The 72,089-nt window shown below is 42.0% G+C and overlaps 2 protein-coding genes and 2 non-coding genes across 4 annotated transcripts; 3 read left to right on the top strand and 1 right to left on the bottom strand.

The window, feature by feature from the left end:
* Positions 1 to 833: 833 nt before the first annotated feature.
* TRNAR-CCU lies at positions 834 to 906 on the bottom strand. The gene has a single exon. It is a non-coding gene; the product is annotated as a tRNA-Arg (tRNA).
* A 191-nt stretch (positions 907 to 1,097) lies between these two features.
* On the top strand, positions 1,098 to 1,180 carry TRNAL-CAG. Its single transcript has one exon. It is a non-coding gene; the product is annotated as a tRNA-Leu (tRNA).
* Positions 1,181 to 23,647: 22,467 nt separating this feature from the next.
* LOC120916082 (olfactory receptor 1509-like) lies at positions 23,648 to 27,421 on the top strand. Its single transcript, XM_040326914.1, has 2 exons — positions 23,648 to 24,620; positions 26,797 to 27,421. The coding sequence occupies exons 1-2, from the start codon at positions 23,722 to 23,724 to the stop codon at positions 27,017 to 27,019; spliced, it is 1,122 nt and encodes a 373-aa protein (XP_040182848.1). The 5' UTR covers positions 23,648 to 23,721; the 3' UTR covers positions 27,020 to 27,421.
* A 22,452-nt stretch (positions 27,422 to 49,873) lies between these two features.
* On the top strand, positions 49,874 to 50,889 carry LOC120915844 (olfactory receptor 4Q3-like). The gene has a single exon (XM_040326651.1). The coding sequence runs from the start codon at positions 49,945 to 49,947 to the stop codon at positions 50,887 to 50,889; it is 945 nt and encodes a 314-aa protein (XP_040182585.1). The 5' UTR covers positions 49,874 to 49,944.
* The last annotated feature ends 21,200 nt before the right edge of the window (positions 50,890 to 72,089 follow it).

Genomic DNA, 72,089 nt, shown 5'->3' with positions numbered 1-72,089 from the left:
ATCTGGTATCATATTTCTGTGCTTGTCCAATCAGATAATATCAGATGAACTGTCGTGATCGGCTATCAAAAGCTGTGTACTAACAATTAACAATAAACAATTATTGTACGATTGCTTTGAAAGCAGTGTTTGTTTTCGGATTTTTGAATTGTGTGTATGGGCCATAAGACAATATAGACCAGAACAGTCATTATTGTGGAATGTCAGCAAATTTGATCTTTTGCAATGTTCACCTCTAAAGCAGAACATTTCCAGGCACACAAATGCATCATTATTGTGGCCGGAAAGAGTCCCTGTGGGTTTTAAAATTCGCCTGCCCATTGAAGTCTATGGCGGTTCGCCCGGTTCGCGCATTTGCGAACATATGCGCAAGTTTGCAATCGCCGTTCGCGAATGTGAAATTTTAGGTTCGCGACATCACTATGTGTAAGGCGGCGACCTGGTTGTCCGTTCACACTTTCACTAAGTTTTACAAGGTTGATGTGCATGCATCTGTGGATGCTTGCTTCGGCCGCAAAGTTTTGCAGGTGACAATTTAAGGTTGCAACACCTCCGTTGAGGAGCTCTGTTTGTTTTGGAGGGAAGTTGGTTTGCTTGCTGTGCCCACCCCTCATTTTTCGACACTGCTTGGGGACTACTATCAAGAATAAAAGGAGCTGTGTCCATCCATGAACGAAAGAGAAAATAGGATTTTTGTACTCACCATAAAAAATTGCAACGATTACTATTGTTTTTCCCTAGGGTCGCATTGACAGTGTTTCCAGTTTTATAGTTTACAGAAAATGTGTGCAATACATAAAAATCAATGAACAAAATAAAAAAAAAACTTCATACACCCCAGATGGGACTCGAACCCACAATCCCTGGCTTAGGAGGCCAGTGCCTTATCCATTAGGCCACTGGGGCTACCAAGGTATTGTTACAGAACATTGGGTATATGTAAACTATATGTAAATGTTATGCATTTATAGACTGTGTATGCATTTCACTATAGATAAAAGCAAAGATATAACAATTGGCAATCTTTAAAATTCTTACTATATACACACATGATTAGGCAGTGAAAATGAGCTCAGTTGATCTGTACACAATTAGCAGTCAGGATGGCCGAGCGGTCTAAGGCGCTGCGTTCAGGTCGCAGTCTCCTCTGGAGGCGTGGGTTCGAATCCCACTTCTGACAGCATCCTTTTCTGCTCCACGCAGTGGAATAGTCCTTATAAACTATGAGTAAATGAATAATATTCATTGATTTTTATGTATTGCACACAATTTCTGTAAACTATAAAACGGGAAACACTGTCAATCCTGAATATTCAGAAGATGTGACAATGAATTCCTAATGGAACGTCTTTGTTCATACTAGGCTTTAAATATGTCCCAAAAATGCAGATTGTAACAATTCATGGCCATCAAGGAGAAGGGAAAAGATGATTGTTCATGTAGGATAAATGTACAGAACAAACTAATTTGATCATAAGATTAGTTCATCAATGCCTCGTCTATTGCTATTAAGCGTGTTGTTCTACCACCCTCTACTGGTAGAATGGTAAACTGCACACACCATGAACAGCTGCTGAAACGTTGCCTCTCCAGGACAGTGGGGGGTTAATGAGTATAACATACACTTCTTATAAAATCCCTACTCCCAGCAACACATCTCCTTTATTGCTTGTTGCAGTTTTGATGGTACATATACAACTCATGTATATGCAAACTGTCATAAGGAGTGTACTTTTGGATAAATGGAAAAGCTGTTTCAAGGGGACTAACACCTGGACTGTGGCATGCCAGAGGGGGATCCATGGCAAAACTCCCATGGAAAATTACTTAGTTGTCGTAGAGTCAGTTTTTAATCCATAAAGGGCATAAATCACCTAACATTCATAAATTGTTTGGAATAACGTGCTTTAAAACATCAAGTATGATGTTATATCGATCAGGTAGTGTAAGGCTTAGGGTTAGGGTTAGGGTTAGGGTAACAGATAGGGTTAGGGTTAGGGTAGGGTTAGGGTTACAGACAGGGTTAGGGTTACAGATAGGGTTAGGGTTACTGTCTGTAACCCTAACCCTATCTGTAACCCTAACCCTAACCCTATCTGTAACCCTAACCCTATCTGTAACCCTAACCCTAACCTAACCCTAACCCTATCTGTAACCCTAACCCTATCTGTAACCCTAACCCTAACCCTATCTGTAACCCTAACCCTATCTGTAACCCTAACCCTATCTGTAATAGGGTTAGGGTTCACAGTGACAGACCAAACTCCCCGTTTAACGCACTGCAAACACCTGCAAACAGTCCATTTGCACAACTGCAAACTCCCCATTTACACAAGGTTGGATACCAAGCTAGCCATGTCCCGTTCCTTGTCCTCACTGACGTCAATGAACGTTTTGGAGATTGCAGGCAATGGGGTTTTTTCAAAGCCTATGGTCGTGCTGAGGTAGTTCAGTGACAGTTAAGTGACCCAGAAAACAATGATTCTGCAGTGTGGGCTCATTGTTGGCCTAGTAGGCTTTAATGATCACCTTAGATGATCACAAAGAAAATTAATGTTTTTTCTATGCAAAATTATCCAGCCGATCGCTTTTGGTCTGTTCACAATGAAGCAATGACCTTATCATCTGGGGTGTGCCAACATTGCCATTGCCATTGCCAACACACTCATAGAGGTGGTCGCTTCATTGTGATACGCAAGCCCCTTCACCACAACAAGGTAACGATCACGAAGGGGAATTGACACATGTATGTGCCTTTTTTTTTTGGTTTTGTTTTTGCAGCCACAGTGCAGCACCAGAGGCCAGAAAAATTAGGCATGTACACATGCCTGAAAAAGTAGGTATTTTTGCAGCTGCAGCTGTAGCAGCGGCCAGAAAAATTTATGTTTTCCAGGCAGAAAGTGCACTAAAACATTGTGGCTTGAACCCTATTTGGTGGCGGATAAGTCACGCAAGTCATCCGGCATGCAGAGATAAAATACAGCAGCGTGTAGACCATTTGTAGCCCAAGGAAGCTCATCTCATCAGGCCTTTAGTCAAATGTATCGCCCACTGTCAGTCCCTTTTTTATTTGTTTAGTTGTACTATGCGTGCACGCTACTGTGACACCAGATATGAGTGGCACTGTGCACTGGCAGAAGTTGGCAGAGTAGATGCTGTAGGCCTGACACACGCCTGCAGACAACTAGCTGCTATTCTATTGCAGTCACAATTGTGTTTTTTCTTTTTAAATTTAATATACTATGCCACCAGATATATGAGTGGTGGCACTGGGCACAGTTTACACTATGAGCCTGACACACGCTTGCAACTGACTACTATTCTATTGCAGTACATTTTTGGGGGTTTTTAAATGTTATGTACTGTGCCACGAAGATAGATGAGTGGTGGGTGGCACTGGGCACAGTGTACGCTGTACCCCTGACACACGCTGGCAGCCAGGAAGCTGACTACAATTATATTGCAGTAATATTTTTATTTTATTTTTTCTAAATGTTATCTACTGTGCCACCAAGATAGATGAGTGGTGGGTGGCACTGGGCACAGTGTACGCTGTACCCTGACACACGCTGCCAGCCAGGCAACTGACTACTATTATATTGCAGTAATATTTTTTTTTTTAAATGTTATCTACTGTGCCACCAAGATAGATGAGTGGTGGGTGGCACTGGGCACAGTGTACGCTGTGATCCTGACACACGCTGCCAGCCAGGCAACTGCAATTAGATTACAGGAAAAAAAAAAAGCTGTTTCAAGGGGACTAACACCTGGACTGTGGCATGCCAGAGGGGGATCCATGGCAAAACTCCCATGGAAAATTACTTAGTTGTCGTAGAGTCAGTTTTTAATCCATAAAGGGCATAAATCACCTAACATTCATAAATTGTTTGGAATAACGTGCTTTAAAACATCAAGTATGATGTTATATCGATCAGGTAGTGTAAGGCTTAGGGTTAGGGTTAGGGTTAGGGTAACAGATAGGGTTAGGGTTAGGGTAGGGTTAGGGTTACAGACAGGGTTAGGGTTACAGATAGGGTTAGGGTTACTGTCTGTAACCCTAACCCTATCTGTAACCCTAACCCTAACCCTATCTGTAACCCTAACCCTATCTGTAACCCTAACCCTAACCTAACCCTAACCCTATCTGTAACCCTAACCCTATCTGTAACCCTAACCCTAACCCTATCTGTAACCCTAACCCTATCTGTAACCCTAACCCTATCTGTAATAGGGTTAGGGTTCACAGTGACAGACCAAACTCCCCGTTTAACGCACTGCAAACACCTGCAAACAGTCCATTTGCACAACTGCAAACTCCCCATTTACACAAGGTTGGATACCAAGCTAGCCATGTCCCGTTCCTTGTCCTCACTGACGTCAATGAACGTTTTGGAGATTGCAGGCAATGGGGTTTTTTCAAAGCCTATGGTCGTGCTGAGGTAGTTCAGTGACAGTTAAGTGACCCAGAAAACAATGATTCTGCAGTGTGGGCTCATTGTTGGCCTAGTAGGCTTTAATGATCACCTTAGATGATCACAAAGAAAATTAATGTTTTTTCTATGCAAAATTATCCAGCCGATCGCTTTTGGTCTGTTCACAATGAAGCAATGACCTTATCATCTGGGGTGTGCCAACATTGCCATTGCCATTGCCAACACACTCATAGAGGTGGTCGCTTCATTGTGATACGCAAGCCCCTTCACCACAACAAGGTAACGATCACGAAGGGGAATTGACACATGTATGTGCCTTTTTTTTTTGGTTTTGTTTTTGCAGCCACAGTGCAGCACCAGAGGCCAGAAAAATTAGGCATGTACACATGCCTGAAAAAGTAGGTATTTTTGCAGCTGCAGCTGTAGCAGCGGCCAGAAAAATTTATGTTTTCCAGGCAGAAAGTGCACTAAAACATTGTGGCTTGAACCCTATTTGGTGGCGGATAAGTCACGCAAGTCATCCGGCATGCAGAGATAAAATACAGCAGCGTGTAGACCATTTGTAGCCCAAGGAAGCTCATCTCATCAGGCCTTTAGTCAAATGTATCGCCCACTGTCAGTCCCTTTTTTATTTGTTTAGTTGTACTATGCGTGCACGCTACTGTGACACCAGATATGAGTGGCACTGTGCACTGGCAGAAGTTGGCAGAGTAGATGCTGTAGGCCTGACACACGCCTGCAGACAACTAGCTGCTATTCTATTGCAGTCACAATTGTGTTTTTTCTTTTTAAATTTAATATACTATGCCACCAGATATATGAGTGGTGGCACTGGGCACAGTTTACACTATGAGCCTGACACACGCTTGCAACTGACTACTATTCTATTGCAGTACATTTTTGGGGGTTTTTAAATGTTATGTACTGTGCCACGAAGATAGATGAGTGGTGGGTGGCACTGGGCACAGTGTACGCTGTACCCCTGACACACGCTGGCAGCCAGGAAGCTGACTACAATTATATTGCAGTAATATTTTTATTTTATTTTTTCTAAATGTTATCTACTGTGCCACCAAGATAGATGAGTGGTGGGTGGCACTGGGCACAGTGTACGCTGTACCCTGACACACGCTGCCAGCCAGGCAACTGACTACTATTATATTGCAGTAATATTTTTTTTTTTAAATGTTATCTACTGTGCCACCAAGATAGATGAGTGGTGGGTGGCACTGGGCACAGTGTACGCTGTGATCCTGACACACGCTGCCAGCCAGGCAACTGCAATTAGATTACAGGAAAAAAAAAAAGCTGACTGATATACTAGCCCTAAAAAGGGCTTTTTGGGGTGCTGTCCTTACAGCAGAGATCAGATGAGTCTTTCAGGACTGGAGTGGACACTGAAAACACTAGCCTAGCTATAGATTTCCCTATAAATTCAGCAGCAGCAACACTCCCCCTCCTCTCACTAAGAATGCAGGTTCAGAATGAATCTAAAATGGATGCTGCCCGAGAGGTGGGAGGGTCAGGGAGGGAGGGTATGCTGCTGATTGACTGGAATGTGTCTGCTGACTGAGGTAGAGGGTCAAAGTTTGCTCAATGTTAATTAATAGGAGGCGGATCGAACAGCGCATATGTTCGCGCGCATCGGCGAACGCGAATGCGCAAAAATCGCCACAAATTATTCGCCAGTGAACAGTTCTGTACATCTCTATGTACACACTTGTGAGACAGAAGCTTGATGTCGGAAGGCCCAGGAGGCACCTATTGCCCTGGTCAAATGTGCCTTGACAGGAAAGGGAGGCGCCCGCCCTTTTAGGGCATAAGCCTGAATCACGATCTGTCTGATCCACCGAGAAATGGTGGCCGACGAGACCGCCAGACCATTCTTTGGACCAGCCACCGACACAAACAGTGAGTTTGACCTCCGAAACAGAGCCAAAGCAGACAAATACACCCACAGAGCTCGGACCACATCCACGGAATGCAAAGCAACCTCTTTAGGGAGCGACGGCCGAGGACATAAGGACGGAAGCACAATGTCCTCATTTAAGTGAAAAGCCGAAACTTTCGGAAGAAACAAAGGCTGCGGGCGTATCGCCGCCTTATCCTTGTGGATGATCAAGTATGGGGACTTACAAGACAAGGCCGCCAACTCAGAAACCCTCCTGACGGATGTAATAGCCACTAGAAAGGCAAATTTCTGAGAGAGTGTCAAAAGGGGAATCTCTCTGATTCGAGGCATTTTTTTACTGCATGTTTGTAAGTGCAATACAACTTTTAATAAATCTTTTTTACTCATTTAATGCGCTATGTGGAGCTGTTATTGTTTTTTACATGGTGGGCATTGATGTTGGTGAAGTTTAATCACTTGTGATGAGACCTAATGTTAAGGATCGTATCTGTCTGAACTGCAAGACTGGGAGTGACTACCTATTATATGCTGTTCATGATCCCCTGTCATAAGGGATTATGGCAATTTGGTAAGGAGCCAATCTATAGTTTGGTGGAGGATACATCACTTTTCTTTGGACACGTTTTCAACTGACTTGGTTATTGGTTATTATTTGGTTATAATTTATTGATCTAATGATATGATCTAAAAAAAATGTTTTGATGTTCATTTATCACTGTTTCACTGTTATTGAGGGACCTAAGAGTGCTATACAGTGCCCTCTAGTGGCCATCAACCTCTCTTGTTTTTTGGTATATTAGTGATTTATATATACCATCATATATCACATAGTTTATGATTTATATCAACATATGTCACATAGTTTTGTGTGTTTTGTGATTCAAACATTTGTTTCACTTGGTTTAGAGGTAGCACGATTTATATTTTTCTCACTGGGAACTGAATATGTGTACATTGAGGTTTATATGAATCATGCACAGTTAAAAATTGACAACCTCAATATATAACTGTAGCTATCAGAATAAACAGTCACACTCCAGGAGGACCCAGAGGTCCGTAATGCAGAGCATTCAAACATGAAGAGCGATCTTCTCAGATGTTGTCAATAAAGGGGGGGGTGATAGGGCAGGGGAGGATGAGAGGATAGAAAAGAGAGATTGTGTGTTTAACAAAAGACGGCCAATTGTCATGGCGCCCTATCAGAGTTCCCAACTATTTTGGTAGATGTTGACTGGTCATGTCATGCTTGTCCCAGTATGTGAATGAATGAATGAATGAAAAACTTATATAGCGCGGCACATGCGAACTGAATCGCCTCTGGGCGCTTGATGTTTCGTGTCTCATGACATCAAAAGAGCAGAGTTTTAATCTGTCTTCTGAAAGTCAGGTGGTTTTCCTCCAACCGAACGCTGGTTGGTAAAGCGTTCCATAGTCTCGGACCTTGAAAAGCAAACCTTCTTTCTCCTTTGGACTTGTATTTGGTTTTTGGCACCTTGACCAGATTTTGGTCAGTGGATCGCAGAACGCGATTAGAATTGTAAGGTTCTATCTTGTCGCAAAGATATTGCGGCGCCTTCCCATGGATGCACTTATGTGTCAGGCAGAGTGCTTTAAATACAATTCTGTCTTTTACTGGCAACCAGTGAAGGGTTCTCAGCAAAGGTGAGATTGATTCCCATGTCCTTTTCCCAGTCACCAGTCTGGCGGCCGTATTCTTTACGACTTGCAGACGAGCGATTTGGTACTTTGGGAGCCCGAGGTAAAGGGCATTTGCATAGTCCAGTCTGGAATTCACGATTGTTCCCACCACGACTGCTACGTCTTCTTTGGGGATAAATGGAATAAGTCTGCGTAGTAAGCGCAACAAATGGTGCGATCCGCTGACTACTGACCCTATTTGTGCGTCCATTGTCATGAAGGTGTCAAAAATGACTCCTAGACTTTTGACTTTGGAGCTAGGGGTGATGCTTTGGCCCAGAATGGGCGGCGGTGTCCAGGTTGTTGCCAGTTGACTCTTTCGGCTGGCGTGAAACATAAGAAGTTCTGTTTTGGAACTGTTGAGTTTAAGATAACTCTTAGTCATCCAGTTTTCTATCGAAGAGAGACATTTCTCTAAACTGAGATGATGATCCTTTTTGTTGCAGATGCGAAAATACAATTGCGTATCGTCTGCATAAGAGTGATAAAGTAGTTCTTGGCTACTGATAATATCAAAGAGAGGGCGAAGATAGATGTTGAACAGTACCAGACAGGGGGGATCCTTGGGGGACTCCACATGGCACCGTGCATTTTTCCGACGTGAAAGATCCCAGGTTCACTGTTTGTGATTGGTTTTCAAGAAAGGAGGAAAACCATGGTAAATCACCTTCTGCGATTCTGGCTACCTCGGCCAGTCGCATCAGTAACATTTTGTGGTCTACTGTGTCAAAGGCTGCGCTTAGGTCCAGCAGAACCAGGAGACAGGATTCTCCCTCGTCTGCGGCCTCGAGGGCATCGTCCCATATTTTGAGTAAGGCCGTTTCTGTCCCGTGTCCGGGACGGAAACCTGATTGAAATGGATCGAGTAGATTGTGGGTATCCAGATGCTGTTGCAGCTGTTGTACCACTATTTTCTCCATTATCTTGGAGAGAATATTTAGGCCTGTTATGGGGCGGCGGTGAGTTGGGTCCTTGGGATCCAAGTTAGGTTTTTTCAAGATGGGCTGGATTGTGCCCTCTTTCAGCAGGGATGGCACTATGCCTTCCTTAAATGACTGATTTATAAGCTGTGTGATGGGAGGCGCCAGAATGTCGGCGCATTCCTTCAGCAGCTTGGTGGGAATGATGTCATTGGGTGCTGTGCTGTTCCGCAACGCACCAATGATATTTTTGGTGGTATCGATGGAGATGGGTTCCAGAGTGAACTTAGTTGATTGTAGAAGGTTTCTGTTGGTGTTTTGTGGTTGATTGAAGAGGGGGCTGAGAGGGGTTTTATTTTGCAGAATACTTACCCAGATTCTTTCGATTTTGTCGATGAAGAAATCCGATAGTTCATTACAGAACTCTTGGGTGTCTGAATTGGGGACTTCAAGACATCCCGGATTCATGGTCTGGGTGACCATCTTGAAGAGTTCTCGGGGGCGGTTCATGGCGCTGTTAATCGTCATAGAAAAATGATGTTTCTTGGCTTTGAAGATTTCTTTATGATATTGTGTTGTTATTGCCTTGTAGATGATGAGGTGATCTTCTGAAGGGCTTCTTTTCCAGGCGGCTTCCGCCCTTCTGCGCTCTTGCTTCAGTAGGGACAGCTGGTTGTTGAACCAGCCGGACTTTTTTTTCCGGATGCGGACTTTGCGTTTCGGTGCTACTAAGTCGGCTGATTGTAGCAGAGCTGCATTTATGGCATCCAGTGTATCTGAGGCTGTTAACTGAGGATGAATAGTTTCGATTCGGTTTCCCAAGGTAGATTTGAAGAGTTCCGAATGGAGCTTCTTCTGAGATCTAGCCCAGTGTATTGTCACCAGCTTGGGTGCTTTTATAACTGGTGGAATTTTGGAAATTATGAAACTAATTGCATGGTGGTCTGTCCATGACAAAGGTTCATTTCCCAAAATGTTTATTTTCAGATTTTGTCTGAAAATTAGGTCGAGTGTGTGACCTGAAGCATGCGTGGGTCCGCATATAAGTTGCTGTAGTCCTAATCCTTCCAGGTGATCGATGCAGGCATCCGCAATGGGATCCTGTGAGGAGTTGGACCAACAGATTGAAGTCCCCGAGCAGCAAAAGATGTTTGCTGTTAAGGGTATAAGTGGATATGAACTCCGTTAATGATGGTAGAAGCTGCGATTTTGGCCCAGGTGGCCTATAGCAGAGGAGAATGTGAACAGTCTCCTGGGGGTTAGTTTGAAGTTGAAGAGTAAGGGTTTCCATAAATGGAAGAGGATTTTGAAGGACCGGCTTAGTGATTGCAATATGAAACTTATGGATCACCGCCAGGCCTCCTCCTCTTTGCCCTATTTTCCGTTATAATTCGATAATTTTCTGGCACCAATTCTCCAAGAATGGTGTTGCAGTCGTCTGAAAGCCAGCTTTCTGTGATAAAGAGGCAGTCTAGATCGTTTTGTAGTAAGAAATCGTGGATTTCTGATCGGTGTTTTACTGCCGATCTTGTGTTGATCAAAGCACATGATATGTGCTTGAGCTGGGTTAAATGGTTGAAATTTTTGATAGTCGATCGTTGATCGAATCTCAAAAGTTGGTCTATTTTTAAGGCCTTTTTGGTGACGGCTGGTAATACTGTTGCGAATTGTCTCAGACCCCAAATCGTTTCTGCAGAGTATCGCAGTTTAACCATTGTTGCCATTCACCGGGGGGGGGGGGGGGGATTAATTGCAATAGAGGGAAGATTCGCTGAATCCTCTCGCTTGGCCTTGGTCCAGAGGAAGGCAAAAAAACCCTGGCAGTGCTAAGCCAATTTGCTGCCGCAGGGAAAAAAATTCCTTCCTGATCCCTGAAAGGCGATCGGACGAAACCCTGGATCAGGTACTGTTTGGAATGGGGGGGGAAGGGGGGGAAGAAGGGTGTCACTGTAGCTGAGGAGTACCAAGATGGCCGCCGACCGGGCCACAGGCCTCAGGTTTGGGGGCTGTTTGGCTTGGTGGGTATGAGCTGGTTGTTAATACAGGGGAGGATGGGATCCTCCAGGGATAGGGGGATGATCCCTGACAATTCCAGGAAAATTTCCAGGCTGTCAGTGCTCCTTTTTGCGGCGCGCCGCTAGGCCGCGGCTGAAGCCGCAGTCTGTCCTAATTGCGGCGGCCGCGAATAAGGCCTGGTCTGGCGCAGATGTGGGAAAGAGCCGCAGATCGCCAGAAAAAAGCGCTGCTATGCGCGGCGGGTGGCCGGGGTGATTATGGGTGACTGATTGGGGTGCATGCGGCTCTAAGAGAAGGTAAACAGCCGCAATTTGGATCGCTGGAGTGGCTGTCCTAGCTACTAGCGATTCCTGGGGGTGGAAAGATGGCCCTGAAAGACAGGGTCTTACCTGAAGAGAGGGGCCCACGAAGGGAAGGAAGGAGCCGGTCCTATGGGCTGCAAGTTGATTCATGCAGCAAAGATTGTAGGAGCCTGCCTGTCTGCGGTGTCTAGCTGGCTATCTGTCTGGTCCCTGGAGAGAGCAGACTCGTCGGGAAGCGTCCTACTCCCTCACTGAACTGACACTGACTGATTATCCAGCTAAGCCTTGTCAGCTGTTGTGAAGCATTTAAAATCAGTGCCGTAAAACCATATTTTCTGGAAGCAGTCTTCCCTCTGAGTCGGGCATTAACCACTTACCCCCCGGACCATATTGCTGCCCAAAGACCAGAGTACTTTTTGCGATTCGGGACTGCGTCGCTTTAACAGACAATTGCGCGGTCGTGCGACGTGGCTCCCAAACAAAATTGGCGTCCTTTTTTTCCCACAAATAGAGCTTTCTTTTGGTGGTATTTGATCACCTCTGCGTTTTTTATTTTTTGCGCTATAAACAAAAATAGAACGACAATTTTGAAAAAAATGAATATTTTTTACTTTTTGCTGTAATAAATATCCCCCAAAAATATATAAAAAAACATTTTTTTTCCTCAGTTTAGGCCGATACGTATTCTTCTACATATTTTTCGTAAAAAAAAATCGCAATAAGCGTTTATTGATTGGTTTGCGCAAAAGTTATAGCGTTTACAAAATAGGGGGTATTTTTATGGCATTTTTATTAATATTTTTTTTTACTAGTAATGGCGGCGATCAGCGATTTTTCTTCGGTATTGTGACATTATGGCGGACACTTCGGACATTTTTGACACATTTTTGGGACCATTGGCATTTTTATAGCGATCAGTGCTATAAAAATGCATTAGATTACTATAAAAATGCCACTGGCAGTGAAGGGGTTAACACTAGGGGGCGGGGAAGGGGTTAAGTATGCCTGGGTGTGTTCTTACTGTGGGGGGGGGGGGTGGCCTCACTAGGGGAAACACTGATCTTCTGTTCATACATTGTATGAACAGAAAATCAGCATTTCCCCTGCTGACAGGAACGAGAGCTGTGTGTTTACACACACAGCTCCCGGTCCCCGCTCTGTAACGAGCGATCGCGTGTGCCCGGCGGCGATCGCGCCCGCCGGGCACACGCACGGGAGTCGGGGGCGAGCGGGGGGCGCGCGTGCGCCCCTAGTGGCGGCTAAAAGGCAGGACGTCATATTACGTGCTCTCGCCTAGGAGAGCCACCTTGTGGACGTATTATGACGGTGCGGCGACGGCAAGTGGTTAACCACTTTCCACCCATAGGACGTTATATGACGTCCTTGGGTTTCAGTGGTAATCAAAATTTTTAGTGGTGTCAAAATTTCCAGCTGACGATTCCCTTTACAATAGAAGTGATTCTATTGGCTATATCAGGTGCCGAAAGAAGCCCCCCTCTGCTGCCTCCTTTCCTGGGCTCGCCCGTCCCATCTGAGAGCTGGGGACCTTTCTGCCCAGCGGCATCTAGTGCAGAGAACAGAGAGAGAGAGGAACTGATCTTGTTCCTCCCTCTCTGTGAAATCAGAAACTTGAAGTGATGAGGATTTAGCCACTTCTGGTTTGCTGCTTACAAGCCGGTACAAGCATTGGTCAAACTGATCTTGGTTTGATCAGATGCTTTGGAAGCCAGAGAAGACATCTGGAGTCTAATAGACCCCTGTCACAGCCCATGCTATCACTAGGGGTATTGTTCATCTCTTGTGATATCAATTAAGTTAATAAAAAAAATAGTCTCTGTTAAAAAGTACATTTAAATAAAATAAATATTAAAATTAAACCAAGAAAATTAAAGCTCCCCATCCCCTTGTGCTCATGCGCAAAATTGAACATGCACATAGGTCCTACCCCACACATGTGAGGTATCACCACAAACGTTTTAATAAATATTAAAATGAGGTATGTGATGTGATGTAATGTAATGTGAGGTATGACCGCAAACATTAGAGTGAGAGCAATAACTATAGCACCAGACCTTCTGTGTAACAATAAATTGGTAACCTGTAAAGGCTTTTAAAACATTTCCTATGCATAATTAAATGTTTCCTGCTTTGTCACTATTCCACAGGCATCCACAATTTTAAAGCATGACATGTTTGGCATCTATTTACTTGGCGTGACATTATCTTCTATAGTTTACCAAAAAATAGGGTATCATGTTTGTGTGCACTAAAATTCATTAAAGTATATTTTTCCCCAACAATTTGAAATAAAAAAAAAACACCCATAATTTTATTCTTTAGTGCCCCTGCTTAAAAATCCATAATGTTTGTGGGTTCTAATTAATTTAGCAAAAATTGTAACAAAACAAAATCATGATTTTTACACCGGCCTGGATGGCAAGTCTTTAATATTCAATGACAGTTTTTATTTTTTTTGCTGCAATCAACCTCTATCAACATACTGCATCTGAATATTACATTTAATTGTTTTAAAAAAACACACGGGATCTGTCTATATGGTGTAATATTAATTGTATTACTTTTGGGAGGTGGTGCAAATTACTATGTATCTACAAGATGGGAAGTGTCTGTGAAATAACACTGTAGGGAATGTCTCCCAGGCTGAAAGTCTTGCTTTGGAAAGACTATAAATTATCAACAAATCAAGACAATTGGCCTCTTCAGAGACTGACTGCTGACACAGAAATTTCAATTCACTTTTTTCCAGGACCATACAGAACTCATCGTGTAATAGACCATCATTTTTACAAAATAAATTGTCTCATTCTAATACACGGGTAATGGAGAATTATTTTACAATTATTTTAAAAATACATTTACTGTTCCACTTCTACTTTCGGTGAAATGTATTTTTATACATAGACATTAAATCTGCAGTATGTGTCAATATGCAGTATATATACATAGCAAGTTTATATTATTACATTTTTTTTTTAATTTGTTGAAACTTAAATCAAATCATTAAGAGCTCATGAAAAACGTAACAATAATAATGTAACTTCAAAAGTGGTTTTCATTATTTGAATCTGCAAATTTAAAAAAATATACAAGGTGATACTTCCATGAAGGTTCTTACTTAGGTACCTCCTTCTGTAATGGGGGGTATTTACTAAAACTGGTGCGCACAGAATCTGGTGCAGATGTGCATAGTAATCAATCAATTTCTTACTTCATCTTGTTCAGGTAAGCTTTGAAAATAAAACCTAGAAGCTGATTGGTTACTGTGCACAGCTGCACCGGATTCTGTGTGCACCAGTTTTAATAAATCTCCACAAATGTGACAACTGTCTCCTATTTGTGCCCCTAGATTGTCACTGTGTTACATGTGCCCCTGCAGGAGACCACAAGTAAGCGTGCCTAACTGATGTCACAGTCAGGAAAACCTTTCTGAGAAATGGAGACAACAAGTAGATGCAAAGTGGCTTTATATACAGTTTTAAAAATATGTAGATTTTTTTTAGCAAAATAAATAAAAATATTAAATAAAAATAAAAATGCCCCCACCCCCCTGCACCACAATAATTGTAGGTCATCATTCATGTTTAACTCTGCAGTATTAACCTGTAAAGTCTTTTAACCCCTTGCTGCCCAGCATATTGTAGAATGATGCTGGGGCCGGCCTCTTGATCTGAATATATATAATATTACATCCTCCCGGATCTCGTCTGGGTGATGACTGATCACTATACGGCCCGCTGCCCCATAGCATGTAACCGCTGCAATTAATCACAGCAGGTCCCATGACAGTTGTAAACAATGGATGGCTTCCTTTCAAGCCATTTATTGTGTACAATTGTGTTGCAAGTTGTGATTTGTCACAGTGATCACATGGTACATACTGGGCCAATCGCAGCCCATGTGTGGCCAATCATATGTGGCCAATCATAGCTAATCAAACTGAATAAATCGATTTCAATCAGTAAATTGCTTGCATATAGCAATGAAATGCATTGCTATAAGCAAACATAATGTGTAAAAATGTGTAAAAACAAAAAACTAAATACTGATCACTTCTCCAGAGTAGTACAATATTACTATGGTAACATTATATTACTCTGGTCAAAGTAGGTTAAAAAGACAAAAATTGTAAAAAAAAGAAAAAAAAATCACTGCCAAACTAGTTATATGATGACGCTGTACTGCACTGTTGACAGTATGTAAAGAAAAAAAAAATCCCCAATTTTCCAAAACATTGTGACAAAAAACTGACAACTTCAAAATACTCACCATGCCTCTTACTAAATACCTTGGACTGTCTATATTCCAAAAAGGAGTAATTTGGGGGGTATTTGTACTGTTCTGACTTTTTTGGGCCACAAGAGATGAGAAAGCCTGTCAGTACATCAGGATTGCATGACTGAGCAATTGTCATTCAAATTGTGACGGTGCTGTAAGATGAAAATTGGCCTGTGCAAGAAGGGGGTAAAAGTGGTATTGAAGTGGTTAAATAGTCACCTATGACAAAATGTAGATACCATAGTTTGTCCCCATTTCTCGGTGCATGCAATTTTAAGTCTTGACATATTTTATGTTTGTTTACATAATGCAAAATTATATTTTATATTTTCCAAAAAATGTGGGTATTATATTATGTTTGTTTGCCCGAAAAAATTTTTTAGTGTATTTGTCATGTAACATAAAAAATCTCAACTGCCACACTTTTATTTCACAGGACCTTTGATTTCATAAAATATACTGTATAATGTTTGGGGGCAGTAAGTAGTTAAGGAAACTCTGTGTTGCAACCAGCTTTTTAAAAATTCAAGTTTTGTCTTTAATACTTTTGGAGTGACTAACCTGTAACAGGTCTGAGGCAAATTAAATCGGAGTGAAAGATTAAAAATGCTGGATCAACATCACAGCCAGGCAACTAGCATATTCAAAAAGAGGTCAGCAATGGCAGTCTTTGTATTTCTGTTATGATACAGTAGGTTTACTTTAGTCTGCTGTGAGCCTGAATGTGCATTTGATGCCTATCCCAAAAGAGTTGCCAACTCTGTTTGTCTTATTATGTTATAACATTATGAGTGCTAGTTTCATTGAGAAGATGGTTTACACCTATGCATCTTTGTAGGCCACATTTGCATGGGCACTGCAGCCCATTCAAATAAATGGGCTGCTGTGCCTGCATTTCCGCAAAAAAAAGGTTCATGCACCTTTTCAAAACCGCAGACACAAGGAAAACGTATGGTCTTTTTGACCATTCAATTTTCCTGTGGTTCCCGCACTGCGATTTTACATGCATGGGGGTGGCATTTTGGCATTCTGCATTTTCACAGAGCAGCACATTTTTACTTTGGGTGCTTGTGGGATTTCCACACCTGCAGTCACTTGCAGAAGTGTTAACCAAGCATTAATATTGAAGAGTATCTAAACCTAAAAACAAAAGTATAATATATTTGCAGTCTACCAGTCCTTTTTTGAAGTTTAGGTATGGCAATTTGGACCAATATAAGTATGTACAGTATGTGCCAACCCTGTGGGATCCCTGTGGAAGATTGAAATCACTGTAGTAGACACCACTACTACAGTGATTATCACTAGCTTCTGAGTCCTGTGCCAAAAAACTGCTCTACTGCATTGTGAACACAGGAGATCGCTGGCTCATCATGAGCACCAGTCAAAGAATACTTTGCATTTTCTCAATGAATGCAAAACCTTCTCTGATTGGACAACATGGAGAGTTGGGGTAGTGATGTCATGATCTTCATGTCATCCAATCAGAGAAATCTTTGCATTAATTGAGAATTTGCAAAGTTTTCTCTGAATTGTGCCTATGTTAAGTGAGCAAACCCCTGTGTTCACTAAGCAGCAGAGCAGTCCCTCGGCAAGGGACCCAGAAACTAGCAGTAGTACCTTCTACAGTGATTTCCATAGGTTCCATGCTTCCACAGGGATCCAAGAAGCATAACCAGAAGTGGCTAGTTCATGAGACGCAGGGACACCGCCCCCCTAGTTTGCATGCAGAGATGCATGCAGGGCGCGGGACTCATCGTTTTTTTTTCAAGCCACATGATTAAAGCCTGAGGCTCTAATTGGCTTGAAAATGGTTGGGCTTGGGGCGCAGAGTACTGCGGCTTAAACCCACCCACTTGTGACACTAGCGAATCAATATTCACTATTGTCTTCCGGCTTTTCCTTCTGGCCAATCAGGACAGGAGGTGGATCGGGTTGGCCAGAAAGATAAGCCGAGGAGGAAAACACAGAGCGGCTGAGTGCAGGGGAAGCGTGGGGGGGAGGGGCTAAGTGCGGACCTGGAGAGGGGTTTGTTTGCAGCAGCCCCCCAAAAAGTTTAGCACCAGCCGTCACTGAGTATAACATGTACATACTTACATTGATCTATGCTGGACCAATGTGACTCTGCAAAAACATGCATACCTAAACCTCAGCTTTAACAGAGAAGTACAGTAGGGCCAAAGCAAAACAATATTTTTCACTTTCTGCTATAAAACACATCCAATAAAAAAATGCAAAAAATCTAATTTCTTCATCAATTTAGGCCAAAATTTATTCTGCTACATATTTTTGGTAGAAAAAAATCCCAATAAGCCTATATTGATTGGTTTGCGCAAAAGTTAGGGGCCCAGATTCACGTAGAATCGGGCAAATCTGCGGCGGCGTAACGTATGACATTTACGTTACGCCACCGCAAGTTTTACGGGCAAGTGCTTGATTCACAAAGCACTTGCCTGTAAAGTTGCGGCGGCGTAGCGTAAATCCCCCGTCGCAAGCCCGCCTAATTCAAATGATCCGGGTAGGGGGCGTGGATCATTTAAATTAGGCGCGTTCCCGCGCCTAACGCACTGCGCATGCGCCGTCCCTAAAATTTCCCGACGTGCATTGCGCTAAATGACGTCGTAAGGACGTCATTGGTTTCGACGTGAACGTAAATGGCGTCCAGCCCCATTCACGGACGAGTTACGCAAACGACGTAAAATTTTCAAATTTCAACGCGGGAACGACGTCCATACTTAACATTGGCTGCGCCTCCTAATAGCAGGAGCAACGTTACGACGAAAACGACTTACGCAAACGACGTAAAAAACTACCGCCGGGCGCACGTACATTTGTGAATCGGCGTAAGTAGGTAATTTTGTATACTCTACGCTGAAAACTACGGGAGCGCCACCTAGCGGCCAGCGTGAGAATGCACCCTAAGATACGACGGCGTAAGAGACTTATGCCAGTCGTATCTTAGGCTAATGTCGGCGTATCTAGCTTTCTGAATACAGTAAGTAGATACGCCGGCGCAGATTTGAATTTACGCGGCGTATCTATGGATACGCCGGCGTAAATTCTATCTGAATCTACCCCATAGTGTCTACAAGCTATTGGATAGATTTATGGAATTTTTTTTTTCTTATTTTTTACTAGTAATGGCAATGATCAGCGGCTTATAGCGGGACTGCGATAACTGACACTTTTGACACTTTTTTGGGAACCAGTGACACTAATGGAGTGATCAGTGCAAAAAAAAAATATGCACTATCACTGCACTAATGACACTGGCAGGGAAGGGGTTTAACATCTAGGGCGCTCAAGGGGTTAAATGTATGCTTAACATGTTTTATTGTGTGCGCTGTGTTGATTTTACTAAGCAAAGTTCTATTTTTTACTTCCTTCTTTGCAGGAAGAAAGCTCTGTGTTTGTTTACCTACACAGTGCTCTCTTCGGTAATCTCCAGGGCGATCGTCGGCTGATGGCGACCAATCAGCGGCCGTCAGCTGCTGATTGCTTGATGCTGCAGCCAATCACAGCACAGACGGGGAGGCAGTATGTGATCTGGTGCAGAGTGGCCACCCTTTATTTTTTTATATATTTAAACCGAAGCACTAAAATCTTAAAAGCTTATGGAATTTAAACTTTAAATCTTGTTAAAGTGGAACTAAATGCACCAATTTTACAGTTTCCCCCAAAAAAGCTCAAGTTAGAAAAGTTCAATAAATGTTAATAATTTCTTAATTAGACATACTGACTTGTTTCATGTGTTTTCATTTACATTCTTCCAACTATTACCTGCTCAATGTATGCTACATTCAAGGCATGCACCCAGTGGTCACATATGCTATTATCAGATCTCAACCGATCTTTCAAGCGCTCAAATAGCTGGTGTCATAGCTGGTCACGGGGGCAGCACCAGGTCATCTGGAGATCTAACTAGAGGCTAAGACAATGCCATCTTCCGCTGCAAAAGAAGGTATAGTTCTGCTAACCAGGTATGTGATAACTCCTACTGTTGACTCTCAGCCTGCCTATCAGGACTGAAGGAGTCATAGGCAGTTAAATGGCCAACTGAAGGCGTACACATGGCAGGCTGCTAATTGCATGGCAGAGAAGTAGTGTTATCAGCCTGCAACAGGAAGTGCTGTTACTGGCAGAATCTCCAGGTAAGAAACTTTAGTAAAGGTCCACAAAAATTATTGAAAAAATGAAAAACTGCGCATAGAGACTGATAAGCTGCCAACATTCCACTAGACAAAAAACAAGTAACCAAATAGTGTGGCGCTCAATAGTGAAAAAACACATGAATATAATGAATTCAAAAATGCGAATATAGGTAAATAAATGACCAATAAATTAAAATGGTGAAAGATATATGAATTGATGTCCCACTCCACATTCATACCATGTGGAAAATATGATTTGAGCTCATATATCCAGTAGGTCTCCAATTGTGACACACCCTGCGTGGCTGAACGTGAGCGCCACGGTGGAACTTAACGATCAATTGCCAAAAACTGGGTATCAATTGGATCTCTATGATGGAACCTAGGTTCCATTGGACCTAGTAGATATTTGAGCTCAAATCATATTTTTCACATGGTATGAATGTGGAGTGGGACATCAATTCATTTATCAACAAGGGTTGATGTGCCCACTCCACATTGACCCTGTTATGCCATATGCAGTGAATTTATGTTGCCATTCCTCAATTCTATATTTGGTGTAAGTTTATTTTATCTTATAATTTGGGCTAGTACTGTATGTTTATCCTTTATTCACCCCGTTTTGGAATTTTTACTATGTATTTTGTTGGTGTACCTAAATTTGTATCATCCATTATGTGGATCATTTGGTCAGACTTGGTTATATCCTCATTTGGAAGTTATATTCCAACTTTGATATGACCACTAGATAGCGCAACTAGTCCTTTATCTCCTAATAAAGTGAGTTCCTGTTCATTTTGAGTTTATACATTATTTATCAGTGTTTTTGTTTTGTTATTTAATCCTCACTCCCAGCTTTGTCTGGTTATATATTTATTTATATGCTTTATTTTTTAGCTTGTCATGAGGCTTGGACTAATTGCAATTTTATATACAGTATATATGTTTTTTAACCTATTTCCTGCTTCCAAAGGGGGCGTGTGACTATTTTGTGATCACATGCTTCCTCTGGCTTTGATTCAGAATGAGGCTTGAAGTGCATGCTGCCTCAATGGTTTCCTTTTATACTGATGATTTTAGGACATGACAGTGAGGCGTGGAGGGCATGTTGACGTCGTATTGACACATCCCGGCTCAGAACGAGGCTTTATCCTACGTTCAGCTACGCCCCCTTTTATCATTCCACTCATAGTGAGGTATGACAGTGAGGCGTGGGACGCATGCCGGCAACATATTGGAACACCGCGGATTTGAAAATCCATGTGTCCCCTGTTGTAATTTATGATGTAAATCCTTGTTGGCAGACTACTTTATATATTGCAATGACTACACACGACCCCAGATGATGTCCAATAAGACGAAACGCGTCAGTGACACTCGTGAGACCATTGCAAATTGCCTATACAACTCTAATGCCGCGTACAGATGGTCGTTTTGTCTTCTGAAAAACGACAAAAAAAAATTCGAACATGCTCAAATTTTTTGTGTCGTTTTTCAAAACGTCGTTTTTTGTGTCAATGAAAATGATAGTGTGTGGGCAAAACGACGTTTCAAAACGACGTTTTTAAACCCGCGCATGCTCAGAAGCAAGTTATGAAGCTAGCTTCAATGGAAAAGAGTGCTGTTGTACGTGCTGAACGTAACCGCGCTTTGCTAGAGCATTTTAAAAAACGATGGTGTGTAGGCAATGTCGTTTTTGAAAATGAAGTTTCAAAAACGTCGTTTTATTTCATGATTCAAAACGTTTTTTTTTTTTTAATCACAAAAAACGACCGTCTGTACGCGGCATAAGATACAAGCCTGTTCACTGTAAGTTTTTGTAAGTGTAAACCCCCCTTTTTATTCATTAAACATACCAAACAGTAACACAATATGTGCGGTTATCTGTTTTTATATGCACACCATCACAGATTGCTGCAATATCTGATGCGGTTCACTACACACTTTAGCGTCTGTGCCTGGATACTGCAACCTCCTGTTTATCATGAGATGGGGCCCCATTCTATAAACACCAATTTCCTCACAGCGGATCCTGCTGAGGTGTATCCTCACATATGCCTGTTTGACTCGCGTGCTGTACAGTACATGTGCCCATGTACTGTACTGTACAGCATGCTAACCTTATCACTTTGATCATACTTCTAGGATCACAGTTTAAGAGAGACTTTTATGTACACGTTTTATTAATTTTCACATATGGACTGCCTCATGGTGCTTATATATGAACTTGAATAATTTTTGAATGATATATATATATATATATATATATATATATATGCTTCACCATTTGAATTTATTGCTAATTTATTCACCTATATTCACATTTTTGAATTCATTATATTCATGTATGTTTTTTCACTATTGAGCGCCACCAGGGCCGCCATAAGGAATTATGGGGCCCCTTACACAGCTTCAGGCATGGGCCCCCTGGAGCAGAGAACCGGGGGGGGGGGGGGGGAGTGCTGCTGGGGGGTTGTCATCCGGGCCATGGGGATCTCCGGGCCCTTTAATAAAAAATAAAATAAAAATATATTAGAAAAAATATATATTTTTTTATAAAAAATAAATAAAAAAAAGGGGGGTTGCCATCCGGGGCCCTGGGGGCCTACGGGCCCCTGGGGACCTCCGGACCTCTAAAAAAAAAATTGGCCCTTGAATAAAAAATAAAATAAAAATATATTAAAAAAATATATATTATTTTTTTTATATAAAAAAAGGGGGGGTTGCCATCCGGGCCCCTGGGGACCTCCGGGCCCCTTACAGGTGTACTGCCTGTACCCCCCTAATGGCGGCCCTGAGCGCCACACTATTTGGTTACTTGTTTTTTACACAAAAATATTTTTTTAAGAAAACTGTATAAAGTAAGGTGTGATGTCAGATGTTGGTAATATGTTTACTCATACTTTAGGGCACTATTATCGATTTCTGTGAGTGATCATAAAAATCTTTAGTTGTTAGACTTTATAATTTAGCATGAGAGCATCTAAATTGATACTGATACTGACACACACTTTTTATTTTACAGTATCCCTTCTCGTTCTGTATATGAATGATGGTACTGTAATTATTTTAATAAAAACAATCCTAAGTACCCTTTTTCCTAATTGACATAGAGCTGTCATGTGACCCAGCTCTTAACCAGCCTGTCTGCAGGGAAACAGTGGCAGGAGGAGCTTCTTGTCCTCTGTTGCTGGTCACATATAAAAATTGTCATACATATATCTATTTGAAATCAATGTTTTATTATTGTTGGCAATAACATTGTGTGGGTGGATTTCTGCCAATTACAGACTATGTAACTCCCCTCCAGCCTGTGTCTATTGTGTGTATGTGCCTAGATTTAGAGAAAGGTGAAGCCTCCATCATTCAATATGTGATTTTCCACCCTCATTGTATTTAAATGTTTAGTGGGTATGAAGGAGGAGGGAGAGAGTGTCATTTACCACTGTGTATGCGCCCACATGTGGGACTCTATAGTCACATGGGCGGCTCAGATGTTATCAAGGAGGAAACGCACTGAAATATGATCATGTGCAGTAGCTGTCAACAGCTGCTCTGCATAATCCCCAGCTGCATTGGGGACATGGATAGAAGGGAGGGATAGAAAACAGCAGGATCAGACAGTTTTTTGCAGAGTACAGAAAACAAATCCCAATGTGACTGAGTGAGTATGAACAGCTTGCAATATTGCTAGTTTTTAATGATGTGGGTTTAATTACACTTTTAACATGACATTTTTGGATTTTAGGTCCAGTTTTAGTTTGAATCCCTTCTGCAACCAATACTTGTCACTTGACAGTAAATAAGATGTTATCTCTTCAACAGAGACACAAGCAACTAAAGAAATTACATTTTATCACTCTCAAGGTTATTTTTTTTAAATAAATAAATCAAGGGCATAAAATATCTTGCACGAACTTGACTATATTTTAGTATTTTCATCTATTTCCCTGAATTAATTTAGTCTAATTTATTATTTTATTCCTAGAAATAATGAATTCCACTAACCAGCACAAAGTCGTAGAGTTCACTCTCTTGGGATTGACCAGTTTCCCTAGGCTCAGCATAGCCCTATTTCTTCTGCTTCTCATTACCTACATTCTTATATTACTGGCAAACCTGTTGATCATAGTGGCAGTCCATTTTGAAGTACGTCTTCTTTCAGCCATGTACTATTTTCTTAGTAGGTTATCCCTTGTAGACTTGTGCTATGCTACAGTGACCATCCCCAAAATTCTAGCAGACTTTATTTCCAAAACCAACACGATCTCCATCAATTCCTGCATCACCCAGCTGTTCTTCCTGCATTTCTTTGCAGGAACTGAGTGCATTCTCTTAACGGTCATGTCCTATGACCGCTACATTGCTATCTGCCACCCCTTACGCTATTCCGGTATTATGAACAAGACAGTCTGTCATTGGCTCGAGTTTGTTTGTTGGGCCACCAGTTGTTTACATTCCATAATTCAGATCATCATGACATGTCAACTGAAGTTTTGTGGACCAAACCAAATAGACCATTTCTTCTGTGACATCCACCCTTTGTCCGTTCTGGCCTGTTCAGATATTTTTATTATAGAAATAGTATACGTGGCCAACAGTGGCCTGATCTCTGTGCTATGTTTCCTTGTGCTACTTCTGTCTTATGTGGGTATCATTAACACCATACGTAAAGCCCGATCTGAAGAGGGCCTAGGAAAAGCTTTTTCAACTTGTGCCGCACACCTCACTGTTGTTATTCTTTTTTTTGGGTCTAGTGTCTTCATATATTTAAGACCCTCTGTATCATATGCAGTAGATAAAGTGGTGTCTGTGTTCTATACAATGGTAACACCCCTACTGAACCCAATTATTTACACGTTAAGAAATAAGGAGGTAAAGACCGCCATTAAATCTATTTTTAGCAAGAAATTATGAAAAGATCAATAAATAGATGAAACATTGAATTTATATTGTATGCTGTCTATCAGAGATAAATATGAATATATATTCAGAGATATACTGCATAATAGCACGGTCTTAGCAAATACAGTAGTGTACAAATGTTTTAGGTACTTTTAAATCTCAAGTAAAATTCAGCTTGACCATTCTTAGGCCGCGTACACACGGTCGAACATGTCCGCTGAAACTGGTCCGCGGACCAGTTTCCGCGGACATGTCCGACCGTGTGTACGGCCTAGCAGACAGGTTTTCAGCGGACAAAAGTTTCTTAGCAAGCTAAGAAACTTGTCCGCTGGAAACATGTCCGTCGAACATGTCCGATGGTTAGTACACCTAATCGGACATGTCCGCTGGTTATGACGTGTAACCAGCGTCCCGAAATCCAGCGTCCCGACATGTCTCCTCGTGTGTACAGGGCCTTAAATGTGGTGGCTGTTTTAGTTTTATCTTTTAGCCATTTATTATTTATTTTCACAAGCTGATCCAGTCAGTAACAAACATCTGCTATTAGGGATCGTTCACACATGTAGTGATTATGACGAATGAAGCAATGCTCATTTACCACTTGTGCACACTAACAGTACATTTACTGCAAAGTACTGGTACATCGCAGTGTACTTCCTGGTTTTCGGGCACGCATGCATGTCCCCCTACTAGCCTGTTCTGTGATTGGACACAGCACAAGTTTGTCAGAAGGTTACAGTCAGTCATTTTGACTGTATACCAGCTGCTTGGCAGTGACCAATCATAGCACAGATCAGTGTGTTTTTGTAAACAGAACAAACAGGACAGGCCAGGTTTCTTCCTTCCTGAGACCTTTTTTTGTTCAGGGAGAGAAAAAAGCCAGATCAGTGTGAATACAAACAGCACATATACACTTGCATAAACTTATTGGGCACATTTAACCCCTTTATTGCCCTACACCGTTTACTCTTTGATTGCCCTGTTACAGTGCCATCGGTGTCAGTGTACAGTATTATCTATGGTTACTGCATTAGTGTCACTATTGACCTCAGTATCAGTCTCTGATCACCACCATTAGTAGTATAGTGTATGCATGGAACAGTATCTTGATCACAATCAGAACTACACTACTGTGCCCAATAGTAAATAGTCCCCAAAAATGCAGTGTTAGCAGGATCTGCCCTGATCAATGCCAGCACATGCGTTTAGCCACTCTCCCCCCAACAAGTACAGTGTCAATACAATTTTTCTGATTACTGCCAACTCTGATACACTGTCCACAAAACCGCAGTGTTTGCAAGATCAGTCCTGATCTCTGCTAGTACTAGCAGTTAATTTATATTTTATTTCTAGCATGTGTAGCCAGGAGCTGGGTATTATGCCTGCCATTCAGGGATAGTGTACAGCGTTATTTATGTGGGATTGTCTTCCTCTACTGTTTGCTTGGTCTCCCTGTGTCATTTCCTTTTAGACAAAACTTAGAGCAGAGAAAAGCACCGAGGGGTGTGTAGTTCCAAACAGAGCTGCATGATTCTGGCCAAAATGAGAATCACAATTTTTTTGCTTAGAATGAAGATCACGATTCTCTCACAATTCTCACGGCGTAAAATCTTTTACATTTATACAAAAAAAAAATGGGCTAACTTTACTGGCTATTTTTTTTTTTAATTCATAAAAGTAATTTTTCCCCAAAGAAATGTGTTTAAAAAGACTGCTGTGCAAATACAGTGCAACATAAAATATTGCAACAACCGCCATTTTATTCTCTAGGGTCTCTACTAAAAAATGATATAATGTTTGGGGGTTCTAAGTAATTTTCTAGTGTTTAAGTGGTTAAACGTTCCTAATTTACATACAGAAGTCAATGTGATACAATGTTTAGACTTAACTTTCCACTGATATAGAATGTTTTCAAAACTTGGCAGGCTGCCCAGATTTGGCAGATTGCCCAGACTTTGACTTTTGGCTGAGAGCAGAGAGGAAATTCTTTGCATACCAAAGTGCAGAGAGAAAATTCTTTTAATGTCAAAGATCGTGAAACCCTGTGTCAAGAATCGCAACGGGAAAAAGATTGCGATAACGATTCTTGACGATTATTCGTGCAGCTCTAGTTCCAAATTCTGACATTTTAATTCCAGCAGGACTGGCCTGAACTACCACTACTAGATTGCTGAGAAGGAGATCGCTAGATCGCTTTCTTGAGACGCTGGCTTGGATCTGCCAGCAGGAGCTCTGTGTCAGTGTGAGCCGCTGTCGAATTGTGGCCTGCACAGCGGGGAGTCGTACAGCTGCATCCAGAGGGACCTTGTTTCTCACCTACAGCGGACCGGAGACTACAGCCGACCAGATCCTCCAGCAACGCCTGCACTTTTTTATATCCGGGTAGGCCGTGGCGTGGTGTAAGGGGGTCAGAGACCATTCCCAGAACCAGGATTCAGAAGAAGTTCCTGAAAGAGTCTTCATCATCACCTGCATCACTGCCAGCAGCTTCTGTAACCAGTGCGGTGAGCAGGCATTTGCCCATTTAGATTCTGTTAGGACACTGCATATAAACATCGCTTATCCAACCCAGCTTTCTGGTACTTGTGGTACCACTGGAAGTTTGTTCACATACTCTAACTAACACTGTATGCATGCATCTATATCCTGTTCACATCTTTACCACCAGCAATCTTATTGGATACAATAATATTCCAGCCATATAGGAAGAGTGTGAAGTAATATAAAAATATACCACAGATCAGCCAAATTTGCTATGCTATCATCAAGGATCACCGTTTTCTTAACCTTTCGAGGCTAACTGAAGATTCTCTGGATTCCAAAGAGTAACACCTTAACTAGTCATTTTGTATACTTTGCCTTTCTCTTTACTACCAAAAGGTTACCAATTGCAAATAGTGTTTATAAACAGTGTTATATTATTCAGATAAAAATACTGTTGCGATTTACAGTGCTATGTTTTACACTTTTATGTGTCCCTTTTTCCACAGTAAACAAACTTGAACTGTTTCATTGGTATTGTGTAAGTTTTGTTATTATAGATGACAGTTGGTAAAAATTACTGAACCCAGGGTGTCAGAGGTGACAGAGGATTTGTAGATTCAACCAGTGGGGTAAAGATTCTATCAGTGGCCCTCAAGCTATGACCCTGTAGAAAGCAGTGGCACCCTGAGAGCTAGCTCAGACAATGGTGAAGAGGTCCTTGCTAAAACCAGTACCCGACCCCATGTAGCTGAGGTGCTAAAAACACATCATTATGCTCAAATGTAGCAGGCGCTAGCACTGCACTACTTTTTGGTGATCTGGCAAACACCAACAACATAGCACATCCTGCTCTTTTAAACACAACAATGCAGAATTTTGGTGGTGAAGTGACATGCACCAGCAGTGCAGTACAAGCTGGTGAGGTGGCTAGCTACTGCAACCACAGCAACCAGGAATTTGAGCACAGGCCCGTAGAGGCCAGAGGTGCATGAAAACTGTAATTGGCTGCCCCCAGATTCAGCAGCACCTGTTATCTCCCCATTAACATCCCAGCCCAGGGTTCAGGTGGAAACATCCAACTAAACAACGCCCCTTAATTTTTTGTAGCTGTTTTTCGCTGAAGACCTCTATATGTGGACCAATGTAATATTTATGCCCAACAGCACATCGCCACCAACCCAAATTCACATCTTGCCAGGCCATTCCAGAGGAAACCTATCATGGTTTTGGAATTTAAAACTTTTTGAGCCTAACACTTAACATGGACATTACAGAAAAGAATGAACTGTGATCATATTGGTCCACAGAACCGATTCATCACAGACCATATTCTCTGCTGCAATGGCCAGGAGAAGATATGAGACAGTAATGCATTTTATGCATTTCTGTGACAATACCCTCTGTTGTTCCTGGGTGACCCTGACTATGATTGGCTCCATAAACTTTCGGCCCCTCATAAATTACCTGCCCCAGGAATTTGCAGATGTGTATATGTCCCAACAAAACATCTGCATAGATAAGTTCTTTGTACATTTTAGGCTCCATGTACACGGGACGTTTTTACAACTGCTCCTAAATTATAAAACTTGATAGATAGTAACCCACGTTTAAAGCGTCAGTTTTGCCATGTTTACATGCCGCGTTTAGCCGCATTTGCATTTATAAAACTTATTTTTTTAAATGGCGAAAAAACGAAAAATTACTATAAACGACACAATGCTAAACGCGGGACAGGTTACCGCCTTCAGCTACGTTTAGTTGCTCAGCTCACCACAGTCTACTGCAGGCCGCTGAACTCTGCCAAGCTGTTCTCCCGGGACCTCCTGCTCCAGGCACTCGTGTCCCTCTTGTCCTTCGGCTTCCTCTGTCTCACCTTCAGCAGAGCCAGGACAGGAGATATAAGAGAGGCCGACCTCATCAAATCAGTCTCCCATTCGATCCCTGACAGCAGGTGTTTGAGGTGCTTGTCATAAAAGTCTCTATAGAGGAGGGTCACTTGAGTTCCAGTATCCAGGAGAGCCTTGGTGTATACTCCTTCCACTTGGATGGGGACAACTGGAGAAGGCCCCAGTGACTTGGGTGGGAATTCGTAAAGTGGCAGGCTGGGCCTGTTTGGTGGCTTGTATCTGAACTCCTTTCCTGTGAAAATTCTGATCCGCTTGAGTCTCTGTTGAACTCTGGGAGTCTGGTGTGCACTGACTCTCTGTCGCCAGGTAGCCTGGGTCAATGGGAGTGGGGCAGTAGGTCGCTCAGAGGCAACAACAGGAGCCCTCTGTGATGGTTTGGACTTCCGCTGCGGTCTCTTTGCGTTGTTGTTTTTGGGGTGAGCCACTGTGCCACTGTGCCACTTCTTGGCAAATATTTTCTTCAATGCTTTGGCAACTTCTACTGCTATATCTGCCAAGCTTTCTCCATTTGGGCACTGCGCAATAAAATGCCCTACCTCCCCACATTGATAACATTTCAGAACTGGGGAGGGGGGTCACATTTCTTCTTTCAACCACAGAGGCTGGCACAGCATATTTCATTTCCGAGAGTGACTTTTGCATATCAGCTTGAGCCTTCATCACTTGTCCAACTGTCTGCTGGATCCCACAGAAGTTTTTTTGTTAAACGGTCTGCACTTGTGCCAGTTGGGCCACGGCTTGTGTCAAAGTGTCAATAGAGTCGCAGACCCCTCCCTCTTGACTGATTTCTATTTCAGATCCTGACTGTATGCCGCAAGCTGAGGCACCATGTTTATGTCCCTTGGAAGCCTTAGGCCTTGGTACCTTGACTGTAATGAGTGCCTCCTCTTCCATGATAGCCTTAATTAATTTAGTGTAAGTGCAGAGGTTACTCAAGCCCTGGGCCCGAAACTGTAGCACAACAAGATCCAGTGGCTGCGCACCTCTGATCATTTGAGATACTAAGTTCTTGGTTGCGGCTTTGCCTTCCATTCCACCCTTCATTACGATCTGGTATAGAATCTGATCTAGTCGCTTGACATAGTCTGATAGCTTCTCATCCTCCTTTTGATAGGTATGGGAGAAAAGATAGAGTATTGTTTGTGGCGGCAGGTCCGGGTCAAGACAAACAAAGAGCCAGGCAGAGCGGGCGGAAGGTCACAGTGGTAGCATTCAATAGGGCACATCGGCAGCATTTAATGGGCACAGTGGCAGCATTTAATGGACACAGTGGCAGCGAATAAATGGGCACAGTGACTGCGTTTGATGGCACAGTAGCTGTGTTTGATGAGCACAGTGGTAGAAATTGATGCGCACAGTGGCGGCATTAGATAGGCACAGTGGCTGCAATTGATGGACACAGTGGCTGCGTTTGATGGGCACAGTGATGTTTTTTTTTTTAATATTTCAGTTTGTTTGCACCTCCCAACATTTTTGAGCACCAGCCGCCACTGGTATACCCCATGCTGAGACAAGTGTCTGTCCAAGAAAAGAACACCACAGCTGAAGAAGGGGGGAAAATATGATGCTTAGACTGACGTGAGAAGGTACTACAACCTGAAGAGATGGCGTGTCTACAAGCTCAAGTGGGAGCAACCAGGCTCCTTTGTTGTCCTTGAAGCTGACTGTTGAGGAAAGTACACAGGAGTGGAGGTAATCCCAGAAGTGATATTGACTAGGGCTTTGCGGCAAACCACAGGAAGTTTTCAGTCAGTGCCCGCAATATTACTGCCTCACCAGTGAAATTGCGTGCTCGAATGTGGCTAGGACACGTAAGTCCAGCCACCCCGTCTCACCATCTGATATTAACTTCCCATTTACCCTGAAGATAGGGAGAATACAGTTTTTATCACCCTAGTAGGGTTCTTTGAGTTTGACAGGATGCCTCAAGTTCTGTCTGGCGCTCCAGCAATGTTCCAGCGACAGAGGGAGAAGTAGGGGACATGAACCTGATCAAGTGTTGGTGTACCCAAACGATATCAATGTCTTTGAGCTCTCGAAGAGCATAAAGAGTGTCAGGAGTAGGACCTGAAGAGGCTTCATGATAAGGGATTGAAGCTGTCCCTGGTAAAATGTCAGTTTTACTAGCCTTCGGTTAATTACCTCAGCCATGTTGTCTCTGATGAAGGAGTGGCTATTGTCCCACCGAAGTTGGAAGCTGTCACTTCCTGGCTGAGGCCTACCTACCAATGTGACAAACCTAGTTAGAAAACCCAGAGGGCCCAGAAAGCCTCGGGGTCAATCCAAGACCAGTGTGAGCAAGTTTTCCAGCAGTTAAAGTGGAGCTTAACGACTTTCTATGCATAAATAAACCATGAATGTGTAACCTGACAGACTATGGTGAGGTGGGTCAAAAGGAAACCAAAAAGCCCTTCACCAAACCAGTATGAAGAAGTTCTTAGAACAAAACGTCTCCATATGTCTCATTACATAAAAAAAATCCCCCCAAAATAAGGGGGTCATTCCTCATTTTAGGATTGTAGGTATAAAATAATTAATTTACGCCTCTTGGAAAAACAGTACATCCTGAACCTTTGGCTCATAACAACAGAAACATTTAGCTATCTCAGACTTGTCATCGATCATTAGTGCAGTGCATGTAAACTATGCAAAGTATAACTAGACTGGTTATTGTTGCGTAAGCTAAAGGAGTCTTGAAATATAAGGCTGTATCTGTGCAATCAACAAGCAGCTCTGGATGCAGCTGACCAACGGGCATAAAAGAATGATTTGCATGCCTCCCCTCACTACCCTAAAATAAGGAATAATCTCTAAGCCCCATTTTTTGGGATGTGTAATGGAATGAAACCTCCTTATAAGAAGGCTCAACAATAAATGAAGTATTTACTGAAAAGCCCTATGGAGGATTTTATAAATGGTGAACTGAAGGTATACTGTACCACTGTGATATTGTAGGGATATTGATAGACAGAATGTTGCTTGTACTGAAATTGTCGGTTGCCTGCATCCTGTAAGTTTTTTTTTCTCAGTAAACAATACTGATTGTCTACCACAATCCTAGAAAGTGTCTGAAAATAAATTGTGCAAATTTTTTCACAGCTTTTTTCAGCTTCACTACACTTAAAGCTCAAGTCCAAACTCTGGACTTCCCACAGAAGACCCCCTCCACTTTTTGTGGCCCTCTTACCCACTCTGGTCAGGATTCTCGTACGAGTTACGCCGGCGTATCTCCAGATACGCCGTCGTAACTCTGAGTCCATGCCGTCGTATCTATGCGCCTGATTCTTAGAATCAGTTAAGCATAGATTTGTATTAGATCCGACCGGCGTAAGTCTCTTACGCCGTCAAATCTTAACTGCATATTTACGCTGGCCGCTAGGGGCGTGTACGCTGATTTACGCCTAGAAATATGTAAATCAGCTAGATACGCGAATTCACAAACGTATGCCCGGCCGATGCAGTACAGATACGCCGTTTACGTTCGGCTTTTCCCGGCGTAAAGTTACTCCTGCTATATGAGGCGTAGATGAGGCGTACCAATGTTAAGTATGGACGTTGTTCCCGCGTCAAATTTTGAAAATTTTACGCCGTTTGCGTAAGTCGTTCGCGAATAGGGCTGGGCGTCATTTACGTTCACGTCTAAAGCATTGGTTTCTTGCAGGCTAATTTGGAGCATGCGCACTGGGATACTTTCACTGACGGCTCATTTAGTGGGGTCACATGAAATTTACATAACACATGCCCACATCTACCACATTTGAATTAGGCGGGCTTACGCCGGCCTATTTACGCTACGCCGCCGCAACTTTGGTTTGAGAATACGGCACTTGCCTGTAAAAGTTGCGGAGGCGTAACGTAAATAGGAGACGTTACGCCCGCACAAAGATACGCGATTCTACGTGAATCCGGGCCTCTGTCTTTAGGCCTGTTAATGGATTTTCTGGGTCCTCTTCCTGTGCGGATATTTTCTTGGTGGTGAGTGGTCCTTGATAATGCAAATCTGATGTTGTGATGCTGCCTCTTTGGGGGACAGCCCGTGACATCCTGCACTCACAGTATGTCCTCAGTCTTTCATGTTGAAAGACACTGGGGTTGGTTTACTAAAACTGGAGTGTGCAAAATCTGGTGCAGTTCTGCATAGAAACCAATCAGCTTCCTTTTTTTTTTTCAAACCTTAATTGAACAAGCTGAAGTTAGGAGCTGATTCGCTACCATGCACAGCTGCATTAGATTTTGCACTCTCCAGTTTTAGTAAATCAACCCCATTGTGTATCATTCAACACAGAATACTAAGTACATCTTGTGGCAGAAAAGAGGTACTGTGGGTGACAGCGCTGGAGAGAACAAAGAAAAAACAAGCAATCCTTTCATTTTTGATCACAAAAGGTGAACATTGAGGTTTATATGAATCATGCACAGTTAAAAATTGACAACCTCAATATATAACTGTAGCTATCAGAATAAACAGTCACACTCCAGGAGGACCCAGAGGTCTGTAATGCAGAGCATTCAAACATGAAGAGCGATCTTCTCAGATGTTGTCAATAAAGGGGGGGGGGGATGTGGGGGTGATAGGGCAGGGGAGGATGAGAGGATAGAAAAGAGAGATTGTGTGTTTAACAAAAGACAGGCAAATGTCCAGACGGCCTATCAGAGTTCCCAACTATTTTGGTAGATGAGAAGAAGGGTAACCGCTCAGATAGACCAAAGAACTTTCTCACTAGATCCAAAACCCAGGGTAACGGCAATGCAATGACATGCAAAACTGAAGAGGAAGACTAGGACAGACGCACTCCAGAAAACGTTCCCCTTTAATAAAACTGGTCACAAAAATAACATGTCACAGCAAAAATTAGGGAAAAAGCTGACGCGTTTCACACTGTCATACAGTGCTTAAACATAGCTAGTGTGCATAGCAAACAGAAAATGAATATATACTCTATCAAACAAAAGTGGTGGGAGTCCTGAGAACTAATTAGTTAATCAGGATCTCATGTGAAAAAAAAAGAAGGGGAATGAGGTGAAAGTGATGTATGAATGTAGATATGATGAAGTATAAGTGACAGTGTTGCACTGAATAGTGCATATGTATGAAATATGTGTTGATGTGCTAGTACGTCCGTGTGAGAAAATGTGTGAATGATAAAAAAGGTAAAAAAAAAAAAAAAAGACCGTAAGCCCGGTGAATGTGGTGGTGTGCAGGGAATGTGGGAATGTGAAATGATTGACAGAAACGGTGCTTGTGAAAAATCTAATATTATGGGGGAACCCCTATAAAAAAATATATATGGTGGATTGACACTGCGAAGTGGTTGTACGTATATAATTGCTAAAATGTCTTAGATGGGCAGTCATATGGTCATGTATTAATAAAGCGTGTGTATATGAAAATGAATAACCAAAATAAGATAAAAAATATATCTATATATAGGCAAGCTGGAGTGACTTGTGATTGAACAAATAGTATATGTACTATATTATGTTGTTTTATTTAATTATTTTGATAAACTGGATACATAGAATAGATTCCTGTTCCAGTAATAACTATGATGTATAAAACCATTAATTTATTAAACCATTAATCATGGCTCCAAAATGATCCAAAGGTATTTAACGCAATCATGATTGTTATTTTAAGGGGACCTTCATGGAAAAAGCCATGAGTAATATTAGGGCATGGAAACATGGATGTACTCATAATATTTGTTTATTTAGTGAACGTGTCACAATATCAAATCTAATTTTCATGTTGTAAATATGCCGAAGACATGTGAAAAGAAAAAAATTGCCATTAATATGCCATTATTAAACAACAATGAAAAAATAAAAATTTAAATAAAATGTGACATGTAAGACTTTGTTAACTCTTATTTTAATTGAATCTAATGTAATGTATTTCATTGTATTCAATTGTATTCAACTGTTGCATGCAATTCTCCGCCGGATTGCATAGCCATTGCCTTGTGTATGGCTTGCAGTCCGGTAGGAAATGTGCTTATGGTGTCTACCGGGTCTATTGATTCACAGGATTGAGTCCCACCACCTTCACAAAATAAGTCTAATAACCCCTTACATGTCACAGACCAACCACGCCCTACGGCATTTGACCCAAAGGGTTGTCTGTGCTTCTAACCCGTCAATCGATCGCCATCATAGCCCATGCACTATTTCTTGTACAATCTTTTAAAATTGGGGATTTTAATATAGCGGGAAAAGGTACCAACACTCAGGTTGGCTTCTGGCTGTCACTATCTATGCCTTCATATAAGCTATACCATATAATGTGGTTGCTTCGTTTCACTGAATAACATTTAGCCCCTCCCCAAAATCTCTTAATTAGATTGGTAAACACGCAATTAAATTCAAATCTGCCATATTAATAGCAACTCATCCGTCACATTTTATTTCAATTTTTATTTTTTCATTTTTGTTTAATAATGGTATATTAAAAATAAAAACATTCATGTTTTTTTTTCTTTTCACATGTCTTTGGCATATTTACAAAATAAAAATTAGATTTGATATTGTGACACGTTCACTAAATAAACAAATATTATGAGTACATCCATGTTTCCATGCCCTAATATTAATCATGGCTTTTTCCATGAAGGTCCCCTTAAAATCACAATCATGATTGCAATAATTACCTTTGGATCATTTTGGAGCCATGATTAATGGTTTTATAAATCATAGTTATTACTGGAACATGAATCTATCCTATGTATCCAGTTTATCAAAATAATCAAATAAAACAACATAATGTAGTACATATACCATTTGTTCAATCAAAAGTCACTTCAGCTTGCCTATATATAGGTATATTTTTTATCTTATTTTGTTTATTCATTTTCATATACACACGCTTTATTCACACAGCGTTGATTTGTTTTCTCAACAAATTTTACAATTAAACAAATACATGACCATATGACTGCCCATCTAAGAAATTTTAGCAAATATATACGTACAACCACTTCGCAGTGTCAATCCACCATATATATTTTTTATAGGGGTTCCCCCATAATAATAGATTTTTCACAAGCACAGTTTCTATCAATCATTTCACATTCCCACATTCCCTGCACACCACCACATTCACCAGGCTTAAGGTCTTTTTTTTACCTTTTTTATCATTCACACATTTTCTCACATTAGCTCATCAACACATTTTTTTCAGATTCCAACACATTAGGAACCATACACGTTTAGCATATCCAGGTTTGTAGCAGGTGTGTGGGGAGTATTCTCAGTCACATGTTTGGATACACCCGGATTCACAGGAGGTCCTGATTAACTAATTAGTTTTCAGGACTCCCACCACTTTTGTTTGATAGAGTATATATTCCTTTTCTGTTTGCTATGCACACTATCTATGATTAAGCACTGTATGACAGTGTGGAACGCGTCAGATTTTTCCCTAATTTTTGCTGTGACATGTTATTTTTGTGACCAGTTTTATTAAAAAGGAACGTTTTCTATAGTGCGGCTGTCCTAGTTTTCCTCTTCTATTTTGGTAGATGTTGACTGGTCATGTCATGCTTGTCCCAGTATGTAGTGAAGCATTTAAAATCAGTGCCGTAAAACCATATTTTCTGGAAGCATTCTTCCCTCTGAGTCGGGCATTAACCACTTTCCACCCAAAGGACGTTATATGACGTCCTTGGGTTTCAGTGGTAATCAAAATTTTTAGTGGTGTCAAAATTTTCAGCTGGCGATTCCCTTTACAATATAAGTGATTCTATTGGCTATATCAGGTGCCGAAAGAAGCCCCCCTCTGCTGCCTCCTTTCATGGGCTCGCTCGTCCCATCTGAGAGCTGGGGACCTTTCTGCCCAGCGGCATTTAGTGCATAGAACAGAGAGAGAGGAAATGATGTTGTTCCTCCCTCTCTGTAAAATCAGAAACTTGAAGCGATGAGGATTTAGTCACTTCTGGTTTGCTGCTTACAAGCCATTACTGGCTTGTACAAGCATTGGTCAAACTGATTTTGGTTTGTCTCCGCCAATAAGCGATTCACCTGCATAATACACATTCCTATGTCTGACGTTTTGGCACCGATCTGACATAATTAACATGACCTAATTACTACAGTTGATTCCACACACAAAACAGTATTAGCATACATAATGAAGGGTCTTAGGAACCAGGCTGAATTAACACCTAAAAGCTAGACATCTGACCTTTACAGACTTAATTAGCATCTCACAATTGAATGTCCAGGAGCAGACGTAATTAACACCTCAAACGCATGTGTCCCCCCCATTGAATGAAAACACTTCATTTGGAGTCAGACTTTAAAAACTTGTAATATTCCAAGATATCCTGCAAAACAGGAATTATCATTTATCAGTCACCCTATGCCCAAAAAGGGGCACAGGGTGACCCTAGACCCAAGAGTCATTAGTGACGCTGGCACAGGAGTACCCCCCATCCTTCACAAGTCTCTGGGTGTCACGGGTCATTCCGTTACATGCTCCATTGTAGTTTTGCCCCCCCTTAAAATGTGTCCCATTTTATTTTTCACATTCAATTTAGGCGGAGTGCTAGAGGGATTTTTTTTCTGGGCCCAAATCCAGCTAGAACACCCCCCCTTAAAATGTTTAATGGCCCATAAGAGGGGTGAGGAGTCTGGTAAGTGGGCCTATTTTAGTTTTGGCATGAAATACTCACTCCAATAATAAATGTTATACTGATGTTGGACAAGGATGTCTTTTGTATTGTGATTGCAATGTTTATGTGCCAAAGTACTCATTTTTATTTTTGTTTGACTCCACAGTTTCCTTCCACGCCCTGGGAAAGGCAGACTGTGGCTTCCCAATTGGCCCAGCGGTGGGACTTCTCTAACTGCGGAGGGGCAAGAGATGGAAAACACGTCCGCATAGTGCCGCCACCCCGTTCGGGGTCATACTATTTCAACTACAAAGGTTTTCATAATATTGTGTTGATGGTGGTGGTGTTGGCACAGTACGAGTTTTTGTATGTGGACATGGGGAATAACGGCCGAATGTCCGACGGCGGAGTATTTGCGCAGAGGGAGTTTGCCCAACGTCTCCAGACTGGTGGCCTGACACTGCCAAGGGATGAAGACAATGTGGAGGGACTCCCTTTCGTGTTTGTCGCGGATGAAGCTTTCGGCCTGGGACCACACCTCATGAGGCCGTTTCCCCAGAGGAAACTCACCCCGGAGAGGAGGGTTTTTTATTTCCGGCTGGCCAGAGCTGGATGGTTGTCGAGAATGCCTTCGGGATAATGGCCGGTTTCGCCTGTTCCAGACAGCCATACACATAGCGGAATAAAAACTGAATACTGTCATTTTTACCTGCTACATTTTTCATAATTATTAGCGCAGGCTTTCAGAGACCTACCTTTCCAACATTGGGCCTGAGGCCAGACAATCATCTGAGAACCTGACTGGCCTGGACACTGGCCGTACTGGCTTGGCCCCCCGAACTGCTCGAGATGCCCGTGATAGATATGTTGAGTACTTCACGGGTAGGGGGGCCACTGCTATGCTAGACCATATTACTTTTAAAAAAAAAAAGACAGAGGCGCATGTCCCAGCTGGAGGAGGAGTGTCTGCAGGTCATTAGGGAGGCAGCTTCCATCATAAAGGCACCCCTTAACCCTGTTGAGGGCTACAGCACCTACCTTGCTGACCAGCTGCAAAAAATGGATGAGCGACAATGGGCCCTGGCAAAGGATATTTTTGCCTCTGTGATTCAGAGGGGAAGAAGGGGCCTGCTGACTGAGAACACACAACTCAGTGACCCGGCACAGCCTCCTCCTCCTCCTCCTGCTGCCACACTCTCACCACCTGCAAGGGGCCATGGAGGGAGCCGTGGAAGGAATGCTGCAAGGAAGACCAGAAAGTTATTCGGTGACTTCAAGCTGATCTGCCAGAAAACAGAGGCTGTTGTTGTAGTACCACAGCTTGGGGTCATGTATGACATATGCTGCTGCTTCTGATTTCTGGGATTTGGGGAGCACATTGTGACCCAAATTAAAGGGACTCCTCATGTTAGTGATTTTGTTGTTGATCATGGTGGAATGTGCCTTTGGGCTCCAAAGTCTGCATAGATTTGGCTGACTGCTCAATTGTTGACCTTCATGTTTAATTGTTTGGTCCAGAATAAATGGAGATTTAATTTTAAGTTAAATACTTGTCTATTGTGTTTTTCTGGTGAATAGCCGTAAAACATTTCAGAAATACAATGTGTAATTAACAAAGGACACAACCTCCTTGGGGGGGGGGGACAAAATGTGTTGTGATAACTTGCTAAAAAAAAAAAAAACATAAAGAAAAAAAAAGTTGGGATAACTTGATAAAAAAAAAAAAAAGAAAAAAAAGATGTGGAGTAAAAACAAATATTTGGGAGATCTGGCTTATTTGAAAAAAAAAAGGATTATTCATGAGATCACAAGCCAAAAATAAAAGAAGTCAGTATGGGAGAACTCTGTCTAAATACCATCAGCAAAACAACGTCTTTATTCTAGCAATAGAACGAAGAAAAAAATGTGCTGCAATAAACGAGGCACTAATTTTAAAAATGTAGAATGTGCCATCTCCAAAACGAACGCTAGTTTTACCAGAACGAGCGCTCCCATCCCCTAATTTAGTCTGAGCATGTGTGGATTTTTAACCGATGGTCGTGCCTACTAACGATCGGTTTTGTCCTATCGGTTAGGAATCCATCGGTTAAATTTAAAACAAGTTGGCTTTTTTTTAACCCATGGTTAAATAACCGATGGCACCCACACACGATCGGTTTTGACCGATGAAAACGGTCCATCAGACCATTCTCATCGGATTAACCGATCGTGTGTACGCGGCATTTAGTGCCTCTGCTTAAAAATACATAATATTTGTGGATTCTAATTAATTTAGCAAAAATTCTACCAAAACAAAATCATGATTTTTACATGTATAAGAGAAATGTCAGAAGAACCGGCCTGGATGGCAAGTCTTTAATATTCAATGACAGTTTTTTTTTTTTGTTGCTGCAATCAACCTCTATCAACTGCATCTGAATATTACATTTAATTGTTTTAAAAACACAAAGGATCTGTCTATATGGTGTAATGTTAATTGTATTACTTTTGGGAGGTGGTGCAAATTACTATGTATCTACAAGATGGGAAGTGTCTGTGAAATAACTCTGTAGGGAATGTCTCCCAAGCTGAAAGTCTTGCTTTGGAAAGACTATAAATTATCAACAAATCAAGACAATTGGCCTCTTCAGAGACTCACTGCTGACACAGAAATTTCAATTCACTTTTTTCCAGGACGATACAGAACTCATCGTGTAATAGACCATCATTTTTACAAAATAAATTGTCTCATTCTAATGCACGGGTAATGGAGAATCATTTTAAAAATACATTTACTGTTCCACTTCTACTTTCAGTGAAATGTATTTTCATACATACTGTAGACATAAAAGCTTCAGTATGTGTCAATATGCAGTATACAGTGATGAAAATAAGTATTTGAACACCCTGCTATTTTGCAAGTTCTCCCACTTGGAAATCATGGAGGGGTCTGAAATTGTTATCGTAGGTGCATGTCCACTGTGAGAGACATAATAAAAAAAATAAAAAATCCAGAAATCACAATGTATGATTTTTTTAAACTATTTATTTGTATGATACAGCTGCAAATAAGTATTTGAACACCTGAGAAAATCAATGTTAATATTTGGTACAGTAGCCTTTGTTGGCAATTGCAGAGGTCAAACATTTCTTGTAGTTTTTCACCAGGTTTGCACACACTGGAGGAGGGATTTTGGCCCACTCCTCCACACAGATCTTCTCTAGATCAGTCAGGTTTCTGGGCTGTCGCTGAGAAACACGGAGTTTGAGCTCCCTCCAAAGATTCTCTATTGGGTTTAGGTCTGGAGACTGGCTAGGCCACGCCAGAACCTTGATATGCTTCTTACAGAGCCACTCCTTGGTTATCCTGGCTGTGTGCTTCGGGTCATTGTCATGTTGGAAGACCCAGCCTCGACCCATCTTCAAAGCTCTAACTGAGGGAAGGAGGTTGTTGCCCAAAATCTCGCAATACATGGCCCCGGTCATCCTCTCCTTAATACAGTGCAGTCGCCCTGTCCCATGTGCAGAAAAACACCCCCAAAGCATGATGCTACCACCCCCATGCTTCACAGTAGGGATGGTGTTCTTGGGATGGTACTCATCATTCTTCTTCCTCCAAACACGGTTAGTGGAATTATGACCAAAAAGTTCTATTTTGGTCTCATCTGACCACATGACTTTCTCCCATGACTCCTCTGGATCATCCAAATGGTCATTGGCAAACTTAAAGCGGGGGTTCACCCTTAGAGGGCACTTTTCCCCCTTAGATTCCTGCTCGTTTTTACTAGGGGAATCGGCTATTTATTTTAAAATATGTGCAGTACTTACCCGTTTACGAGATGCATCCTCTCTGTCGCTTCCGGGTATGGGCTTCGGGAATGGGCGTTCCTTCTTGATTGACAGGCTTCCGAGAGGCTTCCGACGGTCGCATCCATCGCGTCACGATTTTCCGAAAGAAGCCGAACTTCGGTGCGCAGGCGCAGTATAGAGCCGCACCGACGTTCGGCTTCTTTCGGCTACGAGTGACGCGATGGATGCCACCGTCGGAAGCCTCTCGGAAGGCTGTCAATCAAGAAGGAACGCCCGCTCCCGAAGACCCATACCCGGAAGCGACGGAAGAAGATGCAGCTCGAAAACGGGTAAGTACTGCTCATATTTTAATACAAATAGCCGATTCCCCTAGACCGAACGAGCAGGAAGCTAAGGGGAGAAATTTTTTTTTTTTACAAATGGGTGAACTCCCGCTTTAAGACGGGCCTTGACATGTGCTGGTTTAAGCAGGGGAACCTTCCGTGCCATGCATGATTTCAAACCATGATGTCTTAGTGTATTACCAACAGTAACCTTGGAAACGGTGGTCCCAGCTCTTTTCAGGTCATTGACCAGCTCCTCCCGTGTAGTCCTGGGCTGATTTCTCACCTTTCTTAGGATCATTGAGACCCCACGAGGTGAGATTTTGCATGGAGCCCCAGTCCGAGGGAGATTGACGGTCATGTTTAGCTTCTTCCATTTTCTAATGATTGCTCCAACAGTGGACCTTTTTTCACCAAGCTGCTTGGCAATTTCCCCGTAGCCCTTTCCAGCCTTGTGGAGGTGTACAATTTTGTCTCTAGTGTCTTTGGACAGCTCTTTGGTCTTGGCCATGTTAGTAGTTGGATTCTTAATGATTGTATGGGGTGGACAGGTGTCTTTATGCAGCTAATGACCTCAAACAGGTGCATCTAATTTAGGATAATAAATGGAGTGGAGGTGGACATTTTAAAGGCAGACTAACAGGTCTTTGAGGGTCAGAATTCTAGCTGATAGACAGGTGTTCAAATACTTATTTGCAGCTGTATCATACAAATAAATAGTTAAAAAATCATAAATTGTGATTTCTGGATTTATTTTTTTTGATTATGTCTCTCACAGTGGACATGCACCTACGATGACAATTTCAGATCCCTCCATGATTTCCAAGTGGGAGAACTTGCAAAATAGCAGGGTGTTCAAATACTTATTTTCCTTACTGTATATACATAGCAAGTTTATATTATTACATTTTTTTTTTTTTTAATTTGTTGAAACTTAAATCAAATCATTAAGAGCTCATGAAAAACGTAACAATAATAATGTAACTTCAGAAGTGGTTTTCATTATTTGAATCTGCAAATTTAAAAATATATACAAGGTGATACTTCCATGAAGGTTCTTACTTAGGTACCTCCTGCTGTAATGGGGGATATTTACTAAAACTGGTGCGCACAGAATCTGGTGCAGATGTGCATAGTAATCAATCAATTTCTTACTTCATCTTGTTCAGGTAAGCGTTGAAAATAAAACCTAGAAGCTGATTGGTTACTGTTAGGGTTGCCACCTCATCCCTTTAAAACAGAACACATAGTAATTACACAGGTTCTGTGGCTGATTAAGGTGGTAATCAAACTCACTTGGTGCCTTATCTGCATTAAATTAGCCCCAGAACCTGTGTAATTACTATGTGTTCTGTTTTAAAGGGATGAGGTGGCAACCCTAGTTACTGTGCACAGCTGCACCGGATTCTGTGTGCACCAGTTTTAGCAAATCTCCACAAATGTGACAACTGTCTCCTATTTGTGCCCCTAGATTGTCACTGTGTTACATGTGCCCCTGCAGGAGACCACAAGTAAGCGTGCCTAACTTATGTCACAGTCAGGAAACCCTTTCTGAGAAATGGAGACAACAAGTAGATGCAAAGTGGCTTTATATACAGTTTTAAAAAGATGTAGAATTTTTTTAGCAAAATAAATAAAAATATTAAAGGAAATTAAAAACTCCCCCACCCCCCTGAACATATAAGCAAAAGCACATGTAGGTCCTGCATGCATATGTATTAAGCGATTGGACCACAATAATTGTAGGTCATCATTCATGTTTAACTCTGCAGTAATAACCTGTAAAGTCTTTTAACCCCTTGCCGCCCGGCTTATTGTAGAATGATGCTGGGGCCGGCCTATTGATCTGAATACATGTAATATTACATCCTCCGGATCTCGCCTGGGTGATGACTGATCACTGTACGGCCCGCTGCCCCATACCATGTAACCGCTGCAATCAATCACAGCAGGTCCCATGACAGTTGTAAACAATGGATGGCTTCCTTTCAAGCCCTCCATTGTTTACAATTGTGTTTCAAGCTGTGATTTGTCACAGTGATCGCATGGCACATACTGGGCCAATCGCAGCCCATGTGTGCTATGCGATCATATGTGGCCAATCATAGCTAATCACAAGACAAACTGAATAAATCAATTTCAATCAGTAAATTGCTTGCATATAGCAACGAAATGCATTGCTATAAGCAAACATAATGTGTAAAAACAAAAAACTAAATACTGATCACTTCCCCAGAGTAGTACAATAATACTATGGTAACATTATATTACTATGGTCAAAGTAGGTTAAAAAGACAAAAATCACTAAAATATATATATATATATATATATATTTATATCATATCATAAAAAAATCACTGCCAAACTAGTTATATGATGACGCTGTACTGAACTGTTGACAGTATGTAAAAAAAAAAAAAAAAATTCCCCAATTTTCCAAAAAATTGTGACAAAAAACTGACAACTTCAAAAACTCACCATGCCTCTTACTAAATACCTTAGACTGTCTACATTCCAAAAAGGGGTAATTTGGGGGGTATTTGTACTGTCCTGACTTTTTTGGGCCACAAGAGATGAGAAAGCCTATCAGTACATCAGGATTGATACATTTTCAGATATATATCATAGTTTGTGGACTCTAAAAGTATCCTACAGACTAAATAATATACATGAAAAAAAAATACAAATTTCATATATGTACAGTGTTGCATGACTGAGCAATTGTCATTCAAATTGTGACGGTGCTGTAAGATGAAAATTTGCCTGTGGAGGAAGGGGGTAAAAGTGGTATTGAAGTGGTTAAATAGTCACCTATGACAGAATGTAGATACCATAGTTTGTCCCCATTTCTCGGTGCATGTAATTTTAACCACTTGCCGACCAGCCGCTGTCGTTTTACAGAGCGGGGACCGGGAGCTGTGTGTGTAAACACACAGCTCCCGGTCCTGTCAAGGAGAAAAATGCTGATCTTCTGTTCATACAATGTATGAACAGAAGATCAGTCATTTCCCCTAGTGAGGCCACCCCCCTACAGTTAGAACACACCCAGGGAACATACTTAACCCCTTTCCTGCCCCCTAGTGTTAACCCCTTCACTGCCAGTGGCATTTTTATAGTAATCCAATGCATTTTTATAGCACTGATCGCTATAAAAATGCCAATGGTCCCAAAAATTTGTCAAAAGTGTCTGAAGTGTCCGCCATAATGTCGCAGTACTGAAAAAAAATTAACAAAAATGCCATAAAAATACCCCCTATTTTGTAAATGCTATAACTTTTGCGCAAAGCAATCAATAAACGCTTATTGCGTTTTTTTTTTACGAAAAATATGTAGAAGAATACGTATCGGCCTAAACTGAGGAAAAAAAATGTTTTTTTTTATATATTTTTGGGGGACATTTATTATAGCAAAAAGTAAAATTTTTCAAAATTGTCGCTCTATTTTTGTTTATAGCGCAAAAACTAAAAACCGCAGAGGTGATCAAATACCACCAAAAGAAAGCTCTATTTGTGGGGGAAAAAGGACGCCAATTTTGTTTGGGAGCCACGTCGCACGACCGCGCAATTGTCAGTTAAAGCGACGCAGTGCCGAATCGCAAAAACTGCTCTGGTCTTTGACCAGCAATTTGATCTGGAAGTTAAGTGGTTACGTCTTGACATATTTGATGTCTGTTTACATAATGTAAAATTATATTTTATATATTCCAAAAAATGTGGGTATTATATTATGTTTGTTTGCCCGGAAATACATTTTAGTGTAATTTGTCTTGAAAATGTGCTTTTGCTTTGCAAATATCATGTAACATAAAAAATCTCAACTGCCACACTTTTATTTCACAGGACCTTCGCTTTCAAAAAATATACTGTATAATGTTTGGGGGCAGTAAGTAGTTAAGGAAACCCTTTGTTGCAACCAGCTTTTAAAAATTCAAGTTTCCAGATTTTGTCTTTAATACTTTTGGAGTGACTAACCTGTAACAAGTCTGAGGTCACGCCCCTTTCTGTTTAAGACCTGCCCTAAAAAAATGAGTGGGGACACTAGTTCTGAGGGCCAGTTGGGGGGCAATGAATTGCCTTAATTTGCATAGATTTCCTCTCACTTCCTGTTTGGCTATGGGGTAGGAAGTGAAGGGAAATTTCTGCAATGGGTCTGGGGTGGTAAAAAATAAACTGGCAGGGGCTATAACCCCCCCCTTAATCTATCCAATATTAAAAATAAAGTTAGTTCTGCTAACCAGGTATGTGATAACTCCTACTGTTGACTCTAAGGCCTCGTACACACGGCTGAGTTTCTCGGCAAAAACCAGCAAGAAGCTTGCTGGGTTTTTTTTTTGCAGAGGAAACCGGTTGTGTGTACACTTTTCAACGAGGAAACCGCCGAGGATCTCGTTGGGCCAAAAAGAAAGCATGTCTTCTTTTTCCTCGACGGCAATGGGAAAATTTGGCTCGCCGAGATCCTCGCGGCTTCACAAGGAACTCGACAAGCAAAATGATGTGTTTCGCCTGTCGAGTTCCTCGGAAGTGTATACGAGGCTTCAGCCTGCCTATCAGGACTGAAGGAGTCATAGGCAGTTAAATGGCCAACTGAAGGCGTACACATGGCAGGCTGCTAATTGCGTGGCAGAGAAGTAGTGTTATGAATGAATGAATGAATGAATGACTTGTATAGCGCAACGCATGCAAACTGAATCGCCTCTGGGCCTGCAACAGGAAGTGCTGTTACTGGCAAAATATCCAGGTAAGAAACTTTAGTAAAGGTCCACAAAAATAATTGAAAAAATTAAAAACTGTGCATAGAGACTGATAAGCTGCCAACACTCCACTAGACAAAAAACAAGTAACCAAATAGTGTGATGCTCAATAGTGAAAAACCACATGAATATAATGAATTCAAAAATGCGAATATAGGTAAATAAATGACCAATAAATAAAATGGTGAAAGATATATGAATTGACTCCACATTCATACCATGTGGAAAATATGATTTGAGCTCATATATCCAGTAGGTCTCCAAATGTGTAACGCACCCTGCGTGGCTGAACATGAGCGCCATGGTGGAACTTAACGATCAATTGCCAAAAACTGGGTACCAATTGGATCTCTATGATGGAACCTAGGTTCCATTGGACCTAGTAGATATATGAGCTCAAATCATATTTTTCACATGGTATGAATGTGGAGTGGGACATCAATTCATTTATCAACAAGGGTTGATGTGCCCACTCCACATTGACCCTGTTATGCCATATGCAGTGAATTTATGTTGCTATTCCTCAATTCTATATTTGGTGTAAGTTTATTTTATCTTATAATTTGGGCTAGTACTGTATGTTTATCCTTTTTTCACCTGTTTTGGAATTTTTACTATGTGTTTTGTTGGTGTACCTAAATTTGTATCATCCATTATGTGGATCATTTTGTCAGACTTGGTTATATCCTCATTTGTAAGTGATATTCCAACTTTGATATGACCACTAGATGGCACAACTAGTCCCTTATCTCCTAATAAAGTGAGTTCCTGCTCATTTTGAGAAGTTTATACATTATTTATCAGTTTTTTTTTTGTTATTTAATCCTCACTCCCAGCTTTGTCTGGTTATATATTTATGTGTATGCTTTATTTTTTAGCTTGTCATGAGGCTTCGACTAATTGCAATTTCATATACAGTATATATATTTTTTAACCTATTTCCTGCTTCCAAAGGGGGCGTGTGACTATTTTGTGATCACATGCTTCCTCTGGCTTTGATTCAGAATGAGGCTTGAAGTGCAAGCTGCCTCAATGGTTTCCTTTTATACTGATGATTTTAGGACATGACAGTGAGGCATGGAGGCCATGTTGACGTCGTATTGACACGTCCCGGCTCAGAACGAGGCTTTATCCTACGTTCAGCTACGCCCCCTTTTATTATTTCACTCATAGTGAGGTATGACAGTGAGGCGTGGGACGCATGCCGGCAACCTATTGGAACCCTGCGGATTTGAAAATCCATGTGTCCCCTGTTGTAATTTATGATGTAAATCCTTGTTGGTAGACTACTCCAATAAGACGAAACGTGTCAGTGACACTCGTGAGACCATTGCAAATTGCCTATACAACTCTAAGATACAAGCCTGTTCACTGGAAGTTTTTATAAGTGTAAACCCCCCTTTTTATTCATTAAACATACCAAACAGTAACACAATATGTGCGGTTATCTGTTTTTTTATGCACACCATCACGGATTGCTGCAATATCTGATGCGGTTCACCACACACTTTAGCGTCTGTGCCTGGATACTGCAACCTCCTGTTTATCATGAGATGGGGCCCCATTCTATAAACACTAATTTCCTCACAGTGGATCCTGCTGAGGTGTATCCTCACATATGCCTGTTTGACTCGCGTGCTGTACAGTACATGTGCCCACCTTTTCTGGTAAGCGTGCTAACCTTATCACTTTGATCATACTTCTAGGATCACAGTTTATCTTCTTTGAACAAACAAGAGAGACTTTTATGTACACGTTTTATTAATTTTCACATATGGACTGCCTCATGGTGCTTATATATGAACTTGAATAATTTAAAGGGTCTGAGCCAGAGGTGGTGGAACTGAGTTCCCCCAAGTTCCCCCTGAAAAAAGCCCTGGATATATATATATGCTTCACCATTTGAATTTATTGCTAATTTATTCACCTATATTCACATTTTTGAATTCATTATATTCATGTATGTTTTTTCACTATTGAGCGCCACCAGGGCCACCATCAGGAATTATGGGGCCCCTTACACAGCTTAAGGCATGGGCCCCCTGGGGCAGAGAAACGGGGGGGGGGGAGTGCTGCTGGGGGGCTGTCATCCGAGCCCTGGGGATCTCCGGGCCCTTTAATAAAAAAAAATATATATATATTAAAAAAAATATATTTTTTTTATATAAAAAAAAAAAAAAAGGGGGGTTGCCATCCAGGGCCCTGGGGGCCCCTTACAGGTGTACTGCCTGTACCCCCCTGATGGCGGCCCTGAGCGCCACACTTTTTGGTTACTTGTTTTTTACACAAAAATATTTTTTTAAGAAAACTGTATAAAGTAAGGTGTGATGTCAGATGTTGGTAATATGTTTACTCATACTTTAGGGCACTATTATCGATTTCTGTGAGTGATCATAAAAATCTTTAGTTGTTAGACTTTATAATTTAGCATGAGAGCATCTAAATTGATACTGATACTGACACACACTTTTTATTTTACAGTATCCCTTCTCGTTCTGTATATGAATGATGGTACTGTAATTATTTTAATAAAAAACAATCCTAAGTACCCTTTTTCCTAATTGACATAGAGCTGTCATGTGACCCAGCTCTTAACCAGCCTGTCTGCAGGGAAACAGTGGCAGGAGGAGCTTCTTGTCCTCTGTTGCTGGTCACATATAAAAATTGTCATACATATATCTATTTGAAATCAATGTTTTATTATTGTTGGCAATAACATTGTGTCGGTGGATTTCTGCCAATTACAGACTATGTAACTCCCCTCCAGCCTGTGTCTATTGTGTGTATGTGCCTAGATTTAGAGGAAGGTGAAGCCTCCATCATTCAATATGTGATATCCCACCCTCATTGTATTTAACTGTTTAGTGGGTATGAAGGAGGAGGGAGAGTGTGTAATTTACCACTGTGTATGCGCCCACATGTGGGACTCTATTGTCACATGGGCGGCTCAGATGTTATCAAGGAGGAAACGCACTGAAATATGATCATGTGCAGTAGCTGTCAACAGCTGCTCTGCATAATCCCCAGCTGCATTGGGGACATGGATAGAAGGGAGGGATAGAAAACAGCAGGATCAGACAGTTTTTTGCAGAGTACAGAAAACAAATCCCAATGTGACTGAGTGAGTATGAACAGCTTGCAATATTGCTAGTTTTTAATGATGTGGGTTTAATTACACTTTTAACATGACATTTTTGGATTTTAGGTCCAGTTTTAGTTTGAATCCCTTCTGAAACCAATACTTGTCACTGGACAGTAAATAAGATGTTATCTCTTCAACAGAGACACAAGCAACTAAAGAAATTACATTTTATCACTCTCAAGGTTATTTTTTTAAATAAATAAATCAAGGGCATAAAATATCTTGCACGAACTTGACTATATTTTAGTATTTTCATCTTTTTCCCTGAATTAATTTAGTCTAATTTATTATTTTATTCCTAGAAATAATGAATTCCACTAACCAGCACAAAGTCGTAGAGTTCACTCTCTTGGGATTGACCAGTTTCCCTAGGCTCAGCATAGCCCTATTTCTTCTCCTTCTCATTACCTACATTCTTATATTGCTGGCAAACCTGTTGATCATAGTGGCAGTCCATTTTGAAGCACGTCTTCTTTCAGCCATGTACTATTTTCTTAGTAGGTTATCCCTTGTAGACTTGTGCTATGCTACAGTGACCATCCCCAAAATTCTAGCAGACTTTATTTCCAAAACCAACACGATCTCCATCAATTCCTGCATCACCCAGCTGTTCTTTCTGCATTTCTTTGCAGGAACTGAGTGCATTCTCCTAACGGTCATGTCCTATGACCGCTACATTGCTATCTGCCACCCCTTACGCTATTCCAGTATTATGAACAAGACTGTCTGTCATTGGCTTGAGTTTGTTTGTTGGGCCACCAGTTGTTTACATTCCATAATTCAGATCATCATGACATGTCAAATGACGTTTTGTGGACCAAATAAAATAGACCATTTCTTCTGTGACATCCACCCTTTGTCCGTTCTGGCCTGTTCAGATATTTTTATCATCGAAATAGTATATGTGGCCAACAGTGGCCTGATCTCTGTGCTATGTTTCCTTGTGCTACTTATGTCTTATATGGGTATCATTAACACCATACGTAAAGCCCGATCTGAAGAGGGCCTAGGAAAAACTTTTTCGACTTGTGCCGCACACCTCACTGTTGTCACCCTTTTTTTTGGGTCTGGTGTCTTCATATATTTAAGACCCTCTGTATCATATGCAGTAGATAAAGTGGTGTCTGTGTTCTATACAATGGTAACACCCCTACTGAACCCAATTATTTACACGTTAAGAAATAAGGAGGTAAAGACCGCCATTAAATCTATTTTTGGCAAAGAAATGATGAAAAGAGCAATAAATAGATGAAACATTGAATTTATATTGTATGCTGTCTATCAGAGATAAATATGAATATATATTCAGAGATATACTGCATAATAGCACTGTCTTAGCAAATACAGTAGTGTACAAACATTTTAGGTACATTTAAATCTCAAGTAAAATTCAGCTTGACCATTCTTAAATGTGGTGGCTGTTTTAGTTTTATCTTTTAGGCATTTATTATTTATTTTCACTAGCCGATCCAGTCAGTAACAAACATCTGCTATTAGGGATCGTTCACACATGTAGTGATTATGACGAATGAAGCAATGCTCATTAACCACTTGCTCCCACTAAGGCCGGGTACTAACGAGCAAACATGTACGATGAAACCGGTCCGTCGGACCGTTTTCACCATACATGTCTGCCAGAGGGCTTCTGTACGATGGCTGTACTAACCATCGTACAGAAGTCCGCGCGTAAACAATACGCGGGGCGTGTCCGCGTCGTTGCCGCGACGATGACGCGGCGATGACGCGGCGACGTGGGCGGGCCTGCCATTTAAAGGCTTCCACGCATGCGTCGAAGTCATTCGACGCATGCGAGGGACGGCGGGCGCTCGGACATGTACGGTAGGTCTGTACTGACGACCGTACATGTCCGAGCGGGCAGGATTCCAGCGGACGGTTTTAAAACACGTCCAGGAATATTTGTCTGCTGGGAAAAGGCCCGGCGGGCAAATGTTTGCTGGAATTCGGCCCGCTCGCGCCTACACACGACCGAACATGTATGCTGAAACTGGCCCGCGGACCAGTTTCAGCAGACATGTTTGGTCGTGTGTACGGGGCCTAACAGTACATCTACTGCAAAGTACTAAAAATGGGGGGAACTAATGCGCAAACCAACCTAACAAGGGCAACTAAACTAATATATGAAATACCAATTAATATAACTATTAAGCAGCAGCCATGACTCATGCCGCATACAGACGGTCGTTTTTTGTGATGAAAAAAAACGACGTTTTAAATCATGAAATAAAACGACGTTTTTGAAACATCATTTTCAAAAACGATGTTGCCTACACACCATCGTTTTTTCACAATGCTCTAGCAAAACGAGGTTACGTTTCACCACTTTTTTCCATTGAAGCTCACTTCATAACTAGCTTCTGGGCATGCGCGGGTTTAAAAACGTCGTTTTAAACGTCAGTTTTTGCTACACATGGTCAATTTATGTGAAACAAAAACGACGTTTTGAAAAACGACACCAAAAATTCGAGCATGTTCGAATTTTTTTTTGGTCGTTTTTTTGAAGACATAAAATGACGTTTTGCCCACACACGATCATTTTAAATGACGTTTTTTAAAACGTCGTTTTTTTTCATCACAAAAAACGACCGTCTGTACGCGGCATAATAGTGCTCACACACTGATAACAGATATAGAATAGGGGGGTGTAATGGCGCTTGAAAATATTAAAGTGAATCAAATAATATAATAATAATAACAATTCCTGTTAATAAAAAGAAAATAATTTCCCAAGAATAATTTGAACAAATCCCAATTTCTAGTGAGTAAAACCACCACTTGCTGTGTGTCTAGATGTGTTCCACTCCAGATATAATCAAGAATACCGCCCAACATCAATAAAATAATGTGAAGGGTGATGGGAGTGAAATAATAATAAAATTACCTAATACGGTAAACAGACGTGCCAAAAAAAGCACAGTGTAGGTACTGTCAGAATAAAACAATATAATAAAAAATTCAAATAGTAATATCAATAATTATTCTTAGACCTAAAATAAATAAATAATAATTCAATGTGAATATGCAAAAATCCATAAAGTGCTTCATCCACTAAAAGTGCAATGTGCAATAATAAATGAAATAAATAGTGAATAAAGTCCAATAAAACGGTTTTGTAAGAAAAATTCCTTAAAGATGAAATGTTCAATAACATGCATGGGTGAACAGGACACAATCAATAATTTTTCTGCAGTGAAGGTGTCCCATATAAGGGATCAAACACAAAAAAAGTGTCATAAAAAATAAATAAAAAGCGTGTCCAGTGCACAATCGTGCAGAATAAAATGAGTCCAATATTTAAACAGAAAATGTCAATCATAAATTTTCTAAGTGCATAAGTGCTCCACTCATAATAAAAAGTCCACAGATACTGCTTCAGTGCAAGATAATAAGCGTGCACACGTCATTGCAACCACAGACGCCAGGCTTTCCATAGTGTAAAGATGAGAGTTTTCGCAAGCCCCTTACCTTAAAGAGGCTTGTATTAAGCCTATAGGAATGCTGGTAAAAGCGCGTCCCACAGCCAGCCTGCTGATCCAATCCCACAAAAGAAGGCTCACAGGGTCCCAGCGTAGGCACTTAAACAAAGAATAGGGAAGCCTCCATAGCGTAAAATCATTTACAATTTATTATATAAAAGAACGAATAACACTCACAAATAGAGCTGGACAAACAGCATGTGTAGTAGCATGTGTCTCCGCTCTGCGGCCGCGAGCGGATGACGTCACCAGCAACCCTCCTTCTTCCTCACGTGCAACGTCACTTAGTCAATAGATCACATTGAATTATTATTTATTTATTTTAGGTCTAAGAATAATTATTGATATTACTATTTGAATTTTTTATTATATTGTTTTATTCTGACCGTACCTACACTGTGCTTTTATTGGCACGTCTGTTTACCGTATTAGGTAATTTTATTATTATTTCACTCCCATCACCCTCCACATTATTTTATTAATGTTGGGCGGTATTCTTGATTATATCTGGAGTGGAACACATCTAGACACACAGCAAGTGGTGGTTTTCCTCACTAGAAATTGGGATTTGTTCATATTATTCTTGGGAAATGTTTTTCTTTTTATTAACAGGAATTGTTATTATTATTATATTATTTGATTCACTTTAATATTTGCAAGTGCCATTACACCCCCCTATTCTATACTGCAAAGTACTGTTACATCGCACTGTACTTCCTGGTTTTCAGGCACGCATGCACGTCCCCCTACTAGCCTGTTCTGTGTTTGGACACAGCACAAGTTTGTCAGAAGGTTACAGCCAGTAATTTTGGGGCAGATCCACATAGAAATAGATGGGCGCAGCGTATGTGAGATACGCTACGCTGCTGTAACTTACTTTTGGCCGGTTCGAATCCCCAAAGAATTTGCGCCGTAAGTTACGGCAGCGTAGTCTATCTCTGGCGGCGGAATTCAAATCGGCGATTAGGTGGCGTGTTTCATTTAAATGAAGCGCGTCCACGCGCCAAATGAACTCCGTTTCTAAATTTCCCGCTGTGCATTGCGCTAAATGACGTCGCAACAACGTCATTTTTTTTAACTTAGACGTGAATTACGTCCATCCCGATTCACGGACGACTTACGCAAAGAAAAAAAAAATCAAAATAAACGCGGGAATGACGGCCATATGGCAGGTCTAACTATACGGGACGAAATACCAGCTTTAACTATACGCCGGAAAAAGCCGACTAGAGACGCCATAAAAAAATGCGCCGGCCGCTCGTATGTTCGTGGATCGTCGGAAATAGCTAATTTGCATACCCGACGCGGAAAACGACGTGAAAACAACATGAACGCCACCCAGCGGATGCCGAAGTATTGCATCTTAGATACAAAGGCGCACGAGGACGTACACCTGTCGGATGTAACCCAGATGCCGTTGTATCTTGGTTTGAGGATTCAAACAAAAGATACGACGCGGGTAATTTGAAAGTACGCCGGCGTATCAGTAGATACGCCAGCATACTCGCTCTGGGGATCTGCCCCTTTGACTGTATACCAGCTGCTTGGCAGTGACCAATCATAGCACAGATCAGTGTGTGTTTGTAAACAGAGCACACAGGACAGGCCAGGTTTCTTCCTTCCTGAGCACTTTTTTTGTTCAGGGAGAGAAAAAAGCCAGATCAGTGTGAATACAAACAGCACATATACACTTGCATAAACTTATTAGGCACATTTAACCCCTTTATTGCCCTCCACAGTTTACTCTTTGATTTCCCTGTTACAGTGCAATCAGTGTCAGTGTACAGTATTATCGATGGTTACTGCATTAGTGTCACTATTGACCTCAGTATCAGTTAATCAGTTAATGTCCCAACCAGTGTCAGTTAGCACCAGATAGGCCGCCACATTTTCACAGTCACACTATAAGTCGCTGATCACCACCATTAGTAGTATAGTGTCTGCATGGAACAGTATCTTGATCACAATCAGAACTACACTACTGTGCCCAATAGTAAATTGTCCCCAAAAATGCAGTGTTAGCAGGATCTGCCCTGATCAATGCCAGCACATAAGTTTAGCCACCCTCCCCCCAGAAAGTACAGTGTCAATACAATTTTTCTGATTACTGCCAACTCTGATACATTGTCCACAAAACCGCAGTGTTGGCAAGATCAGTCCTGATCTCTGCTAGTACTAGCAGTTAGTTTTTAATTTATTTCTAGCATGTGTAGCCAGGAGCTGGGTATTATGCCTGCCATTCAGGGACAGTGTACAGTGTTATTTATGACCCTATGATAGGCCTGGCAGCCAGAGCGCCACTATGGATAACACTGGGAGGAACAGGTCTCTCACACAGACCTGTCTCTAGGGCCCCTGCCACGGGCCAATTTCAATAGAGGACTTAGGTAAATAAGGACAGAGAATCCTCCCAGTAGACTTCTTTTGCAAATGGTCCCCGGATGACAGCAAGCATACCTGTCAGTGGTCCGGACACCCGACCCCAAACTAGGATCCTTTCAATAGGCCTCGGAACCCAGTGGAGCACTGGGGTCCCTTCTCCCATCAGGAAGAGGTTCGCTGCAAAGTTCAGCTCTGGCCAGGTGGGCCACGCCGGCAGAGTCCATGGATGCGCGTACCCTGAAGGTGGGTACCGCACCTGGAACGGGGACCCTGCGAAAAGTTTTCAACACATGACCTCTCTCACAGATATACCCTCCCCCAGCATGCCCCGCGAGGAAAAACATCCTCTAATTGGCTGCTGGGGGGAGATCTGTTCTGCCAGAACCCCTCTAGCGCCAGCTGCCGACCAGGGGTGGCACTGCACTCCCTGACCACAGTCTGACCCAGTGGAACTTCCAGAATGACAGAGATCATCAAATTTAGGCAAACACTGAATGGGAGCAAGGTAACTCTCCCGTTCCCCACTAAATTAAAGCGTAGTGCCCATGCTGAAAGCAAGGGGGCGCTACATACTCCCCCCAGGACAGATTGTACACATGGTAATAATATTCTTAAAACGGCCTAAGACATATGACATACACAACCCTGCTGACTATCTGTCCATTCTCCGCAGTGATCGACAACAGGTGGGTCCAGAACGGTCCTGCATAGGAGGAAAAAAACACAAGCAAAAAAAAAAAACATACAGGAAATACAATATCTCTCCTATTATTTACAATCTCTGAGGTTTGGATTGAGACTGCACGCTCCAGCCTGAACGCGAAGTCTCCTCCCCCAAAGAGCTCTAAGCTAACAAGTGCTGTGGAAGATTACTCTATGCAAGAATCATACAAATAAAACATAACAGTATTCCATTATGATGAACGATGCAGAACGCTGCCCCTAGTGGTCAGCGCGCTGGTACTGCAACAGTCGCAAATCCAAAAATGTCAAAAATAGCAGCAAAGGGAAGTGACACAAAAATGGAAGGGGAGAAAAAAAAAACACAGCTCTTTCTCCTGGTGAAATGTTCTGAAACTGCTATAGGAAAGTTGACCAAGTCCCCACTCTAACTGGCTGAACCCCAACCCTCCCAAGAGTTCTTGCACAATAGTTGAATGGGAGCAAGGTAACTCTCCCGTTCCCCACTAAATTAAAGCGTAGTGCCCATGCTGAAAGCAAGGGGGCGCTACATTTATAAACAGTGCTATATTGTTCAGATAAAAATACTGTTGCGATTTACAGTGCTATGTTTAACACTTTTATGTGTCCCTTTTTTCACAGTAAACAAACTTGAACTGTTTCATTGGCAGAGCCTTTTTTCTCAGAAAATAGGTGCAGGAACTCAACCACGACCCCGTTCAGATTTCAAAAACAGTAAAAGGGTCTTAAAGGGGCATTAAATACCAGGATTGCATTACATACAGAATGCAGAGTTCAGGGGGTTACACACAGCGTGCAGATCTGTCACTTGTAAACACAGAAACCAGACTTCTGTGTTTACAAGTGATTGTGGTTGAGCAGGCACCAAAGGGTCTGAGCCAGAGGTGGTGGAACTGAGTTCCCCCAGAAAAAAAGCCCTGTTCATTGGTATTGTGTACGTTTCTTATTATAGATGACAGTTGGTAAAAATGACTGAACCCAGGGTGTGAGAGTTGACGGAGGATTTGCAGATTCGGGGCAACCAGTGGGGTAAAGATTCTATCAGTGGCCCTCACAAGGGTAGCGCTACACAAGGAAGCAGTCCCTGATTGCTAGCCAAACACTCTTTTTCCCTTAGTCGCCGTTAGGTACCTGTGAAAAGTTAGTGCCCAAAATATCCAGAGAAAGACATACTAGTAAGGAGGCGTACAGGATTCTGACAGATGAAAGTGAAGAGGAGGCCTCCCTGTAAGAATCAGGCTCAAGATATGACCCTGTAGAAAGCGGTGGCACTCTGAGAGCTAGCTCAGACAATGGTGAAGAGGTCCTTGCTAAAACCAGTACCTGACCTCAATATGCTCAAATGTAGCAAGCACTAGCACTTCACTACTTTTTGGTGATCTGGCAAACACCAACAACATAGCACATCCTGCCCTTTTAAACACAGCACTGCAGAATTTTATGATGAAGTGACATGCACCAGCAGTGCAGTAAAAGCTGGTGAGGTTGCTAGCTACTGCAACCGCAGCCACCAGGAATTTGAGCACAGGCCCGTAGAGGCCAGAGGTGCTTGAAAACTGTAATTGGCTGCCCCCAGATTCAGCAGCACCTGTTATCTCCCCATTCACATCCCAGCCCAGGGTTCAGGTGGAAACATCCAACTAAACAACGACCCCAACATTTTTTGGAGCTGTTTTTCACTGAAGACCTCTATATATGTGGACCAATGTCATTTTTATGCCCAACAGCACATCGCCACCAACCCAAATTCACATCTTGCCAGGCCATTCCAGAGGAAACCTATCATGGTTTTAGAATTTGAAATTTTTTGGGCCTAACCCTTAACATGGACATTACAAAAAAGAATGAACTGTGATCATATTGGTCCACAGAACCGATTCATCACAGCCCATATTCTCTGCTGCAATTGCCAGGAGAAGATATGAGACAGTAATGCATTTTATGCATTTCTGTGACAATACCCTCTGTTGTCCCTGGGTGACCCTGACTATGATTGGCTCCATAAACTTTCGGCCCCTCATAAATTACCTGCCCCAGGAAATTGCAGATGTGTATATGTCCCAACAAAACATCTGCATAGATAAGTTCTTTTAAATGCCGTATTTAGCCGCATTTGCATTTATAAGATTTTAAAGAAAACTTATTTTTTTAAACGAAACGCTGCTAAATGCGGGTTACCACCTTCAGCTACGTTTTTAGTTGCGTTTGGCGTCTGAAACGTGGAAATCTTTTGCGTCTGAACCTATTTTTTCGCTTTCAAAGAAACGCTGTTAAACGCAACTGCCTAAAAACGGCAATGAACTAGACTGTGTACATGGTCACATAGGATAACATCGAATGAGTTCAGGGGCAGTTGAAAAAAACATCCAACTCCCTTCGAACGTACGTACGTACGTACGTACGTACGTTTAGCAGCGTCCCGTGTACATGGGGCCTTAGTGGCAGGCTTGCAATTAACCAATATCTCTCCAACAAGCATGTTAGATTTGGGGTCAAAAGGTATAAGTTCTTTGAGAGGGCCACAAGCTCTACATATCTCTTTAAAATTTATAAGGGAAAAAAAGGTCATACGGAGCCCCTGAACACCCAAACGATATGGGGAGCAGAGGTAAGATAGTGTGGGACTTGTTTTCACCCTTGTTGGGGTACAAATTGTACCTGGCAACTTTTATGCAAGTGTGCCTCTTTTTAGATATTTGTTCCTAATAAAATTGGCTGCTGTGATACCATGCTATCTAACCGCAGGGTCTTCCCCCAATGGCTTGTTAACACCCCACTTAGAAAGGAGGAGAAAGCCTGCTTGCGGAATTAAACACTACAAGCAGTAAAATGGAATGTGAAGTGTGATGTATTCATCCAGTCTTCCATTCACCCAGACATCACTGTTCAAATTCACACAGTGTTTGGTGTTGTTGACTATAATCAAAATATGGGAGGTATAGACTTTAATGACCAAATAATTAAGCTGTATTTAGCCTCCCGCAGAGCTAGTACAAAATAGTGCCTATGTATTTATTTAAAATGGCTCTATACAATGGGTTTGTTATTTATAAAGCTACTCAAAGAATTGGATCCTTCCTAAAATTCCAGGAAGCAATCATCTCATCCCTTTTGTATCCAGAAGGCACTGTGGCTCAAAGCCCAAATCCAGATGAAGTTAGGTTGCAATTTTCTGCTGCAATTTTCTCCAATCTATCCAATCACAAGTCACCCCAAAAAAGATGTTGTGTCTGTGGTAAGCAAAGAACATGGCATAACATCCATTTTTTTTGTCCCTCCTGTTCTGGCCAACCTGGCCTTTGCATCAAGGACTGCTAACACACCATAGTGGCCTATTAGTCTAGAGTACAGCATACAATTCTGCCAGAGAAGGGTCTCTAAATGCTAGGTAGTCAGAAAACTGTCTATCACATTTTGAAAGACCCTAAAATCAAAGGCTAGAAAATGTATTAATTAAATAAAAAAGAAATAGGCGTGTGTGTCCCCTTTTTAAATGCAATCACAAAACCTAAAAACATAAACATGAATAATGAGAGCAAAGCATAAATACAGATGTGTCAAAAAGCCCAACAATTATATCAAAGGTCCACCAGTGCCTCAAAGTGCTTTAAGTGACGTTCAAATGAATATGAGTGCTTACAGAGTTCAGGTGTGGCTCCCTAATGCAAAGCCTCTTATCAGTTGCCAAAAGTTTTTGGAAAATGGAGAAATAAAACGAAAATGTATTATTGTATTTTATTTTTCAAAACCTTGAGACAAAAAATGAGATCTGCAAAATAATCACCATGTCTTTTATAAAATACTTTGAAGTGTCTTCTTTCCAAAAAGGGGTGGGTGTTTGAACTATCTTGGCATTTTAGGACCTCCAAAACAGGAGTAGTCAGAAAATGAAAAGCGCAAGTTACGCCCTTTGAAAACTTGAAGAGGTGCTCATTGGATTTGGGCCCCATACCTGGCTAGACTCCAAAAAAATCTCAGACGTGTGGTATCCCCATACTCAGAAGAAGTGTAATGCCACATATACCCATAATATGTTTGAGAAATATCTCATTAAAATGATATTGTCATATAAAAAAACTTTTTTCATTTATATAATAAAAAATAGAGAAACCAAGTGGGGACAAAATAATAAGGCGCATTGGCGGAGCCTGACTGAGCGGTCATGCAAGATTAGAGCTCCGCTCCACAGGGAACCACACCGAAACCCTACACAGAGCATCGGCATTGCAAATGCCTCCTGTTGACTTCTCAACCTGCACAGAGACCACCAATCACAAAACCATGGTCCTGGGGGGGGTCACAAAACCAAGTACAAGCTGGGAAACATCAAGTACGATTTAGTCCGTCCCTCTGCCAAGATGGTGCTGGCTGCCTCCTCACAGCCCAGCACACCCCGCTCAGGTAAGGCACAGCTGCAGCTCCATAGCCTGAATTCCCAGGATAATGCTGGTGAGTCTGACTCTGACACAGGCAGCACTTAGTCTATCATTCAATCCAGCATGCTCAAACTGTTTGAACGGATGCTGCACAAGGCCCTGCATCAGACATCAGAACCAAATTACTGACAAGCTGATGCGTGAAATCAGGGAGCTGGGGCAAAGGACAGCAGAATTAGAGGTCAGAGTTGTAGAACTAGAGAACCACGCACGGATCTATACGGCAGAGTTGGAAAACCTCAAGGAGGAAAACATGATCCTACAGTCCCGACTCGAGGACCAGGAGAACAGGGGCCGTAGGTCTAACTTAAAGATCAGTGTGTAGGAAATGCCCCAGAGATAATATGGGCAAGAAGCAAAACAGGATATGAAAGGAGAGATACAAGGAAGTATAAAAGTATACATTTTATTCCATATATAAAAATATATATACTCATGAACATTTAAAACGTTGAATGAACATTTAAAATGTTGAATGAAAATACAGCTGCTACTTGTTGCCAACACACTAGACTTCTGAACATCAAGTCAAGTAGGAATTGTGGTCACTGCTTTGCTTCTTGCCCATATTATCCCATATTATCCCTGGGGCATTCCCTACACACAATTTCTAATTTAGGATGTGGCAAGATCTCTCAGGGTTTTTTTTAGTCAGTTTCTCTTCCACTAACCAATTTTCTATTATCAGGTAGTAGATACCCTATAAGTCCCCTTCTCTTTGAAACTTTCTCTGATTCTTTAGCTTTTGCTTTTGAACATATATATATTTTTTTAAATATGGCGGAATTGTATAGTCAATCATGGGACAACTTCGTGACCAAACTTCATCACGATTATGGTCAGAACGAATCCCGTGACTCTGAGTTGAGTTTTTCATTCTCGGGTCTTACCAAATGGCTTGAGAAAAAATCACTCTTATATTGGCATATAAAAACTTTTGAAGAGTACATAGATGATTTAAATCCTTTAGGACTCCAAGTCCAAATCTTAAATTTTTTCGAAAACATTGACCCTGTGTTTAAAACAGCTTGGGAGAGCAATTTAAAAGCATGCTCTACGGGAATGATAAAACTACTAATTGAGGAGTATCAGAGACGATTGACTGACATTGACGATAATATAAATACAATATACTCCAAAATTCAATTGTTACAGACCCAATCTTCAAGACTATTCTTGCTAAAAAAGAATTTAAATCTCTAAAAATATCTCTAAAAATGTAAATCTCTAAAAATATCTCTAAAAATGTAAATCTCTAAATCTCTAAAAATATCTAAGAGACCAACAAGCCTTTCAGAAGGGAAGAGCCTATGAATGGTCCCTGAAAACCGGGGGCAGAGGTTTCTACCTAAACCTACATTGTACCCCGATCAGTTAGATATATCGAATTCATCGTCTATGTCGTCCAATGTCTCTCACACTTCCTTCAAACAGTCTAGACGCTCTAGGAAACCTAAAAGACGACAAGATGGCAATCATTCTTTGGCAACTACTACTAAGAAAAGACCCTTTAAACACCAATCATTTACCCCCCTGCGGTTGCTCAGGGTGCTGCAGCACCAACAACAATGGAGAATGTTGGTGCAGTGACGTCAGCAGCAACTGCGGTGGCTCCACCCTCACTATTTGTCACACCCAAAATTAGTGTAATATTTTTTCCAAAATAAACAGGGGAAGCCCCTGGCACCCCCAATTCCAACACCCCCTTAAATTTACCATTTCCTTCCTCACAAATGCAATTAACCTTTCGGAACATAATCTCACTTCAGATGAAATCCCAGTCCTTTCTAAAGGTCTCACTTTTTGTCCAAATAATAAATTAGACAAATTTGCAGCCATAAAAGATTTACATTTATACACTAGGAAACTGTTGCTGAAAAGTATGTTTGAAAAAGACAAACCTGATACAGAAGGCTGTCGTACTTTTAGCGAACGTCAAGCCTTAGACAATCTAAACATTTTGTTGGAGGAAAACGAACCGAGATACCTCATTGATACAATTGATCTAGAGGTTCTCTTCAAACAAATTGAAGATCCATCCGTAGGTATTCTCCCCACAAAATCCTCTCTAAAGAAATCTTCATCTTTGTATCCTGCCCCCAGTTCTAACCATGGTGTCATGGCTTTTTTGAAAATGACCAGCCAGGAAATTAAGTCTCTAGACTCTACAAATCTAGACTCTAAAATCTTTCCAAAAATGAAAAGATGGCATTACAGAATCTATTGAAGAATCACACTATCACAATTAAACCCAGTGATAAGGGAGGAAATATTGTCCTTATAGACAATGAACAGTACAGCAGAATGTACACCAACATTTTAAGTAATCGTAATTGGTACCATCCAGGAGGCTCTGATATTGTTGCGGCTTTCAACAAAAAATATTTTGAACCACAACGTATTCTCCTTTGACAGACGTTTTTTCCTCCAGGTACAGGGTGTAGCCATGGGCACCTGTTGTGCCCCTGTTACGCCAACCTGTACCTGGGGGAATGGGAAAATACAGTCTTCAGTGACAAAGATCTCTCTATGTACCTGTGCCACATTGTTATGTGGCACAGGTACATAGATGACATCATCTTCACCTGGGATGGACCTCAATCCCTCCTTGACGAATGTTTGACTGTATTAAACATCAATGAGTTTAATCTTAAATTTACGATGAGTTCTGACATCTCAAAGGTTACTTTTTTGGATGTTGACATTTTCAAAAACGAGACCAATCTGCTATCCTGTAAGTTATTCAGGAAGGCTACTGCAAGGAACACAATTCTCCACATCATCTTCCCCTGTAATGGACCTCAATCCCTCCTTGACGAATTTCTGACTGTATTAAACATCAATGAGTTTAATCTTAAATTTACGATGAGTTCTGACATCTCAAAGGTTACTTTTTTGGATGTTGAAATTTTCAAGAACGAGACCAATCTGCTATCCTGTAAGTTATTCAGGAAGGCTACTGCAAGGAACACAGTTCTCCACTCATCTAGTTCTCACCTTAGATCACTCATCAACTCTATTCCCTATGGCCAATACTTGAGCATTAAGCGCAACTGTTCGAATTATCTCGATTTCAAACGTGAGGCCAATAATCTTAAGAAACGTCTACTAGAACGGGGCTATAGCCACAAATGTCTTAAAAGACCATTTCATTGTGCAGAGGCCAGTGATAGACATGCATTATTAGATCCTAAAAAGAAAAAAGTCTCCAATCAAAGTCACAGAATAACTACATTTACTAATGATCATTCTAAATTGGTGCAAATATGTAAAAAATATTGGCACCTCTTAACAGACCCTACGATAGGACCCCTCGTACCTCCAACCCCAATCATCACTTACAGATGGGTGATTTATTGGTCCAAAGCGAATTTCGCAGCCTAAATCGTGGTGATCAATGTAAAACAGTGGGAACATTCCCTTGTGGACTGCATGGAAAAATACATGGACTGCAGGAAAAATATTTATCTACCTAATGGAATGCGTTTCATTCCAAAACACTACTTAAACTGTCAAACGATGGGTGTGGTATACCTCATACTATGCAGCTGCGGCTACTTTTATGTAGGTAAAACGGTCCAGAAATTATGGCAGAGACTGTATCGGCACATCCGGGTAATGCAAACCGCCAACCCCGACGTTACACTGGCCAGACATGTGGCTCAGACCCACAATGGTATCTGCCGAGTGGTAACAGTCTTAGTCCTAGACCGAATACATCCCAGTGCACGTGGTGGAGACTAATAAATATCTCCTACAGCGAGAACTTAGGTGGATATCTAATTTAAATGCCAACTCCCCAGCAGGCCTGAACTAGGCATTTAACCTAAAACCAGGATTTGTAACAGGAGGTTAAGATAAAGAATTATAGTTCTGTTTATCAGTTCTCTATTTTTCTATCCTTTAATTTCATACTTTTTTTATTCATCTACTTTATGATTTGGTTTATTGCTTTAGAATATCTATAATGTATCAATTGGTATAATTTTTAAAAAGTATTTGCTGTACTGTTAGGTCATATATGTATTAAAACACTTCAAGCATCCTTTCGAATGTCAATATGTTTTTCTCCCTTTTTATCTATGTGTTCTTGCTCACCTGCACTATCTGTGCTCTAAGCAACTAATTAATTAGTATGTATATATTCATATGTATCCTTTGCTTCAAACAATAATTATATGTTCTTTTTTTTCTTTGCAGATTTTGGTCCATATTTCAAAAAGTATAATATGTAAAGACGGAATTCCCAGACTCTAGCATTACCACCTTATTCCATGTTTTTCCTCTTTTTTGTATACTCTTTTAATATAATTAAAACATTTTCTCGTTAATCGCTTGGTGGTGGATGGACATGGGTACATCGCTATGGCTGTGTGGCTTACCGGAGCTCCCCGACACAGGGGGCCTCTGTGTCTCCTTTCATAGGAACCGAAGACTGTTTCCCCTTTGTGGGCTGCAACATTCAGTGCAACCGCCGGGTGATACTATCATCCCACGGATGCGCACTGGCTGGTTTCCATCTGCCAGTAGTTGCCGCCCATGTACTGGCAGATATTAAACTTTTTTTTTTCCAAAAGATTTTATTTGTTTTTCAGCAAATACAGACATGGAATAAAATGCATTTTACAGAAATTACAAAATAGCATTTCGAGGAATCAAGACAGGCAACTAACTAAGCTCAAAAATCAATCAATCAAAGGAAGATATCATCAATCACAAAAGGCAATCAATATTGACAATCCGGACCCCATAAAGGGAACTTAGAAGGTAAAGGTATAAATTGTGCTGGTCAATAAACCTAGAATATGGGGGAAAAAGGGGGGTAGGGGACTCTACAACTTAAATATTGAAGTAATGGACAGGTGAGTGCCGACCCAGCATCCGCCCACCTCTAAAGGGAACACACGGCGGGAGGGTACCAAGGATATCACAACATTTATGAGTAGCGAACCAGGTCCTGTAGTGTGCTGAGTCCCAACATTTTAGGCGCGTACCAAGCGTAGTCAAAAGTGTAGTGAAAATTTATATCAACAATCATTCGCCAACCAATCTGGTTATCTGGGCAATCAACTAACCAGGACAGAATGCCGTGGGACCGACACTCATCTTGTCGGTGAAACTCCACTTAGAGTTAAGAAAGGGGATGGCCAGATCGAGGAGGAGGGGCGGGGGGGGGGGAGCAGGGAAAGAAGGATGTGACGGAGAGGCTATTTGGGGCATTTTTTCTGACCGTGTTCAGCAGCTGTGGTGGGCGGGAGGTGTGGGGGGAGCCGCGGCATTTAGGGTATCCCTATAGTGTGTCCAGCATGCCCAAGTATGCCTGAACCTGTCATGCATGTCTTTAGCCTGGTGGATAATCATTTCCATCTCCTCAATTCTGTTGACCCTGGACCGCCAATCTTCCACGGTGGGGGGGAGAGAGTACTTCCAACGAATAGGTATGCATTGGGAAGCAGCGTTAATGAGATGTAGCATCGAGGATTTGCGGTAAATCGATTTGGGCAGGGAAGTGTGGTGAAGTAGATATTGTGCTGACGTGAAGTTAGGTATATAAGTGGTAATTTGGGAGATGAGAGTATGCACCTCTCTCCAGAATGGTTGAATGATTGGGCAATCCCACCATACACGCAGGAGAGAACCTGTGTCCGAGTTACATCTCCAGCACATAGAGGGGACGTTGGGAAAAATGTTGTGTAGCTTGTCGGGGGTCCTGTACCATCGAGAATAAATATTGAATCTATTCTCCTGGGCAGAGACGTTGATGGAGCCCTTGAGGACATGCGTCCACACTGACTCCCAGTCCTCATCGGATAAGGATATGGAAAGGTCTGCTTCCCATATTGGATAGATGTCAGTGTTAGGTTTCGCTGTTGAAATGAGCAAAGAGTATAAGGCCGAGATCAGGTGTTTCTGTGGTTCAGCTTGACAGCATAATTTTTCGAAAGGTGTAAGGTCTCTATGTTAAAGCGAGCGTGATGGTACACTGTGAAAAAAGTGCCTGAGTTGAAAGAACTTATATAGAGGTATGTTAACACCTGGGAGTTTGGAGGTCATTTCTGAATGAGAGAGGAGTTTGCCATTATTGAAAAATAGATGGGCGCGCTCCGTGGGGTCGCAGAATAATCAGAGATATGAATATCAGCGGGGAAGTCAGGGTTCTGAGTCAGGGGCGTCATAGGGCCCGGGGAGGATACTATACCCATGGATTTACAAGTCACCCTAAAATTAGACAGGGTGGGTCCAATCAGCGGGTGACTCCTACAGAGTTTTGGGATCGATCTTGGTTCAACCCAAGGAAGATGTGAGACACATATTCCTGAAAAAGCTTCCTCCACCATCACCCATTCCTTGCTACCTTTATGTACATGCCAATCCACAATCCTCGTCAATTGACAGGCTTTATAGTACGTAAACAGGTCTGGCAAGCCTATGCCCCCCTTCTGTTTAGGGAGGATGAGTCTATCTCAACCCAATCTCGCGGGATGACCTGCCCATAGGAAGGATCTGCAAACGGTTTTAAAGGAAGTTAAAAAGGCAGGGGGAAGCTTTATCGGAATGTCTTGCATCAAATACAACAATCTAGGGAGGACGTTCATCTTTAGTATTGCCGCCCTACCGAACCACGAGAAAGTGCCCTTATTCCAGTTGAGCAGATCCCCTTTTATCGTCTGTAGGGCAGGCAAAAAATTCCTGGCATATAGTTCAGATAGTTGTGTGGGTAGTTTGATACCCAGGTAGGTGATATCGTGTGGCTCCCACTTGAAGGGGAAGTTCTGTTTACAAAGGTCGACCAAGGTCCCTGGTAGGGAGATGTTGAGTGCCGTGGACTTACTAAAGTTAATCTGGAGGTTCTAGAGGGTTTTAAATGTCTGGAAATCTTTGAGAAGATTGGGCAGGGTGATAAGCGGGTTGAGTGAGTGAAAAATATATATAGCGCTACACATGCGAACTGAATCGCCTCTGGGCGCTTGTTTGACCACTTCTCCCTTGAGCTCAGAAGAGGTGGGTTTTGATCTTTCTCCTAAAGGCCAAGTGGTTCTCCTCCAACCGAATGGAGGTTGGCAAAGTGTTCCAAAGTCGAGGGCCTTGGACAGCAAATCTTCTTTCTCCTTTGGACTTGTATCTAGTTTTGGGGATTTGGAGTAAATTTTGGTTGGAGGATCGCAGAGCCCGATTGGGGTTGTAGGCTTTTATTTTGTCGCATAGGTATTGGGGGGAATTACCCCAAATACATTTATGCGTTAGACAGAGTGCTTTGAAAGTGATTCGGTCTTTCACTGGTAGCCAGTGAAGGCTTCTCAGTGATGGGGAGATTGATTCCCATGTTTTTTTTCCAGTCACTAGACGCGTGGCCGTGTTCTGAACGACCTGCAGGTGCGTGATTTGGTACTTTGGGAGTCCGAGATAGAGGGCATTTGCATAGTCCAGCCTGGAGTTAACAATTGTTCCCACCACGACTGCTATGTCTTCTTTAGGAATAAATGGGATTAGTCTGCGTAATAAGCGTAGCAGATGGTGTGATCCGCTGACTACTGACCCTATTTGTGCATCCATTGTCATGTAGGTGTCAAAGAAGACCCCGAGACTTTTGACTTTGGTGCTAGGGGTGATGATTTTTCCTAGAATGGGCGGAGGTGTCCAGGTTGTTGCCAGTTGATTCTTCTGATTGGCGTGAAACAGGAGAAGTTCTGTTTTTGAGCCGTTGAGTTTAAGATAACTCTTTGTCATCCAGTTCTCTATCAAAGAGAGGCATTTCTCTAGAGCGAGATGGTGATCCTTTTTGTTGCAGATACGAAAATACAATTGCGTGTCATCTGTATAGGAATGGTAGAGCAGCTTTTGGCTGCTGATAATTTAAAAAAGAGGGCAAAGATAGATATTAAACAGCACCGGCGACAGAGGTGATCCTTGAGGCACTGTGCGTTTTTCAGAAGTGAATGGTCCCAGTTTAACTACTTGTGATCGGTTTTCCAAAAAAGAGGAGAACCAGGGTAAGTCACATTCTGCGATTTTGGCTACTTCAGCTAGCCGAATTAGCAATAGTTTGTGGTCAACCGTATCAAAAGCTGCGCTAAGGTCCAACAGTACTAGAAGACAAGGTTCTCCTTCGTCTGCGGCCTCAAGAGCATCATCCCATATTTTGAGCAATGCTGTTTCCGTCCCGTACCCTGGACGGAAACCTGATTGATAAGAAAAAAGGGCAAATTATGGGTGTCTAAATGCTGTTGCAGCTGTTGTACCACCACTTTCTCCATTACCTTGGAGAAAACGTTCAGGCCTGTTATGGGACAACGATGTTCATGGTCTTTGGGGTCAAGGGTGGGTTTCTTTAAGATGGGTTTGATTATCCCCTGTTTCAACAGGGAGGGCACTATGCCTTCCCTAAATGACTGGTTAATCAGCTGCTTGATGGGTGGTGCCAAAATATCGGCACATTCCTTCAGCAGTTTGGTGGGGATAATATTGTTAGGCGCTGTGCTATTTTGCAGAGTGCCGATGATATTTTTAGTGGCATCCAAGGAGACAGGTTTTAGAGTAAACATTGTTACTTGGGCCTGATTCCTGTGGTGATTGGGCTGGGGACTGCTGAGGGGGTTGAGGGGGATACTGTTTTGCAGAATGCTTACGCGGATCCTTTCAATTTTGTTCACAAAATGGTCCGATAATTCATTGCAAAATTCTTGGGTATCAGAATTGGGGGCTTCAAGACAGGCTGGGTTCATGGTCTGACTAACCAACTTGAAGAGTTCGCGAGGACGGTTTAGGGCATTGGTGATGATCTTGGAGAAATTATTTTTTTTGGGGTAGGAAAATTTCTTTGTGGTATTTCTTTGTTGTTTCGTTGTAGATGGCACGGTTTTCGTCTGTAGTGCTTCTTTTCCAAGCTGCTTCCGCTCTTCTACGTTCTTGCTTAAGGGACAATAGCTGGTCGTTAAACCAACTGGAGTTGTATTTACGGATACAGGTTTTAGGTTTAGGCGCTACCAAGTCGGCTGACTGCAGTAGAGCAGTGTTTATGGCATCCAGGGTTTCAGTGGCTGATTAATGTGAATGGATCGTTTTTATTTTATTTCCTAGTATTGTTTTGAAGAGCTCCGAATGAAGCTTTTTCTGAGATCTGGTCCAGTGCATTGTCACTGGTCTTGGCGTTTTTGTTAAAGGGGTATTTTTTGTAATCATAAATTTGATTACATGGTGGTCTGTCCATGGTAACAACTCATTTTCCTGAATTTTTACTTCCAGATTTTGTCTGAAAATAAGATCGAGGGTGTGCCCAGAAGCATGTGTGGGCCCACATACTAGTTGCTGCAGACCTAGTCCTTCCAAGTGGTCAATGCAGGCGACGGCCACGGGATCCTGTGAGGAGTTGGCCCAAAGGTTGAGATCCCCAAGCAGCAAAAAATGTTTGCTGTTTAGTGTATAAGTGGACAGAAATTCTGTCAAAGATGTGAGAAACTGCGATTTTGGACCCGGTGGTCTATAGCAGAGAAGGATATGGACGGTCTCCTGTGGATTTGTTTGAAGTTGTAGGGAGAGAGATTCCATGAGTAGAAGTGGGTTCTGAAGGACTGGTTTAGTGACCGAGAGGGAACTCTTATGGATCACTGCCAGGCCTCCTCCTCTTTGTCCTATTCTATTTTCTGTTATTATGCGATAGTTCTCTGGCACCAGTTCGTCGAGAATGGTGTTACAGTCAGCTGTGAGCCAGCTTTCTGTAATAAAGAGACAGTCTAAATCGCAGTGTAGGATGAGATCATGAATTTCTATTCGGTGTCTTACTGCTGATCTTGTATTGACCAGAGCGCATGAAATGGGCTTTGGTTTGGCTAGGCAGGTGTAGTGTTTGACTGTCGATCGTCGATCGATTCTCCACAGTCGTTCAGTCCTTAAGACTTTTTTGGTGTTGGCCGGCAATTTTGAGGCCAATGGCTTTAGTCCCCAAATAGTTGCTGGCGAGTACCTCAGTTTTGTCATAGTCACTGACGCACTGGGGGCAGAATGCAGTAGTGCTGGGAGTGATGATTCACAGAATCCCAGCTCCCTGATTTTTGATCCAGAGGAAGGCGAAAAAATTCCTGTCCGAGCTAAGCCAATGTGCCGTGGCAGGGGAAAAAAATTCCTTCCTGACGTCCTAATGTTGGTCAGGAACATTAGGACGTCGTCCGCATATGCCGCAATCTTGTATTGTTTGCGGTTAATCGTGACACCACCGATGTCCGGATTATCTCTCAGCCTACGGAGGAATGGTTCAAGGGACAAAATAAATAGTATGGGCGAAAGGGGGCAACCCTGTCTAGTTCTGTTTTTGACCGAGAAGGCATCTGATAGTTGGCCGTTAACCCTGACCCTAGCCGTGGGGGTAGAGTATAGTGCCATAACCATTTGAAGGAAGCGAGCGGGCAGTCCCGCTTTGTGCAAGGCTGCGGACATATAGTCCCATGCCACCCTATCAAACGCCTTCTCGGCATCAAGGGATAGCAGAAAGCCACTGGCGTTTTTAGTGGTCAACCAATGATGGATGTTGATGGCTTTGGTGGTGTTGTCCCTAGCCTCTCTGCCAGGGACAAAACCAACTTGGTCGGTCGATATTAGGTCGGGTAGAAAGGGAAGTAATCTATTAGCCAATACTTTTGCATAAAGCTTCACGTCCACATTGAGTAGGGAAATGGGACGGTAGTTGGAGACCAATGCGGGATCCCTGCCTGGTTTAGGGACTAAGGTGATGTGAGCTCCTAGCAAATCGGTCCCGGTGTGGGAGGGGAAAGGGATATAGTTAAACGCTTTAACAAAATGGGGGATTAGCAGCGTGGAAAATGCCCTATAATAGCCAGAGGACAGACCGTCCGGACCAGGGCTCTTCCCTGGTTTTAATTGCTTCAGGGCCCAGGGGGTCTCTTCGGCTGTCACTGGTGCATCCAAGTGTGTCATGTCTGGCGTAGGGGCGGAGGGTGAACCATATGAAGCAAGGAAGTCCTCCAAGAGTTTTGTATGAGCCAGGGCGGTATTCGGTGTGGGCGGGACAGGCAAGTTATATAGGGAGGAGAGGTCATTCGTAAATTGTTTAGCTATAAGGTCAGTTCTGGTAATCGCTTCCCCAGTGGGGGAGGTAATGGTATGGATTGTGTAGGCCGACCTCTTCTTTGGTAGGGCACTAGCTAAGAGCTTCCCCGACTTATTTCCAAATTCGTAGTATCATTTATGGGCGAGGGCAAATTTACGCTTCAGTCTCATCTGGAGTTCCCCTAGCAGGTCCTTCCTTGCAGTCAATAGGGCGTTGTGGGTGTCCGCAGTGAGGGAGCGTTTGTGGGCAAGCTCAAGGGTTTTGATCCGGCTCGACAGTTCGTCGATACAGGCCGTCCTAAGTTTGCATCTTTTCGCCATAAGAGAGATAATCTCTCCCCTCAGGACGCAGTTATGGGCAGCCCAAACAGTAGCTG

The sequence above is a fragment of the Rana temporaria genome, chromosome 10 (assembly GCF_905171775.1).
Source record: "Rana temporaria chromosome 10, aRanTem1.1, whole genome shotgun sequence".
In the NCBI taxonomy this organism is placed as follows: domain Eukaryota; kingdom Metazoa; phylum Chordata; class Amphibia; order Anura; family Ranidae; genus Rana; species Rana temporaria.
This window is presented reverse-complemented; position numbering and strand designations above follow the sequence as displayed.

Bases quoted from the DNA above. Each gene is read 5' to 3' on its own strand.
- LOC120916082 (XM_040326914.1), top strand. From the start codon at position 23,722: ATGAATTCCACTAACCAGCACAAAGTCGTAGAGTTCACTCTCTTGGGA. The intron at 24,621-26,796 runs ATCTATTTTTAG...AACTACCACTAC, and splicing joins GAGGTAAAGACCGCCATTAA to TAGATTGCTGAGAAGGAGAT.
- LOC120915844 (XM_040326651.1), top strand. From the start codon at position 49,945: ATGAATTCCACTAACCAGCACAAAGTCGTAGAGTTCACTCTCTTGGGA.